The following is a 72,089-nucleotide window of genomic DNA, read 5'->3' on the forward strand; positions in this document are numbered from 1 at the left end:
GAATATGGATTGCAAAATATAAAAAAATAATGATTACAAATCATATCAAATAAATAAAAATAATTTTAAAAATAAAATAATTTAAAAAAAATAAAAATTTAAATAAAAAATACTTTTAAGGACAGGGAATTCATTACATCTTTTTTTTTTTTTTAAATCTTCCCATCCATCTTAGAATTAATACTGTGTATTGGTTCCAAGGCAGAGGATCATTAAGGACTAGGCAGTAGGAGTTAAGTGACCCTTACCCAGGGTCACATAGCTAGGAAGTGGCTGAGAACAGATTTTAAAGCCAGGACCTTCCTCTCTAAACCTGGTTCTCAATCCATGGAGCCACCTAGCTGTCTCTGGAATGCACTACCTTTTGAGGAAGTCATTCAACTTTTAGATAGTTTGGGTCCTTAGGAAGTTTTCCCAACATCAAATCTAAACTAGTCTTTTTTCTTCCAGTTTGGTCCTTTGTGGCCAATTAGAATAGGTCTTATCTTACTTCATGTGAAAGCCCTTCAAATAATTAAACACAATATCACAGTTATCACAAATCATCTCTCCTCTCTTTCCCAGCCTTCTTTTTCCAGGCTAACTCTGTCCCTTCCCTTCCATCTATGTTCAGTTGCCATGGACTCAAGGCCCTCCAACATCCTGGCTGCCTTCCCTTGTCCTTCTTAAACCATGCTGTTCAGCACCGTATGTAGTGCTCTGGGTGAGGTCTGAGAAGGGCACGATATGATGGGATTATCACTTCCCTATTACTGAAAGCGATGACCTTCTTGAGCAGGCCAAGATTTAATTAGCTTTTCTGGATGCCACATCACACTGCTGACTCATATTGAGCTTGCAGTCTGCAAAAACTCCCAGGTCATTTTCCTAACGGCTGTCAATCCAGACCTCACTCAACTTAGACTTTGTTGTGGAGTTTTTGCACGAAAGCATAAAACAATCCATTTATTCCTACTGAATTTCCTCTTACTGTATTCTGCCAAGTGCTTTAACCTGTCAAGATCCCTTTGCATTCTGATCCTTTTGGATCCTGACTCTCATCCGCTGTGCTAGCTATTCTGTCCACCTTTGTGCCATCTGCACATTTAAAGGACACACCATTTATTCCTTTATCCGAGGCATTGAAAAAAGCATTTAATAACTAAGGATAAAGCACAGATCCTTGGGTGACACCACTGGAGTCTTCCAGACACCTTGCATTGAACCATTAACAACAATTCTTTGAGCCCAGTCACCTAACCAGTTCTCAATCCATCCATTTAGTTACTTTGTCTCCATCTTCTCCATAAGAAAAGTAAGAGATACTTTATTGAAAACTTTCCAAAAAATCTAGGTAAACTATGTGCATAGGGTTCCTTTCATCTTATCATTTAATAATCCTGTCAAAAATGAAATGAGGTTAGTCTGGCATGACCTGCTCTTAATGAAGTAATTCTAGCTTATGGTATAATCACTTCTTCCATTTCTAGATGTCCTCCAGCTATCTCCTTAATGATCCATGCTAGAATTACCCCAGGTATCAAAATCAGGTTCAATGGTCTATAGTTTGAATACTCTGTTCTCTTCTCTTTCCTGAAAATCAAGACAATGTTTACCTTTCTCTAGTCTTATGACTCCTCACCCATTTTCCATAATCTTTAATTAGTACTGATAGTGGTTCATCAAATGTATCTGTCAGTTCTTTCATGACTCCTAGAAAAATTATTCAGAAGAAAAGGAATAGCAAGTATTTATACAGTGTTTTAAGGTTTGCAAAATGATTTACAAATATGAGATCAAATGATATAAGGACCTTGTGGTCCTTACAACAATCCCAAAGATCACTGCTATTATTATCCTCATTTCAAAGATAATGGAATTGAGCCAGGTGAAGTCACTTGTTCAGGGTGACATAGCTAATAAATGTATAGACTAGATTTGAATTCAGGACTTATGGAGTCCTGCTTTGTTCACTGAGAGGTGAAGGAAATAGGGAAAGAGGGAAAGGGAGGGGAGAAAAGGAGGAGGAGGAGAGTTAACTCAGTGGTATCTCTAGGATTCAAATCCATATCCTCTTACTCGACACCGCCTCTCATATGAAGTAATATTCTTCCTCCTATACATAATCTTATAGTATTCCTCTCTTCTTTAAAGACATAGCTCCAGGGGGCATTTAGATGGCTCAGTGGATAGAGAACCAGGTCTGGAGATAGAAAGACCTGGGTTCAAATCTGGGCTCAGACACTTCCTAGCTGGGTGACCCTGGGTAAGTCACTTAACACCAATGACCCAGCCCTTACTGCTCTTCTGCCTTGGAACTAATACTTAGTAATGATTCTAAGACAGAAGGAAAGAGTTTTTTAAAAATATATTAGTATACCTATCTTCCCATATTTCCTTCAACACTGACTGTTGCCATTTTTAAAATTATTTTTGACAATTTGAAAAGTGTAAGGTAAAACCTCAGAGTTATTTTTATTTGCATTTCTCTTGTTATTAGATTGTGAAGACTACAATTCTTTTGTGAAATGATTGTTCATATCCTTTGATCATTTATCTATTAGGAAATAGCTATCCAGTCTCTGGGTTTATTGTTTCTATATCTGGAATACTAAATACTTGTCAGAGAAATTTGTTATGAAAAATTTTTCCCATTCAATTTTCAATTCTCTTCTTATCCTAGACATATTAATGCTGTCTTTTCAGTTTTAAGTCCTGGAAGTTGTCTAGTTTACCTTTTGTCACTACATTTCAGGCAATCAAAATTATCTATTTTATCTTTTATGATCTCCTCAATCCCTTGTTTGGTTAAGAACTCTCCCCAAAGGCATTTCTGTGAAAGGTACCCCATTTCATTCTTTTCTCATTCTTTTTTATGTTGTGACCTTTATTATTCAAATCCTATCTCTACTTCCAATTTACAGTGTTCCCCCAACTTTGGAAAAAGGAAAAGAATGGAGCCAAAAACTATAGGTTAATGCATTTCACATTGATGCCTAGAAAAATTATAGAATGTAACATTAAACACGTAGTTAGCAATTAGAGAGGAGGAAATATAGACCACCAAAAAGCCAAAAGAGTTTCTGGGAAAAGAGGTGAAATCAGACTCACCTCATTTTTTTGACAAGGTTATTAAGTTGGGAGGTCAGGGTTTGAAAGAGGTATGAATAGTTTGCTTAGATATTTGTTAGCAAAGAATTTAATAAAGAATCTCAGGGTATTCCTGAGGGGGGAAAGGAAAATAATAGATTAGATAATAATATACGTAGAAGGAATGAGAACTAGTTAAAATGGCTTAAAGGAATCTCCAGGAATGCCTAGGGATTTGTGCTTAACAGTGATGAATTTAGTATAAATGATTTGATTAAACCATAGAAGGCATGTTCTTCGAATATGCAGAAGGCACAAAGCCAGGAGGAAGGGATGGTTAAACATTGCAGGATAGGCAGGATATAAAAGGATAATGTCAGTGTAGAACATAGGATTGAATATAATAAAATAAAGCTTAGTAGGGATGATTGTAAAGTCTTACTTTTGAGTTTAAGAAATCAACTACATCGATATAAGACAAAAAAAGGCATGATTGACAGCAGTTTGTCTGCTGCCTTGATCTAGAAATTTTAGTGGAATGCAAGCTCAAGTTAATAAAGTTGTGTGATCCAAACAAATCTGGGATCCTTTAAGAGACCTAGAACTTTCCGAAATAAAGGAGCTATAGGTCCAGTGTACTCAGCCCTCATCAGATCGTAACTGGAGTACCATGTTCAGTTCTGAGCACCATGTTTTATGAATGAAATTGATAAACTATTAAATTACAAGCTCCTTGAGGGTAAGAGTTATCTTTGGCCTCTTTCAAGTTTATTGAGAGTTAAGTTAGTGAGAATCTCCAGAAGGCTGATCAGGATGGTGAAAGTCCTTGAGTTCTTGTCATATAAGGACCAGGTAAAGAAACCAGAGAACTGCTTAGCCCCAAAATGTCAAACCCAGAGTCTATGGGTAAATAAGACTTCAGAGTGCAACCCAAACCAAACTAAAATCTACTTCCTCTCTTATATTAATGTTAACATATTAATAAAAAAGAAATTAACATGTAGTTTTCTAAGCCAGTATCTAGACCTCAGGGATCCTTATGCATCATTTGATGGCCTCCATTTCTATTTGAATTTGACTCCACAGGTTTAGCTCATAGAAGAAAAGATCGGGGAAGGTGAAGAAGAGGTTGGAACAGGGAGCATAACTGTCCTCAAGTAAGAAGGGATTCAATTTTTTCAGTTCAACCCTAGAAGACATGACAAGGAATAGAGGATGAAAACTGAAAAGAGATAGAGTGAAGCTTGATTTCAAGGGGAGTGGGAAACAACTTTTATTAATAATGAGGGCTATCCCAAAGTGGAATGAATTGTCTCAGGAGGCAATGGCTTCCTTTAACCTTCATTAGAGATCTTTAAAGAGAAGTGGATGACCCCTTGTAAAGATTATTGTGGGGGACAGCTTAGGTGTCTCAAAAAAGATAGTGAGGCAGCTCAGGAGAGAAAGTCAGGTCTAGAGATGGGATGTCCTGGGTTCAAATGTAACCTTAGAAACTTCCTAGCTGTGTGACCCTAGACAAGTCTCTTAAACTACTACTGCCTAACTCTTACCACTCTTCTGCCTTAGAACTAACAGGGGGCAGCTGGGTGGCTCAGTGGATTGAGAACCAGGCTAGAGACAGGAGGTCCTAAGTTCAATTCTGGCCTGGGACACTTTCCAGCTATGTGACCCTGAGAAAGTCACTTAACCCCCATTGCCCAGACCTTACCACTCTTCTGCCTTGGAACCAATACAAAGTATTGATTCTAAGACAGAAAGTAAAGGTTTTAAAAAAGAATTAATACATAGTGATTCTAAGATGGAAGGTAAGGGTTTAAAATACACAAACAAAAACATTGTGGCAAAGGTTCACGTTTAGGTATTTGTTAGACTAGATTTTTACTAAGGAATTTTCTGTCTTTGAAATTCTCTGATGTTCTTTATCCCTGTCTATAAGTTCCCTGATGCCATGGACATTTTTTGCTAAATGCAACCTCAGTGCCTACCATAGCATCTTATCTGTAGTTTGCATTAAATGTTGAACTAAGCAGAAATTAATTGCATTGACTTCATGTATATTAAAGGAAGTATTGGTAGATAATCTAAGAAAGCTAGTAGTTCATTTCTCTGGGCCTCTCTTTCCCCGACTATGAAATGTGGAGGTTGGATCAATTATTTCTAAGGTTCTAAAATCCTCAAATTCTTTGGGCTCCAAAATCCCAAGAATAGGTGCATATTGGGAGCATCAACCCTTCTTCTCTACCTCTTGTTTGTCCTCCATTTTCAAGAAGAATCAATGACATCAACCAGATGATTTCTTGACTTGAGCATTAACTGGATTTAAGTGAGACAGAATTGCATAAAGTCATCAACCTCACTCTCTCTTCCGGAGTCATCAAAGCCCTGTGGCAAGATGAAATTTAGGATGACTGATGATGGTCCAGGAAGCAATGGAAAAGAAGACAAAATTTGAGCTGCTTAATCAACACCAACTGGCTCTGTAAGGCTTGTGAGATCACGGAGATGTAGAGGGATTGGACAGATTTACATTACTATCCTACAGAGCACCTTGCTGAATTCTAGTTTTTACGTCTTATCTTTTCTCCCATGCATAGAATAAGCATTTAAAAAAAATGTAACATTAAAATGCCACCTAGAAACAGAATAAGGAGTGTAATTGAGTGTAAGTCCTTCTTTCAGATGCCAACTAAATAATGTGAGTTATGGTGACATCTGTGCCTTGAAAATAATTGTCTAATATCATGGGGGGGAAAAAACAGCATAAATATAATCCTTCCTGGATGAAGCTGAAGGAAAGTAGTAAGGGGTGGCAGGTCCAAAGCCAGACATTTCCCCCATCCTGTTTTGTTCCCTTTGGACCATTTAAAGCACTGCATGACTCAATTTGACAAACATTTATTAAGCCCTTAGACATTGTGATAGTTGTTGAGATTTAAAGACTGAAAGGAAGAGAGAAAGGGAGGGAGAAGAAAAGCCTCAAGCTATTTTGTCTTTCTAACAAAAATTTAGCATTTCTTTTAAATGTTTAAAACATGACTCCCAGAAGAACAGTATTGGCTTCATTGAACAGAGAAAGGCACCTAGAATACAACAAAGGTCAAGAACCTCTGGTCTAAAATGACCCTGGAAAGTAAATTGAAAAACACAAAATTTCAAAGCTGGAAAAAGCATCAGAGTTCATCTAATTCAAATCATATATGGAAGAAAAAAAACCCTCTTCTGCAACCTATTCAGTTAATGGTCATCCAATCTTTCCTAGAATACTTCCAAATGATGAGAAACTTACTACCTTCCAAGGCACTCCCCCCCTTTCTACTCATGATTAGTTCTAATTTTGAGAGTTTTTTTTTTTCTTTTTCACTGAATCTAAATATGCCTTATTGAAATTTCCACTCATTTTCTCTAGTTCAGTTCTCTGGAATCAAGGAGAACAATCAAAAGTAAGAATAGCTAACAGTTATATAGTACTTTATAAATATTATCCTTTTAATCCTTCAAATAACCTTAGGAGATGAATACTATTATTGCCCCAATTTTACAAATGAAGAAACTGAGGCAAAGAGAAGTTCAGTGAGTTGCCCAGGGTTACATAGCTAGAAATTATCTGAGACTGGATTTGAAATTATGGCTTTCTGAGTTCAAAGTCTAGTGTTCTATTGACTGTACCATCTAGATACCTCTTAATAAAACTAATTCTTCCTACATGTGATAGATTTTCAAATACCTCAAGGGGGCAAATGGTATCTCACTGGAAGCTAGGTAGTGCTGTGGATAAAGTCCCAGGCCTAGAGTCAGGAAAGCCTAAGTTCAAATCCAGCCTCACACACTTACTAAATGTGTGAACCCAGACAAGTCACTCAGTCCTGTTTGCCTCAACTTTCTCATTTATAAAATGAGCTGTAGAAGGAAATGGCAAACCACTGAAGTATCTTTGCCGAAAAAAATCTTTGCCATTCAATGCCTGTCCCACTCTCAGCCCAAAAGTCTTCAACCTCCTTTCCTGACCATACTCTGTTTGGAGTCTATGAGCTGTTTTATTGGCTTCATGAGTATGGCAGCCTCTCTACCTGTCCCCACTCCTAATCACCTGTAAGATACAGAAGGAGACCTTCTCTCTCAACCCCTCACCAAATAAATCACAAAACTCAAACTGTAACCAACCCTGAACTCCATCATTTACTCTCCCCATCCCCAGGTTCCTTCCGGCATACTTTGGAAGTTTCCTTGAGAGATAGCTGATAGCCGAGCTTCTACTAGCTAGAGAGACATATCATTCTCCCATTTTCAAGGCTTGCTTATAAAGACATATTAGAGCATGTCAGCAAGGATCTGGCCGTATATCCAAAGGTCAAACCTATGCCAATATCCAACAGAATTCTTCTAACAAGTCCGGTGACTGACTTCAGCCTGTCTGTTTATTGCCACAGATGCCAATGGCCAGGATGTAAAGCGGAATGGACAAATATAAACCAGCAGCCCCACATCTTCCACTAGAAGTGTAGTTTGTCCAGCAGAGCTGAGACAAATGGTAAATGAATGAGACCGAAGAAACTGAACAGTAGCTGATGTAATCAGACATGAACCAAATGCTTCAGGGAAGATTTGTAAGCATCAAGGAGCAGCAAGCTAAAGAAGAAACTGCCCAGAACCCACCTGAATTATTAATGCAGAACTCCATAAAAAGAACAATTCACCTTAGAAGCACGTAGGTAATTATGCACCCAAACAGCTGGAGAAAATACTCTTCGGCCAGACAACTGTCCACAGCCCTTCCAAAAGAAGAGGGGGCGGGGTTCCTGCCCCAAAGACAGCTTAATAAAATGTAAGTATTCAATTGATCTCAAGGAGAAATTAGGCGGTCTTGGCAAATTACATTTGGATCTAAACATCATATTTTCAAGCAGGATTGTGTGTTCAGCAGCTCAGCATCGGTGGAAAATGCAAAGCCCGTCCTGAATGTTTAACAATATACTATGTGGTTTTCTTTTATTAAAATCTCATTTCACTAGGATAGCTCCTTCGAGAGAGATGCGTGGGTCCAGTGCTAGAAAACCATCCAAGCAGTCCCACAGAATTATATCACGCATATTAAAGACGCCTGCTTACGCATTCAATGTGTGGTTTTCTGGTCCTTCACGCAGGAAGAGCAAGGACGTCAGAGAGCATCTGAGCTTAGTGGAGTAGCGTCAGCCCTCCGCATCTCAATCTCATCCCCATCCTCCAAACCAGTATAATCGGGTAAGAGGACTATGTAAATCAGTCAGAACTCTTACCCCACCTTTCCCCCCACCCCCAAGCCTGGCTGCTTCAGAAATGCTTTGTCAGGTCTCTTTAATCAACAGAGCCTCAGAAAGTAAAATACAATGAAATCAAATGATCAGTGGTGAAGGAATGCAGGTAGATTTCAGTCACTTGATCTCTTTGGGGGTGGTGGGAGATAAACATTTATTAAGCACCAACTATATGCTAAGGACTTTAGAAATATTTTTTCATTTGATCCTTACAACAACCCTTTGAAGTAGGTGCCATTACTACTCCCATTTTACATTTGAGAAACCTGAGGCAGGCAGCTGTTAAGTGATTTTCCCATAATCCCATAGCAAATTAGTATCTGAGGCCAGAGGAACCTGGGTCTTCCTGGCTCCAGGATCAGGGCTCTATCTACTGCATCACCTAGCTGCATCACCAATAATATTAGGAATTGGGTTCTGGGAGCCATGTACATTACTCGTTTGGTGATGTCATTGCATGCTCTGGACAGAGATACTCATCTCTCATCTAGGAATCTGAGCTTCTCATGGAATACTGGAGCTTGGAGGAAGTTAATCAGCCAGTCCATTCTTCTCATTTTATAGATAAAGATATTGAGCGAGAATGTGTGAGGTCTCCTGTGTCAACGTGGAAATCTAGAGATCCCCAGTTTATTTAGCTGGGAGGTAGAAACCCCAGGTTTTGACCTTGTCACAGGAGTTTCCCCCTGAAGGAAGGTCCTACTTCACCAGACAATAGACATAGCTTTGGCTCAGTACGTAGCGTGTCAGTCTGAAGGTCCCCAGTTCGATCCTCGGAAGGAAGGTGTGATATACTGGGAAAGACTTCTGGAGACAAAAGAGCTACTTGACTTCGGACAGGGTCTACTTTCCCACCTGAAGTGGATGTCTATTGTCTGGTGAAGTAGGGACGAGGTCAAAACCTGGGGTTTCTACCTCCCAACTCAATAAACTGGGGATCTCTAGATTTCCACGTTGACACCTGGAAGTAAGTTAGCTGAGCAGGGACTAGAATCCCAACAGGTCCTCTGAGCCCAGTTCCAGAGGACTTTCCATTGCATCAAACTGTTTCATTTATTTCACTGAGAAGGAAAGAGAAGCACACAAGTATACAGAGATTATATTTGCCATCCATAGCATCCATTTTAAAAATGGACAGCAATATATGCTATTGATGATTCACATTCAAATGATATTTTTAAGGTTTGCAAAGTATTTTCCTTCACAATAACACTGTGAGTTAGGAATATGTTTGTTGTTCTGCATTTCCAGATGAGGCACAGAGATATTGATTCACCCAACATCACATAGCTTATAAATGCTGTTCTTCAGGCTCTTCCTTGATCCTAGGGCAAGTGCACATATTTTCTTTTCTACAACAAAACAATCTCTTGCTAATGTATTCGTCTGTAATTGTTCTAATTTTACTTGGTATGTGGTTTACCTTTCTAACTAGACCGAAAAACCCACAAGGGTAGTTACCTTGTCTTTCTGTTTCATTGATATTCTCCTGCTGGATGGTACCTCTTCTGACACAAGATTCCTCTTTCCTAGCAACAACTCAGCTTGGTGTAAGCCATCACCAGGCCATATTAATAGGCACAGTCTAGCAGATTAATTATATTTTTGTTCATAACTAATACTGACATGATTTATAGAGGCAAGAATGCTTAAAGAAGAGGAGGCTAGATGAGATGACTCAGAGGCAGAATAGATGTAGCTGATGTGCTGGACTTAGGTCCAAGCCTGCCTCAGATACTTACTAGCTGTGGGACCCTGGACAGCTTACTTTTTCTCCATGAGCATCAATTTCTTCTGTATAATATAATAACTATTTAATACAACAATTATATATGAGTTTATATTATGTACTGTCATATTTTTATTTATCTCATACATACTATATTATATATGATTATATCTCATATATATCTCATATGTGATTATGTCATATATGATATGCATATATTATATCTCATATCACATATAATTTATCATATATCATATGTAGAGATATCACATGTAGATCTATAACATACAAGTATAATAAAATATTAATATAATAAAATAAAATGATAAACTATATAAATCTATAAAATAATAACTGTAAATTAAGGGGTTTGGGCTCGATGTCTGTAAGGTCCCCTCTAGCTTTTCAATCAATTACCCTGTGACTCAGTTGTTATGAGATTTCTCTGAGCCTAGTTTGGAAACTAATACTTGTGCCATCCATCTTAGATGGTTGTCATGAAGGAAGGATTTCTTAAATTTTTAAGTTCTATAGAAAAATGGACAAAGGAAATAGGGCTAATGTTATGATAATACCAGGGATTTATTTAATAATTTACTGTTTAACAAAGCTCTTTATAGGAACACACATGCACATATACACACATATCCAGAACTACTTCTCCAAACTCTCACTCTGTCAGGTTAACTCTCCAAAAATCAATTGACTTTCCACTTGCCAGGATTCTAGGGGTAACTGAGGGTTTGGGGATTTTCTAGTAGTATTATAGATTGGGAGCTCCTATTTGATATGCTGCCCACTGATGACCAGTCAAATTAATAAGCAGTTAAAAAGAGAGTTTACTAGTTAATTATCATAAGAAGAATGGGCACCAAAAATTAGTATAAAGCCCGCAAAAGGCTAGAACATAGTATTCCTCAAGTACACATAAAGTCCAAGAGAAAGTTATCCTAAATTTAGAAAGGACATGTGGCAAAGAAATAAGTCATAGATCCTGGCTAGTGGGAAGTCCTTTCTCCTTTCCTAAAATCCTCATGAAGTTCTCCCAGAGTCTGTGTATATCTCTGGTGGGCTCCAAATCTGGGATCATGTAGAGTCCTGAAGCTGCCCCTTCTCAGTATATCTAGCTTGTCCTTGTCTCTGATAACAGATTCTGCCTTTACATAGATCCCAACATTTTTTCTTTTATTTAATTTGTTTTCTTTTTAGTCAATTTAGAACATTATTCCTTGGTTACAAGAATCGTATTCTATACCTCCCTCCCCTACTCCCACCCTTCCCATAGCCCACATGAAATTCCACTGGGTATTACATGTGTCCTTGATCAGAACCTATTTCCATGTTGTTGGTGTTTGCATTAGGATGTTCATTTAGGGTCATTATCCCCAATCATACCACAGTGTATCCGTCTCTGTGTACAATGTTCTCCTGGTTATGCCCATTTCACTCTGCATCCATTTCTGGAGGTCATTCCAGTTCACATGGAATTCCTCCAGGTTATTATATCTTTGAGCACAATAGTATTCCATCACCAACATATACCACAATTTGTTCAGTCAATCCCCAATTGAAGGGAATCCCCTCGTTTTCCAATTTTTTTTTGCCACCACAAAGAGTGTAGCTATGACTATTCTAGTACAAGTCTTTTTCCTTATTATCTCTTTGGGGTACAGACCCACTAGTGCTATGACTGGATCAAAGGGCAGATAGTCTTTTAGTGCCCTTTGGGCATAGTTCCAAATTATGCTACAGAATGGTTGGATCAATTCACAACTCCACCAGCAATGAATTAGTGTCCTGACTTTGCCACATCCCCTCCAGCATTCATTACTTTCCATAGCTGTCATGTTAACCAATCTGATAGGTGTGAGGTTGTACCTCAGATTGTTTTTATTTGCATCTCTCTGATTATGAGAGATTTAGAATACTTTTTCATGTGCTTATTAATAATGTTGATTTCTTTAACTGAACACCACAATGTGACAAGGAAATCACTTTAAAAGACTGATATATATTAATTTAAGGTTGCCAAGGAATTCAGCTATGTAATTCCTAAATGAAAACTCAAGTCAGCCATCAACCTTTTATGGAGTTTAATTACAAACAGGATGAAGAAAGGTATTAGAGATAGAGAGAGAGAGGGAGAGAGAAAGGGGAGAGAAGGGAATAGGGCTTAAATACCCCTTCTGTTTAGGCTGGGCCAAAAGGCCCAAGCCCTTAGATAGCTGGGGCAAAGAAAAGAGATCAGTCCCTATCACTCACATGACCAAAATGGAGAAACAGTCTCAGGGGCCTCCACCTCCAGCCTCCTTCAGAGCCGACTCTCAAAGCACCACCTCTCCCAGGCAAAACCTCTCCAACCAACCCTCCTCCTTCCTCAGACCCCTCTATCTTTTTTGGAAACCATCCAAGTTTCCTCCCCTCAGTTCTCACATCTACCAATCACTGTCGATGTCTCCCCTGTGCCAATGATGGCTCTAGCTTAACCCAGGACCGCCCAGAGGTCTGTGGCTTTGCACATGTCTGTTGAAGGTCATATTCTCAAATAATTAAATCTTGATCCTTTGCTGCAGCCCTTCCTAAATCCTGTTAGGACTGAGTGGGGTGGAAATTGTATTTTCCAAGACCTGGTTCTGTCATTCCAAGTATCTCTATTGTATCAATTCTAAAATCAATCATGACTCAAAGAAATTCCTGTTCTATGCTTAAGCATAGGTCAAAGTCCTTTCCATTGTTCAGTAAAAGGTTTCTGTCCTAAAGTAATCTTAAGAAGGGAGGAGGAGAAACCTCCCCATGCCAATGGGGTTCACATTCCAATAGAGTTCCCACTATCAATAGGGAATTTTCCAAGTATGAAATTTCCCAATGGTGAAATTTCCAACATTTATAAGTCTAAGAAATTTTAAGGTTTACACTATTCATGACCCTTGCCCATTTATCAATTGGGGAATGGCTTGATTTTTTGTACAATTGATTCAGCACTTTAAAAATTTGAGTAATTAGACTTTTGTCAGAGGTTTTTGTTATGAAGATTTTTCCCAATTTGTTACTTCCTTTCTAATTTTGGTTGCATTGGTTTTGTTTGTGCAAAACCTTTTTAATTTGATGTAATCAAAATTATTGATTTTACATTTTATGATTTTTTTCTAACTCTTACTTGATTTTAAAATCTTTCTTTTCCCAAAGATCTGACATGTATACTCTTCTATTTTCACCTAATTTACTTATAGTTTCCTTCTTTATGTTGAAGTCATTCACCCATTCTGACTTTATCTTGGTGTAGGGTGTGAGATGGTGATTCAAACCTGATGTCTCCCACACTGTCTTCCAGTTTTCCCAGCAGTTTTTATCAAATAGTGGATTTTTGTCCCAAAAGCTAAGGTCTGTGGGTTTGTCATCAACTGTCTTGCTGGGGTCACTTATGCCAAGTCTATTCCACTGATCCTCCTTTCTGTCTCTTAGCCAATACCATATTGTTTTGATGACCCCCTCCTCTATAGTATAGTTTGAGATCTGGTACTGCAAGGCCACCTTCCTTTATATTTTTTCCTTGATTTCCCTGGATATCCTTGACCTTTTGTTCTTCCAAATGAACTTTGCTATTTTTTTTCTAAATCAGTAAAAAAGTTTTTTGGTAGTTAGATGGGTAGGATGGTCATTTTTATTATGTTAGCTCATCCTACCCATGAGCAGTTAATGTCTTTCTAATTGTTTAGATCTATTTTTAATTGTGTGGAAAGTGTTTTGTAGTTGTGTTCATATAGTTCCTACGTTTGTCTCAGCAGATAGATTCCCAAGTATTTTATATTATCTAGGGTGATTTTAAATGGAATTTCTCTTTCTAATTCTTGCTGCTGAGATGTGGTAGAGATATATAGAAATGCTGATGACGATGAATTATGTAGGTTTATTTTGTATCCTGCTACTTTGCTAAAGTTGTTGATTATTTCAACTAGTTTTTTAGTTGATTCTCTAGGATTTTTTAAGTAGACCATCATATCATCTGCAAAGGGTGATAACTTGGTCTCTTCATTGCCAATTTTAATACCTTTCAATTTCTTTTTCTTCTCTAATTGCTACTGCTAGTGTTTCTAGTACAATGTTAAATAATAGGGGTGATAATGGGCATCCTTGTTTCACTCCTGATCTTATAGGGAATGAATATAGTTTATCCCCATTGCAGATGATGTTTTCTGATGGTTTTAGATAAATACTGTTTATTATTTTTAGGAAAGGCCCTTCTATTCCTATGCTTTCTAGTGTTTTCAATAGGAATGAGTATTATATTTTGTCAAAGGCTTTTTCTGCATCTATTGAGAAAATCATGTTATTTTTGTTGGTTTGCTTGTTGATATGGTCAATTATGTGGAAGGTTTTCCTAATATTGAACCATCCTTCCATTTCTGGTATAAATCCCACCTGATCATAATGAATAACCCTCGTGATGACTTGCTGGAGTCTTTTTGCTAGTATCCTGTTTAAGATTTTTGCATCTATGTTCATTAAGGAGATTGGTCTATAGTTTTCTTTCTCTGTTTTTGACCTTCCTGGCTTTGGAATCAGTACCGTATTTGTGTCATAAAAGGAATTTGGTAGAACTCCCTCTTTCCTTATTATGCCAAATAATTTTTATAATATTGGGATTAGTTGTTTTTTTAATGTTTGATAGAATTCACTTGTGAATCCATCAGGCCCTTGTGATTTTTTTCTTAGGGAGTTCTTTGATGGTTTCTTCAATTTCTTTTTCTGATATGGGATTATTTAAGAATTCTATTTCTTCTTCTGTTAAACTAGGCAATTTATATTTTTGTAAATATTCATCCATATCAACTAGATTTCCATATTTGTTGCCATATAATTGGGCAAAATAATTTTTAATGATTTCCTTAATTTACTCTTCATTGGAGGTGACATCTCAATTTTCATCTATGATACTGTTACTTTGGTTTTCTTCTTTCCATTTTTTTAAATTAGATTGACAAAATTTGGGTGCTATACCATTTGATGCATACATGTTGATTACTGATATTTCCTCATTGTCTATACTCCCTTTTATCAGGATATAGTTACCTTCCCTATCCCTTTTAATCAGATCTATTTATACTTTGGATTTGTCAGATATCATGATTGCAACTCCTGCCTTCTTTCTATCAGTTGAGGCCCAATACATTTTACTCCAACCTTTAATTCTAACCCTGTGAGTGTCTAGCTGCCTCAAGTGTGTTTCTTGCAGACAACATATGGTAGGATTTTGATTTCTAATTCACTCTCCTATTTCTTTTCATTTTATGGGTGAGTTCATCCCATTCACATGCAAAGTTATGATTGCCACTTGTGTATTCCCCAGAATTTTTATATCCTGTCCTAGTTCTGTCCTTTCTTCTTTTGCTATATCCTTTTAAACAAGTGGTTTGCTTTTAACCAGTTCCCCAAATCCCCTCTCTTAAGAAACTTCCCTTTCTGCCCCTTCTCTTTTTGTTTTGTTCTTATTTTTTAAGGGTTTATTAAGTTCCCTTCCCCCCTCTCTGTCCCTTTATGTACTCCCTGCCCCCTTATCTGCTTAGTTTTCCCTTATTACTTTCCCTGTAGGGTAAGATAGATTTCAATACCCCAATGAATCCAGATGCTCTTCCCTCTCAGAACTGATTTCATTGAGAGTAAGGTTTAAGTATTACCTATTATTACTCTCTTCCTCTCCTTCTTACAAGAGTATTCTTTCCCTCCCCTTCCCATGTTCATCTTTGTGTGATAAAGATTATCCTCTTTATTTTATTTCTTTATGTATCTCTTGGTGCCATCTTCGATTCTCCCCTCCCTTTTTTCTTTTATGCATATCATCTTATAGCACGTATTACCCCAATCTCTTCCTGTGAATGATTCCTCTAATTACTATTATAGTGAATATAATTTTTGAGAGTTACAAATAACATGTTCCCCATATATTAATATAAATAATTTGATCTTATTGAAGCCCTTAAAGAAGAAAGTTTGAATTTAAAAACAAAACAAAACATTTTTCCCATTTTCCCTCTCTTTTTTATTTACCTTTTCATGTTTCTCTTGATCTTTGTGTTTGGATATCAAACTTTCCACTTAGTTCTGGTCTTTTCTTTACAAATACTTAGAAATCTTCTATTTTGTTGAATGCCCATACTTTCCCCTGGAAGTATATAGTCAGTTTTGATGGATAGGTGATCCTTGGTTGAAGACCCAATTCTCTTGCCTTTCTGAATATTATATTCCATGTCTTGTAGTCCTTTAGCGTGGAAGCTGTCAGATCTTGTGTAATCTGATTGGTGCTCCTTGATATCTGAATTGTCTATTTTTGGCTTCTTGTAAAATTTTCTCCTTAGCTTGGAAGCTCTTGAATTTGGCAATTACATTACTGGGAATTGTCTTTTGAGGATTTAGTGTAGAGGGTGTTCCATGAACTCTTTCAATGTCTATTTTCCCCCCTTGTTCAAGAACATCAGGGTAATTTTCTTGGATAATTTCTTGTAGTATGTTGTCAAGATTTCTGTTTATTTCTGGGTTTTCAGGTAGACCAATGAGTCTCAAATTGTCTCTTCATGCTCTCTTTCCCAGATCCATCATCTTTTCAGTGAGATATTTTGTTTTCTTCTATTTTGTCAATCTTTTGACTTTTCTTTATTAATTCTTGATGTTTTGCAAGATCATTGACTTCCAATTACCTAATTCTAGTCTTTAAGGCCTGATTTTCCTTTTTGTTTTGGTCTATACTGCTTTTAGTGGCTTACAGCTGTTTCTCCAAGAGTTTGTGGACAATTTCCATTTTTTTTTTTGGAAGGTTGTGATGCATTTGTTTGTATTTCCTCTATAGCTTGGGTTTTTCCTCCATACAAATTATTCAGGTTCAACTCCTTCTTCTTGTTTTTCTTGGTGTTGGGAAGTTGTCATTCCTGGGCACTGTTTTCCATTACTGTGGTGGTTTTTCCTTCCCTTTCCAGTTAGAAATTTGAGTGAGATGGGCAGGCTCTTTGTGTATGGAGCTAAGGAGCAAGGATTTTGACTGAGACCAGCTCTTGTCTCTGCAATTTCCTGCAGCTTCCTCTGTTTTCTGCCCCTCTCTGTGCTATCTCCCTGATGGTGCCCACAGTCTGTGCTACTCAGCCTGCTGGGGCCTCAGGTCCAGCTGCTCTCAGTGGTAGGTCCTCAGTGGTCTCAATCAGCTTCCAAGGACCCAGAAGTGCCCCTCACTCACTCTAGAGGTGCCCCTTACTATCTCCAGAGGCTCCCCTTGCTCACTCATTGATTCTAACACATGCTGGCTCTGACTCTGGCTCTGTAGGTGGGGTGAGGGAGGTTGGATCAGCTCGCATTTTGGTGGAATCTTTTTCACCCCCTTATGGTGTGGAAATGCCCAAATACCACATACCTTCAATGTTGTGACCTACTGTAGAGTATCTTCGTTCATATGAATTTGGGTTTTTTTGGTTTTTTGAGGTAGTCTGTATTGGTAGGAGGTGAGGAGAGGAAGAGTCCTGCATCTTGACTGCCACCATGTTTACCCAGAAGTTGACAAGTTCAACTTTTTTTTCTGATCATCAAAATTGGCCTGAGAGAAGAGAGACCCCAAGCTATTGCTTCTCCAGGTTTAGTTGGACCTACTCCAACACTAGGTTGACCAACTACTGAAAAGCTGGATTCCAAACTGAGTGTAACTAATTATCTCCAACAACCCACAAAATATTTCCTGTTAAGTTACATCATCTACTTTTATTCATTTTGTGCCTGATATATAACTTTGATTCATTCAATATAGTAATTGTTCACACCTAGTAATCCCTTTTGATTCTTTAAAAGTCATTCTAACCTAATAAAGTAGTAGAATCTAGAACATCTTGTTAGTTACATTAATTGGGGTTAAATGATAAAGGGATATGGGACATCCCTCTTTTACATATAGTGTCTCTTTTTGTCTTCACAATAACTCTAGAAAGCAAATGCTCTTATTATCCCTATTTTATAGAAGGTTGAAAAAAAAAGCAAAACTATTGGCCCATAGTCACATAGCTAGTAACTATCTGAGATAGGAGTTGAACTCAGGTTTTCCTGAATCTGAATCCATCATTCTATTCACTATGACTCCTAGATATTACTAATCTCTTTTATAAAAACCAAACTCTTGCTTCCTATCTTATAATTAATACAGTGTATTGGTTCCAAGGTAGAAGACCAGCAAGAGTTAGACAGTGGGGGTTAAGAGATGTGCCCAGGGTTATACAGCCAGGAAGTATCTGAGGTCTTGAACCCAAGACCTTCCATCTCTAAGCCTGGCTCTCAATCCACTGAATCACTGAGCCACTGAGCTGCCCCCAACTGTTGCTTACTTTTGCTTCATGTAACTGTGATTTTCCCTACCTTGCATTAATGGAGTGGCTGCATAATGTAGTAGAACAGTATCAGAACACTGATCTAGGACTCAGGCGACCTGGGTTCTGCTTACCTCCAAGGGTAATGCTGAGTCTCAAATGAAATAATAGATGTGAAAGTATTTTTTAAGTATAAAGAAGCACAAGCTTTTTTTTATCATTAAGAATCATAAAAGGAGTACACAAATATAGATATTTAAGGAATGAATATAGATATTTAAGGAACATGTTATTTTTTTAAAGCAATTATTGGAAGATGCAATTAATCACTGAAAGCTTTCTGAAAGAATTGTTTTTTAAGTGTGGATGTCTTCGGTTATAATATCACCTTCATGAATTACAGATAAATTCTCACCTCCCCAGAGAGACAACCTTTGTAACAAAGAACAGAAAATAAAGAAGGATGGGGGAGGAAGGCTATAGCTCACCAAAAATAAATAATACAACTGAATTTAGCAGAATATACCATGTTCTCCACTCACAGACCCCACCTCTGCCAACACAGGAGGAAGGAGTATTTGTAAATAATTTCTGAATTGTTTTCAAGAGCAGTACTTCCAGTTTCAAATCACTACAGGGTCACTAATATTAGCTGCAGAATTACCAGCATTTTCAGTCTGATCTGTATCTGATGCAATCCTAGTGATGCAAACACAGACTATGCAGCAATACACACTATAATAAATGTGCAATAATGGCTGCTGATCTATGATCCTTCCCTTTTTGGTAAAGAGAATGTTCACTTGTTATTTCCTGAATATTTAAGGAACTTTTCTAACTGCAAACCTGGGTCCTATTAAGGCATTCAGTTAAGCATTTAGGAAAGTGCCATGATGCAGCAGTTCAAGATTGGAGATGATTGGAGCCAGCAGCTGGACCAGAGAAAGGTGTCTATTGTTCATTGGCTCTAAAATGTATCTATCATCATGAGTCTGCCAATGAATTAGGAGCCAGGAAAAGTCCTGGGAGGAAGAATAAAAATATATTTTTTTTAATTTTTAAAGAGTTCCTTCCAGAAGATCTTGTAGTTAGTGAGGGGGAACTACGTGGGAATCCCAGGACCTAGGTAGGATTATGAAGACCTAACTCTATTGTTCTTGCCCACCAGAGAGGATAAGGTTAAGATGCCAGTTTAGAATATTTGATGAAAAAGGAAACCTAAGAAAAAATCATCTTCTATTTCTGACTAGGAAATTTGCTTCCCAACTTCAAGGATATGATGAGACAGGTTACTGAAATGATTTTGAAGACCAGAAAGAAGCCTTAAGGAAAGGCTTTTTGGTACCAGGATGGGTTGGGAAGAATAGAGTGTAAATGGTATTCAAAGAGAGATGCCTACTATAGGTCTCACTTCCTACTTGTATGATTTCTTTCTCAGTGTCCTTTTCTTACATTCTACTAGGAGAAAATGCAATATTGAGATATGGACTATACCTGTTCATTGGTAGAAGAAATTCCCTTTAACAATGTAGGTCAGCACCTGCTTTGTAACTTTTTTTTAGAGTTGCCTAATGGTTAAATGACGTACCCAGGTTCCTACAACCAGTATATGCACTGAGTGTACATATACAATGAGTAATTGCAAATTCCATATAGCACCCACTTGAAGCTTATTCTCCTGATTCTTTTTTTAATTCTTATTTTCTATTTTAGTAACAACTTTTAACTTAGAAGGGCAAGGGCAAAGCAAACAGAATTAAATAGCTTACCCAGGATCATACAACTAAGAAGTGTCTGATGCTGGATTTGAATCCAGGTCCTCCAGACTCCAGGTCTTGTGCTCTCTCCGTTGTGCCATGTAGCCATCCCAAAGGATGCTTCTTCTTTTTTTTTTTTTAATTTTAACTATTCTCCCAGTTCTCACTAGCACTGACAGTCTGGGTTCCTAGAGAGTGACTAACTAGTTCTTCAATAATCTATAAGTAAACCTGAAGGAGTTGGCGGGTGAGGTAGTAATTTCAAGTCAGAATTGCCCATTGTTGACCTCTATCTCCCCCCTTAACCCATGTCCTTTTATTACCAGCCAGCCAGATTTAATTAGGTTTTTAAAATATTTAATGTGATGGCATAGTATGGATAGTTGGTATAAAAACACCATCTTCCCAGAAGTCTATGGCACACTCTTCTGATGGGACATGAGAGGTCCCAGGAAAGAGTGGGCTCAAACTTAGATAATGCATGTTATTAAAGAATAACATGACTTCTACTTTTTGGAAGTCCTTTTCTGCCTTTATGGAGCCCTCATGAAGTTTCCTTTTCATGTGGATTTCTCTTAGTCTGTGAAAGTTGATGCCCTTTTACAGTGCTGAAACTGTCTATCCTCAGTGTACCTAGTTTGCCCTCAGTCTGACACTCAGTTCTAGATGAAGAATGCTACTATCAGCCCAAGGATTCCGCCTCTGATGCTGAGAGGAAGTCCAAATTTGGACTAGGGCATGAGGTCATATTGAGGAGATGGAGACTCTCTTCTCCATGCCAGCTCCCAAGCAATTCCCTATGCCCAACCATTAGGATCCTGAATTGTCTTATTGTTTTATCCAAGCCTTGCAAGGTAGTCATGATTCTTTCCAACCAACCACAAGACATTCTATGTGGTATTATCTGCTTTCATTCTCTTTATATCTGCTGTGGCTTCTCTGCAAATGTTTAAAAGGCCATTAAAGGCACATCTATATTACCCCCAACTGGTTTTCTCTAAGCTCTGATTATACAAGTATGTTTCTACTTGCATTCAGACTCTGTCAGTTCCTTGGATGGCTATGGATAGCAATTTTCATCATGTATCCTTTGGGGTTATTTTGGATCCTTATATTGCTGTAATAGTTTAGTTCCTCATGGTTCACCATACAATAATTCCTAGACATTTCTATCAAATCAACAAATCAAAGAAACAAGCTGTGTAACTGTGTCTAGGAACTACTTACAATTAACTTACACCTTTGAGTGACTGATTTTTAACTAAATCAAAGAAGTATTCTTACCTGATAAAGGTATCAAGGCATCGAGCATCTTGTTGATTACTTTAATTGAAGCTGAAGGGCAGGGACAACTGGTTTACATAGATATGAAGTAAATTCAATGCAATTTTAAGGGAGAAATGAATTATTAATAACTGGGGAGAAGGACCAGGAAATGCCTCATGGAGGAGGTGGCATTAGTTTGGTCTCAAAGTCAGATAGGAAATAAAGAAGCAGAGGTAAGAGAGAAGAAAAGAGAGAAATAAGAAACCCTGCTGTCTCTCCTCTAGGTCATTTTGGATATTGGGAGGCCAGAGAGGAAAGTTAATGAAGTCCTGAGGTTATGGAGAAGGGGGTTGAAAAATATGACATCACAACTATATAGTCAAGCATTTAAGTAATAGAAAGGACTATGTCAAGGACATCCAGTCTTCATTCCTCAGCTGCTCATGTGAAGATATGAAGAACACTAGAATGTTGATAGTAATACTCAACACCAGCTCATCCATTAGACTGTAAACTCCTCAAGGGCAGGGGTTGTCTTTTGTCTTTTTCTATATGCCCAGTGCTTGGCACAGTACCCTGGTGCATAGTGGGTATTTAAAAAGTGCCTTTTGGTTGATTGACTTACACCTCACTAAGCTGGAGAGCAATAATTTCACTTAGCCAAAACACAACAGACAATGTGAACCTACTGGAATAAGGCATCTCAGAATCTCAAACACATCATTCAATTTCCACATGTGAATCATCCATTCCTTCATTCACTTAGAAAGTTTTTGTTCAGCTCTATTGTATGAAAGCCTCTATACCCAATTTCATGGAAAATACAGAGATGAATAAGGCATGGTTGGTCTTTACCTTCTGGAAGTTCATAGTCCAGTAAGGAGAAAGAAATAACTATAATACAAATTTAAAGTATTATCCAAGAAGGGGAAAAAAAATCATAGGGAGGTGGAGTAAGGGATAGAAAAAGATAGAAGAAAGATGATATTGAAGAAAGATAATCGAAAAAGTTTCATAAATGATGTGATGTTTGAGATAGCCCTAGAAAGAAAGAGAGAGAGAAAGAAAGAAAGAAAGAGAGAGAGAAAGAAAGAAAGAGAGAGAGAGAGAGAGAGAGAGAGAAAGAAAGAAAGAAAGAAAGAAAGAAAGAAAGAAAGAAAGAAAGAAAGAAAGAAAGAAAGAAAGAAAGAAAGAAAGAAAGAAAGAAAGAAAGAAAGAAAGAAAGAAAGAAAGAAAGAAAGAAAGAAAGAAAGAAAGAAAGAAAGAAAGAAAGAAAGAAAGAAAGAAAGAAAGAAAGAAAGAAAGAAAGAAAGAAAGAAAGAAAGAAAGAAAGAAAGAAAGAAGAGGAAGGAAGGAAGAAGGGAAGGAAGGAAGAAGGGAAGAAAGGAAGAAAGGAAGAAGGATTTTAATGGGCAAATACTGTATTTGGAGAGGGTATCAGGAGAGAACACCTTTTTTTCATCTAGATGAACCTCTCAGATTTTTCAATTATTGCTTAGTTATTCTTTCTGGATACAATTGCAATGGATTTATTTGTCTGTTTTCTTAATCTACAGAAATTTAGAAAATTGTTGGGGGGAATTGCCAGAGGTAAATGTACTGACAATAGGAAAAAGGATCAGCTGACAGCCCAATAAAATAAAGAAGATAGACGAATAATAAAAGGCATACAAAAGAACTGATGAAAACAGAGTAGGCTGGGCTATTTAGTGTAATGGAAAACATCCCTATTCACCTCACTAGCTACCCAGAATGAGAGAAGTAAAGAAATATGTAGATAAAGACTTCAAGAAATAGCCATAGATATATAGACAGCTCCAGTTATAGAGGAAAAACATATGTAGATATATAGATACAGATATAATTAAGACAGTAATGGATGTTTATGTTAATAATCCTGATTCATGACGAAAAGATTGTTATATTTTGCAAACTCTAAATTTCAATACCATTTGGAAATTTTTCTCTCTCAAAATTGTTGCCCCCCATGTCCTACAATTCCCCCTACTTTCCTACAATCGGTTATATATTATAATCAGGAAAAACTTCTGGTTTTCCCAGTTCAAGATGTCTATAAGGTATTCATATACCCCCACCATCACCTGCTTAGCACTGTCTACTTCAAGAGGCATTTATAGTGCAATGGATAGAATGCTGGCCCTGGGACATGGATTCAAATTCTGCCTCTTTCACTTACTACCTATGTGATCATGAGGATATCATTTAGCACCTCAGTTTCTTCATGAATAAAATGAGAGGGTTAGACTAGATGACCTCTTTGACCCCATCTCAATTTATAATTCTCTTCTAGCCTCTTCTCTCTCTGGAACTCCAGCTGCTTAGAGTTTCCTTCCTTGTCATGTAGAGTATGGGAAACCACTCAGACCTCAGACCCATCAGAGAAAAACTCCCTTCCCACTCTTCAAAGCACCCAAGTAACTCTGACTCTGGGGCTATCTAAGATGAACTGAAGCATGGACCCACATGTCCCAGCAAGACATTGATGTAACCATGGACCAAGTCCTAGGAATCATTTCTTATAAAACTGCTAGAGTCCATTGGAACATAAGTCAAGCCTTGAATTATTTCTTGTCTGGAATGCTTGCTCTGAGCCCTGGTTATCCTGAGTGGTAGCTGCCTCAGTAACCTGCTAGCTTTAGTCCCATTCTTTAAGCACTTACACTTCACTCCCTGGTTGTCTCTTCACCATCAGCTGAATACCATGGACCATGTATCCATTATTTCCCACCAACCTTCTAATTCTGGAATTATAATCAAGGCAATTTTTTCATTGCTACTGGAAACATACCCCCATAAGACTCCAGTCCCCATACCAGTAACCAGATTTCTCTTTCTTGCCACCATTCCACTCTTTGCATTGTCCTTCCTGTGGGAATGTAAATTCCTTAAGGGTAGAGATAATTTTTAATTTTGTATTTGCTATCTCTTGTTTTTTATATATCTGTGTCTATATCTCTATCCACATAAATCTAGTAGACCCTAAAAAACTAGTGTATTTTTATTCATTCCCTTCTCCTGTGGCTTAAAGGTTTGTGCCCCAATCACCTTGGAGATATTTCAGATTGTATCTTTTTCCTTGATGAGAGTCATATTGAATTATAAGGAGGTTGAAGTTATCTTAGTAGCCTTCCCACACCACCTCTACTTCCTCCTTTCTTACATGTCTCTAAGTCACATTGGCTTTCTTTAAATAAACAAAGTAAAGCCTGTTGCTTTCATCATTTACTGATTCACCTATGAGTAACATAAAAAATTTACTCTTGCAGAGGGCCTCATTCATCAACAGTACAGGATAAAAATAGATCACATTTATATTTATTTAATCTATCAATCGTGAAGCATCATGTGAGGTGCTGAGGTTACAAATGCAAGGAATAAAATAATCCTAATATATGAAGAGCTTCCATGGGAGGGAGATAAAAAGCATGTAAACACATATACACACCTATACACAAATATAATAGTCAAAAAAGAGAAAAAATAGAGAGTAGCTCAATACAAAATGGAATGAGGGCACCAAGGAAGGCTTTATGTAGCATGTAAAGCTTGAACTGTCTTGAAGGGAGAGAGAAGGATTCTATGGGACATAAGTGTTTGCCAACAAAGAAATAGTTATAATTTTGGGAGAAAATTATTAATCTGTCATAGAGTTGATGATCCAAAAAGGCAGGAATATGAAACCTACCCACCATTGATCCTAGATTTCAGGATAATAGATTTCCAAATGTTCCTATATTTCTAATCCTCTAAAATTTTACTCCCTTCCACATATTCCATGACAAAGTGACATTGTCCTTGCTCTTCCTCAAACAGGACACTATCTCCATCTCCTGCCTCTGCATTTTTATAGAAGACACTTTTCTTTCTTGTCTGAGCTTTCTAATTTTCTTTGATTCCTCCAAATTTTGCCTAAAATCTTATCTTCTGCAAGAAGCCTTTCAAAGTCTTCCTTCATTTTAGTAATCCTCTGAGATTACCTCTAATTTACCCTAAGGGTATGTTTCTTATACATAGGTATATGTATGTATGTTGTCTCCTCCTTTTGGATGTGAGTCTCTTAAAGGCGAGAACTGTTATTTGTCTTTACTTGTATCCCCAGCACTTAGCTGTGTGTCTTATACAGAATAAACACAATGTTTGTTGCTGTTCATTATGAGTTACCCCTGTGCCATATATACTCAATAATATTGAGCTCAGTTTCCCCTCAATTCTGTATATGTTGGTGGGAGAGTATGTCATAGACTTTTACAGGGGATATTTTATACCAAGGTCTATAATAAATACTTTTTTCCTAAAAACTAGTCAAGTTTAGCTAATTTTTAATGAACTGATAATCATGGAGGGAAACACACTTTGCAGGCAAGGAGTGGGGCTCATGAGCTATGGCATTATACAAATACCCATCAGCCTGCACCCCCAAACTCCGAATAGCCAAAAAGCATTAGCGTTCTGGATACCTGATCCACTAGTAGAATTAGAGGTTGGGAGTCCAAAATCTCTATGCACTACCAAAAAAAAAAATCATTAGTGGTTTTGGAGGGAGCAGACTTAATTGAATAAAGAGGCTATATAACCTGAATTGAAAAGGGTTAGGAGAGGGAAGAAAGGAAGTAATTTGGAAGTTATTTGTAGGACATTTTTGAGAAAGGGAACAGTTCTAGAATGATAGCTTAAATATGTGGTAGAATCTAATTCTGAGTTGGAGAGAGATTTTTTATTAAATCTGGGAGAGATTTGGACATGTTTGAAGGCAATAGGGAAGGACCCAGTAGATAGTGTTGGAGATTAAAGAGGAGAGGGATGGTTGAGAATATAATCTGATAGAGAAAGAGTGGAGGAGGAAATCAAGAGCACATCCAAGGGGCTTGATCTTGACAAAGAAAAGAGTCACGTTATTGTCTAAGACTGGGAACAAAATAGAAAAGAATTGGAGATGTCATCAAAGGACTTCAAGATGAAGGAAAGAGAACAGGTTGCTCACCCCATTTGTCCTAAATTTCTCAGGAAAATAAGAGCCAAAATCTTCTGCTAAAAGAGGGGGAAAGGAGATGGGAGGCTTCAGAAGAGAAGTATGGTAAAAGATGAGCTTCCGTAGGATAAGAGATGTAGGAATTCAATACACAGAATTGAACTGGCTAACTATAGAATAAAGATGAAAAAAGCCAGGAACGTAAAATCAGAATTGGTGGAATGACCTGAAAAAAAATATTGAACAAAAGAGTGTTTGGGAGTTGCATGAGGGTAAAGAATGGTTTCTGGAAGGGTGAGAGCCAGGGAGAATGACATGACAGAATGAAAAAAATATATTATAATCAGATAGAGGAATGCCAGAATTTTTCTATTAAGAATGTATAATAACTGAATATAATATAATGTAGCATAATGTAATATAATATACTATATTATACTATACTATACTATGATATAACATAACATAACATAACATAACATAACATAATCTGGTATCATCCAAGGTATTCCTATGTGTATCTGAGATGAAGTGAAGGAGTAGGTCATAGGACTTTAAAAGTCAGAAGAAATAGATCTGGGATGGTGAGTGAGCATTCACATGGATATCCAAGTCTCCGGGTATAAAGGTAGGAATTAGGAAGGAAAGGAAGAAAGTGACCCAGTTGCATAACTCCTTGACAAGGAGACTGAATGACCTTGGGATCTATACCTAATAATCAGGAATATATGGATTGAGTAGAAATTTTTATTTGGTTGAATTTCAAAGGAATAGAGATTGCTGAACAATAACTTTAAAGGTAGAGCCTGAAAGAATTGGAAATTGAGGGGATGCCCATCAAATGGAGAATGACTAGATAAATTGTGGTATATGATGACTAATGTGATATAAGAAATGATGCCAGGGATGGTTTCCCAAAAATCTAGGAAGACCTATATGAACTGATGCAGAGGGAAATAAGCCATAAAGAAAATATTATACAATAGCAGCAATATTGTAATGACAATGAACTGTGAAAGACTTTGCTACTCTGATCAATATGATCCAAGACAAATTTGAAGAACTCATGTCTAAAAATGCAATCCACCTACACAAAGTGAAATGGTGAACTGAGTTCAAATTGAAGAGTATTTTTTTTCATTTTCTCTATATTACATGCTTTTTTTGAAATATAGGTAGTATATAAAATGTTTTACACTATTTCACATATATAATTCATATCATATTGCTTGCATTTTCAATGGGTAGGGGAAGGGCAGAAAGGAGATTATTTGGAATTCAGTTTTTTAAGAAGAATGTTAAATATAAGTAAATAATGATTTGTTTTCTTAAAACTGAAGAGAGATCTTGGAAGTGTCAATGGAGGGTTTTAAGCAGGGTCTGGGTCTCTATGCCCCAGTCTGATTCTATTTCAGTGTGGCAAAAGGAGGGACAGAGTTTGTTTGCTTGGACATTTTCAAAGTATTTTCCCCAGCAAAAAAAAACCTTACAAGGTATGTTTTTATTATTCCCATTTTACATGTGTCCTATAGCTTGTCATGATCTGTATAAATGCAATATTTCACTTGGTTCTCTCTCTAGTCCCCTTAATATTAAATAGAAGAAGGTGCTTTCTCTCCATTAAGCACACATGTATCCAAATGATCTATGACTTTAGGAGGCAAATCATATTTTGTACACCCACTTGAGCCCAGCAGGTCTAAAGCAGGATGCATTTTCACTAGTAAAGAGAAGCATCTTATTTTTACAGGGAAATAAATCTGATAAACATTGTCACCAGAGAAGAAGGGGACTCAAGTGCTAAATAGAAAGGGTAAAAAGAAATCAATTGCAAAAGAAACTTTGATCACCTTCTTTTTTGATCACCTTTTTTTAAATGTTTACAGTCTATCATCTTTGGAGATATTCAAATGTATATTGACCAATTCTTTCAATACACCAATAATGACTGTGAATTTTCATGTAGGGGCAAGAACCATTTGCCCCAATTGCAGTTTCTTTTCTCTGTCCACTGTTCCTGTAATTTGACTAGCTTACCCAGCAGATAATTGAATAAGAAGACATGATGACTAAGCACATAACTAGAGAGTAGTATATCAAGCTTAGAGAGTAGTATATCAAGCTTTTCACCAACTTTAAAGGACACACCTGATTACTCATATAAACTCACATTGTAATCCATCCACTGATAACCCCAAATTCGATCCATACACTTTTGTCCAATTATTTAAGTCACCATTAACTTAGCTTTTGTAATTCTTGAAAAACTTTGGGAAATCATTATTCTCCCCTCTTCAAATGCTTCCAACACATTAGTTTAATGGAATAAAATTCTTCCAGGCAGCTAGATGGTACAGTGGATAGAATGCAAGACTTAGTCAAGAAGTTCTCTTTCTGAGTTCAAATCTAGCCTCAGATACTTACTAGCTATGTGACCCTGAGCAAGTCACAACCCTGTTTCCCTCAGTTTCCTCATCTGTAAAATAATCTAGAAAAAGAAATGGCAAACCATGCCAGTATCTTTGCCAAGAAAACCCTAAAAGGAGTCATAAAGAGTTGGACGTGACTGAAAAACAACTGAACAGTAACAAACCTCTTAAGGGCAGGGATTCTTTCACTTATATTTTATCCACAGCACCTCTCAAAGTGCCTGGCACCTAATAGGTACCTAATAAGTGCTTGTTGGTTGACTATAGAGTGGACAATACCATGTTTAGTCTGAAGTCATGATTCCAACTGAAAGAAAAACCAGGAAAAGTTCCAGGAAAACTGTCAGCTTTGTTATATGATATCAAATGATATGTTTGTAAAGAGCTGTGCAAATCTTAAGTGCTGTGTAAATATTAACTAATATTATTATATGAGCTAAGATATGTATTTGGCATTTAAAAGCATTCATAATATATAATATTTTTAGTGAGATTGGACTTTAGATGATGTCTACTCCAATATATTCATTCTACAGCTGAGAAAATTGAGGTGCAGTATACAAATGATTTGCCTAAGATTACATAGCCAAGGGTAGCATAGCCAGGACTGGAACCATGGTTTCCTGATTCTCAATATAGCATTCTTTATGTTATGTTGTGCTATTTGTTTGCCAAATGATTTCACAAAATAAGAAAATTGAGGATAAAATAAAATAGAGGCATCTGAAGGAAGCATAGAATAGATATAAAATGAAACCCTGAAATGAGCTGAATGCTACAATTGGCATCTAATTGACTCCATTGGCCACTACCAGAAAAGGAAATATGTTGTGCTATTTAGATGCTATGGACCAGCTCTCTGAGCAAAGCAGGTATATATTAGAGAAAGGGCTCAAGTACAATTGGACAGTTGATTTAGGTAGCTGGAGGTAAACACAGGAATGATGTTCAAGAAGGAAGTAGCCAATCAATAAACCATGATAAACAATAAAGAGGTGATAGACAGACAGATAGGCAGACAGATATAGATAGATAGATAGATAGATAGATAGATAGATAGATAGATAGATAGATAGATGATTGATAGGTAGATAGATGATAGATAAATGGATCAATAGAGGATTGGTAGGTATTTAGATAACAGATAAATGTATAGATAGATGATTATTAGATAGATGAAAGATAAGTAGATAGTAAATGGATAGATGACATGGGGAAGGGGAGAGATGAAGAGATGATAAAGCACTTAGTAGGTCTTTACCATGTGTCCATATTATGTAAACAATGAGAATAACAATGCAAATAAAAAGAAAGACAGCACTTACTCTCAAAGAGCGTACATCCAAATGAAGGAAGACAGAGAAGAAAAACAAATATCGAAGAGAAATTATCCATTTTGGGTTAAGGTGGAAAAGTCCAGAGAGTAAATGATAAACAGGAGAGAAGTGAGCCAAGGCTGAAACAGGAACTTCTTTTAAAAAGAGATTCCTAGGGATCACTTATCTTAAGGGGAAAGGATCAGTCATAGATCAGGAGGCATCTCCAAGGTAAAAAGGCAGCTGAGAAGAGGTGGGAAAAGATAGTCACAAGCAGAGGACTGGGAAGAGGAAGCAAGGTAAATAAGGAGATAATAGTAAATCATAGTCTTAAATATTAATAACCATCATCACTCAGTCTTAGACATCAATCTTAGTCTAAGCCAGGAAGCAGAAAGTTACCAGAGGAAACAGAGTCAGAATCAGCAAAAGGCAATGGAAGAGTTCAAAGCCAAGGTTCAAAAACTGTTATGTCAGATCTCCAAGAGAGCCCAGAATGGTGTGATCATGACCTGTGGTCAATAAGTACAATTGACTGCCACTTTTTGAAGCCCACTGACTTCAAAATAATCAGGATTTAAAAGAGTTTTCACTCAGAAAGTCACATGAAACTTGACAATGATTTCAGTGAAGTGTTTATTAGAATATAACATCTATTTATCTATATTTGTAGATGGATATAATAGAATACCTTCCCCATTTGTGAAGATTTCTTTCTAGAGATCCATTTTCATTAAAAAAATGTTTTAGAAGTAGTTTCTGAAATAAAATCCATTTATTTACTCAAAAATATTTATTGAGCTTTATTATGTACAAGATATTGTGCTAAACACAGTGGCTTATAGATATGAATAAGACAATTCTTGTCCCAAAGGAGCATTCCATCTAGTAAGGGAGATAAGACACAAACACAAATACAAAAGTAGAGATAAGATGAAGACACATATATGAAGCTCTCCCTTTTAAATACTTTCTCAGTTCTACAGGTTACAAATGGGAGGAAGTTCCACATAATTGAAGCTATTTGTGTTAATATAAATAAAATTCATTAATTAGAGAGATAAACTAGAACTAAAATCCATCTAAAGGTAACTGAGAAAAAAAATCTTATTGGGTCCCTGAGATTTGCTGATTACCTGAGTTGGTGATTTCATTTCCTGGCATTTTGAGATAAAAACCAGTTCTTTTAAACATTTCTTTTATAGGATTTAGACCTAGAAGGGACCTAAGATATCATTTAGTAAAAAACCTTTTAAATTCTATAAATAAGAAAACCAGTGTCCATGGAACTGAAATGACTTCCCAAAGACAGAATTTCCCTTTTGAGGAGGAAGTTGTGACCATAGCTTAGAGGAACAGCAGTGTGTATGGCTATATGATGGGAGGATGGTGGTTGGGTAGGGACAGAGAATGAAAAAGTAACAAATAATGGAGAGGCATTGGAGTCTATGACCCCACACTAGGTATTTAAAATCACAAATATTGAACCCATGATTTGGGGGGGCTTTCTTTTATTAACTCATTCAAGAAGACAACCTCATAACTTTAACACATAATAGACATCAATACTGTGTGAGAACCAGCTAATTCATTGCAAATAGCCTTTCATTAGACTACAAGGTTCTCTGGACTGTTCTTTAAGGATTGTTTACTTCTAAGAAGGAACAGAGCAGAGAAAGAGGTAGGGGAAGGGACCATGGGGCAGAATGTTGCCCCTACCCTCAGATATATTTGATATATCAGTTAATTTTGCTGAATTACTTTGCTTTTTGTTTTTTCTTTTTCAATCTTTGTTTTAAAATAAGACTCAGCACATAGTTGAGAATGGAGGGATGCATTTGAAAATCAAGGTGATTTTAAAACAATATATATATATACACACACACACATATATACATACATATATATATGTATATATATATATATATAAATTTCATTGGTATAGAGAATTCCCAATGAGAACTCAATTCTACTAATTAAAATTGGTGATTATTTAACTTATAGCCTTTCTTTGCATCCCCAGGGCTTAATACATTGTCTAGGACATAGAATGTACTTGATAAGTGTTTATTGACTGACTGATAGACTAAGTGTTGCATGGGGCACTTAAATATTAAGTGACATAGCCAGGATCACATAGTCAGTATGTTTTACAGGCAAAATTTCAAACTAAATCTTTCTGACTCTAGGATTATCTATCTATCCACTATGCTATATGGATTCTCCATTCAAAATTCAATTTTTTAAATTCTGAACGAAAATAAATGGGGTAGCTAGTTGGCTCAGTGCCTAGAGAGCCAGGCCTGGAGACAGGAGGTGCTAGATTCAAATCTGACGTTAGGATAATTTCTAACTGTGTGACCCTGGGCAAGTGATTTAATCCTAATTGCCTAGCCCTAACCACTCTTCTGCCTTAGGACCAGCACTTAATATTCTTTTTAAAATTTATTTAGAATATTTTCCCATAGTTACATGATTCATGATTCCCCCCAATTCCCTCCCTACATTGGATCTGACAAGCAATTCCACTGGGTTATACATGTTCAAGACCTATTTCTGTGTTATTCATATTTGCAGTAGAGTGATCTTTTAATACCCAAACCCCAATCATATCTCCATTGAAACATGTGATTAATCGTATGTTTTTCTTCTGCATTTCTGCAGTTCTTTCTCTGGATGTGAATAGTGTTCTTTCTCATAAATTCCTCTGGATTGTCCTAGGATTGTCCTAGCATTGCTGCTAGTAGAGAAATCCATTACATTCGATTGTGCCACAGTGTACCAGTCTCTGTGTACAATGTTCTCCTGGTTCTGTTCCTTTTGTTCTGCATCACTTCCTGGAGGTCTTTCCAGTTCACATGGAATTCCTTCAGTTCATTATTGCTTTCAACACAATAATATTCCATCACCAAAATATACCACAATTTGTTCAGCCATTTCCCAATCGATGGACACACCCTCATTTTCCAATTTTTTTGCCACAACAAAGAGTGTAGCTATAAATATTTTTGTGCAAGTCTTTTTCCTTATTATCTCTTTGGGGCACAAACTCAGCAGTGGTGTGGCTGGATCAAAGGGCAGGCAGTCTTTTAAAGCCCTTTAGGCATAATTCCAAATTGCCCTCCAGAATGGTTGGACCAATTCACAACTCCACCAGCAGTGTATCAATGTCCAAATTTTGTCACATGTTTTCTAACATTTATCACTTTCCTTTGCTGCCATATTGGTCAGTCTACCAGGTATAAGGTAGTACCTCAGAGTTGTTTTTATTTGCATTTCTCTAATCAGGAGGAATTTAGAACAATTTTTCATATGCTTATTGATAGTTCTGATTTCATATGAAAACTGCCTATTCATGTCCCTTGACCATTTGTTGAGTGGAGAATGGCTTGATTTTTTGTAAATTTGACTTAGTTCCTTACATATTTGGGAAATTAAACCTTTGTCAGAGAGTTTTGTTATAAATTTTTCCCCAGTTTGTTGCTTTCCTTCTAATTTAGTTGCATTTGTTTTGTTTGTACAAAACCTTTTTAATTTGTTATAATCAAAGAAATTCATTTTACATTTTGTAATGTTCTCTACCTCTTGCTTGGTCAAATTCCTTCCTTTCCCACAGACTTGAAAGGTATACTAGGTTATATTCACCTAATTTACTTATAATTTCCCTCTTTATATATGTCATTTATCCATTTTGGATTTATCTTGGTATATATAGGGTACGAGATGTTGATCTAAACCTAATTTTTTTCCATACTGTTTTCCAATTTTTCAAGAGTTTTTGTCAAATAGCAAGTTCTTGTCCCAGAAACTAGGATCTTTAGGTTTATCAAACACTAGTTTACTTGAGATCATATAATCCTAGATTATTCCACTGATACACCCTTCTGTCTCTTAGCCAGTACCATATTGTTTTGATAACCACTGCTTTTTAGTACAGTTTAAGATCTGGTACTACTAGGCCCCATCCTTCACATTTTTTTTCTTTATTTCTCTTGATATTCTTGCTATTTTTTCTTCCAGATAAACTTTGTTGTATTTTTTTCTAATTCTATAAAAATAAGTTTTTTGGTAGTTTGATAGGGTTGGCACTGAATAAGTAGATCAATTTGGGTAGAATTGTTGTTTTTATTATATTAGCTCATCCTACCCATGAGCAATTAATTCTTCCCAATTATTTAGATCTAGTCTTAAGTGTGTGAAAAGTGTTTTGTAGTTCTATTTGTACAATTCCTATGTTTGCCTTGGTAGATAGATTTCTAAATATTTTATATGGTCTAGGGTGATTCTGAATGGAGTTTCTCTTTCTAACTCCTGTTGATGAGTTTTATTGGAAATATACAGAATTGCTGATGATTTATGTGGGTTTATCTTGTACCCTGCAACTTTGCTAAAGTTGTTAATTTTTTACACTAGCCTTTGAGATGATTTTCTGGGATTCTTTAAGTAGAACATCATATCACATGCAAAGAGTCATAGTTTAGTCTCCTCATTGCCTACTTTAATCCCTTTGATTTCTTTTTCTTCTCTAATTGCTACTGCTAATGTTTCTGGTACAATGCTAAATAATAGAGATGATAATGGGCATTCTTGCTTCACTACTGATCTTATTGGAAAGGCTTCTAACTTACCTCCATTGTAGATGATGCTTGTTGAGAGTTTAAAATATATACTATTTATTATTTTGAGGAATGGCCCTTCTATTCCTATACTTTCTAATGTTTTCAATAGGAATGGGTGTTGTATTTTGTCAAAGGCTTTTTCTGCATCTATTGAGATAATCATGTGATTTCTGTTGGTTTGATTATTGATACACTCAACTATATTGATGGTTTTCCTAATATTAAAACATCCTTGCATTCCTGGTATAAATTCCACCTGGTCATAGTGGATAATCCTTGTGATAACTGTGAATTTCAAAACTATTCCACTGTAACCAGACCATTCATTAGAAGATGTGATTTAGCTATTTCATGATCAGTAACAATGGAGATACTTGGAATAACAGAACCAGGTCTTGGAAACTCTACATTCTCCACCCTACTCAGTTTAACAAGATTTTGAAGGTCTACATCAAACTCAAGATTTAATTATCTGAGGAGATGGCCTTCAACAGACATGTGCAAAAAAAAGGACAGACCTCTGGGCTATCCTAAGTCAAGCTAAGTCCTCATTGGTATAGATGAGATGCAGAAAAATGATGTAAAAACATCCATATAAGACACAACACTTCCTGGCCCTTCCTCTTTCCCTGGAGAGTTGACTCTGACTGGCAGCATACTAAGCATTCCGACATCTTGGAGTGTTGGATGGTGAGTTTTGCCCTAGAGCTGATTTCAGGTTTGGGCATCTTAGCTGAACCCCTTTGGAGGTCAGGCTGATTCCTTCCTCCTACATACTCCAAACCCTTACTCCTTTATCTCCTGATCTCCCCACCCGATACTAATCAGGCAGGGGGAGAGGGAGAGAAAAAAATATACTCCTTCTTCTTCTTAATCTTCTCCACTATCAATTAAATCACCATAAAATTTGGCAGCTGACTTGGGTATTTTATTATTTGGGATTTCCCTTGGCGACCACTTAAATTTAGATTTTTTTTTTTCAGTCTCAACCATAATTTCACCCTTTACATAACTCGCTGTAGTCTTTTTGTTAGTATTTTATTTAAGATTTTTGCATCTATGTTTATTAAGGAGATTGGTCTGTAGTTTTATTTCTCTGTTTTTTGTCTGCCTGACTTTGGAATCAATACTATATTTATGTCATAAATAGAATTTGGTAAGATGACTGCTTTGCTTATTTGATCAAATAATTTGTATATTATTGGGATTAGTTGTTCATTAAATGTTTGATAGAATTCATTTCTGAATCCATCTGGCCCTGGGGATTTTTTTCTTAGGAAGTTCCTTGATGGATTGTTCAATTTCTTTTTCTGATATGGGGTTATTTAAGTATTCTAATTCCTCTTTTGTTAATGTAAGCAACTTATATTTTTGTAAATATTCACCCATTTCACCTAGATTGTCATATTTATTTCCACATAAATGAGCAAAATAGTTCTTAATAATTGCCTTACTTTCCTCTTCATTAGAGTTGAGATCACCCTTTTTATCTTTGATACTGTTAATTTGTTTCTCTTCTTTCTTTTTTTATTAACCAGTACTTTATTTTATTTGTTGTTTGTTTTTTCAAAGAAAAAGCTCCTATTCTTGTTAATTAGTTCAATAGTTCCTTTACTTTCAATTTTATTAAGTTCTCCTTTAATTTTTAGGATTTCCAATTTAGTTTTTAATCTGAGGATTTTTAATTTGTTCTTTTTTTAATTTTTTAATTTGCAAGTCCAATTCATTGATCTTTTCCCTCTCCATTTTGTTGATAAAGGCTCTCAGAGATATAAATTTTCCCCTGAGTACTGCTTTGGCTATATCCCATAGATTTTGATATGCTCTCTCCTCATTGTCATTCTCCATAATGAAGTTCATAATTATTTCTATGATTTCTGTTTTGACCCACCAGTTTCAAAGAATTAGATAATTTAGTCTCCAATTAATTTTGAATTTGCCTTTCCATGGACCCTTGTTAAGTATAATTTTTATCACATTATGATATGAAAAAGTGGCATTTATTATTTCTGCTTTTCTACATTTGTTTGCAATATTTCTATTCCCTATTACATGGCCAATCTTTGTATATGTACCATATACTGTTGAGAAGGTATATTCCTTTTTATCCCTGTTCAGTTTTTTCCAGATATCTATTAACTAATTTTTCTAGCATCTCATTCTCTTCCCTTACTTCTTTCTTATTTGTTTTTCAGTTCAATTGTATGGGTTGGCCTGTACCACTATTTGCCCAGGCAGGATCTCAGGTTCTGGATGTTGGCTTAGGGATAGATTCTGAACCTCGGACAGAAGATGTGGGGTGTGGGAGTGTGGCTTGCTTTGTCCATCCTTGCTACAGCTTCTTGCTGGTCCTGCTCTTCGCTTACTACAGTGCCCCAGATGTTCTTTGTCTACCCTTTGGGTTTTTCTTTTCTTAAAAGTTGTTTCATTCTGTCTCCTTGTTGGTTCTTTCACTCCTGTATTCCTTTTGTGGTGATATTTTAATCTTGGTCAAAGATGATTCTTGTGGTGGCACAATGCTATTCTGGATTACTCCACCATCTTGGCTCCACCCTCAGAAGTCCTTACTAGAGATTCTAAGAAAGAAGGTAAAGTTTTTTTTTAATTAAATAGTTAATTTTAAATGCTGTTCATATGACTTAAACCAGTTTCCCACCATTTACCCATCTGGAATGTGATAAAAGATAGTCAGGTAAGGGGCTTTAGATGACAAAGATCACTGGAAGTAGTCAGAAAAATTTTGAGGCCTAGTTCTGATATTTAGTGGTGTGTGTGATCTTGAACAAATCACTTAATTTTTCTAATATCTGGTTTGCTCTTCAAAAAGTGTGAATAACTTCTTTAAATGAGTTGTTCAGTTTAATTTAAATGAGCCAACATTTATTAAGCACCTACAATATATAAATACAGTATTGTGTTAGGTTCTAGGGATACAATGACATAAGAAATATTTCAGACCTAAAAGGTCAGGAATTCCACTCAGGATAGATATTGTTACAAGTACCCAGAATGGCACATATATACTTTGATTATGGAATAATTGTTATAAAAATTACAACTAGCACTTATATAATGTCTTAAGGTTTGCAAGGTACTTTACATATAAACTCATTTGATTCTCACAATAATCCTTGGAGATGAGTTCTATGATTTTTTTAATTTTTTAGATAAGAAAATTGAGACATAGATAAATTACCTGCCCAAGATGATGCTGGGCTAAGTAAGAGTCAAGCCAGATTAGAATTCAGGCCTTCCTGATTCCAGGTCTAATACTTTATTTACTGTTCCATCTATCAGTTTGATGATTCCTTCCAAACAATTGGATGAGTTTATAGGACAAAGACCCCTCCCATGAAGGAACCCATGTACCTTAACCTTTTTCTGAGGGGAAATAAGGAATTCTTATTGATCCCTGGTAACCAGAGATACCTTTAAGAACATGAAAATGGGGATGAGAGGAGAATCAATTTTCCTTATTGTCTATAAAAATGAACAATGATGACTCAAAAACCGAGATATGACAGGGTTTATACAAATATGGATAACAGTGTCCCTACTTTTGCATAGGCCTTAAGTGTATAATATAAATATCAGATGTAAGACAGTCACATTTCCTCTTCCTCAAAAAGTACATAATAAGCAAGGGACCCATAAACAAACAAAAAATTACAAAGTGTTCAAATAGTACATAAGATCACCCATAAAAGGCAAAGATACTTTGTAAGGCAGTTAAATTTTAAAATGCCCCATTCACCTCAGACCTTCAGTGTCCAAGTAACTCAAAGTAATGTCACAGAGGTTTGACAAGGACCAGATTTCTTGTCCCTGTGTGGCATAGTTTTAGTCCTTCAATTTCAGAGAAATCCTCTGCTCTTTCTACAAGAAACTCATGGGTAAGGAAATCTTTCTCTGGAAGGCTCAAGCTTGACTTCCAAATTCAGGTGTTCTCCAGAATGTGAGAATTCTCAAGTTCAACCATAAGAACCAGAAACTCTTCTACCCATTCCCACCTCCCCTCAGACTCTCCTAGGCAAATAATTCTTCTACAAAGTTTCCATTTTATGTTCATACATTATGAGTGGAAAGGAGAGAGTTAATCTATTCTCCTCAGTACTGCACTCAGTTTTGGAAGTTCTAGAGAGGAAAAACCTCTGTAAAAAGAAACAGAGATGATAGAACCAAGATGGCAGAGAATATACATAGACCCATCTGATCACTACCAAATTACCCTCCAAAAAAACTACAATGCCTAAAACAACTTCTAGAGCAGCATAATCTACAAAAAAAATTGGGTGAAATAATTTTTTCAATCCAAAATAATTTACAAGGCCAATATAAAAGATCTAATGGACCAGGAAGGAATTAGAACACAAATCAAAACACCAAGGCAGATCTTACCATGGCAACAGGTCCTGGGGGTAGCTGAATCAGCTGCAAAGCCATTCTGAGCTCTCAGTACAAATGGTAGGGAGGGATCAGTTGACTGCTCAGAAGGTGATTACAGGAGTTCCATTGTTGGTTGTGGGTGCACGACTCTTGTCCCATTGCCCATACACAGATCCAGATCATATTCCTTCTTCAGGGTCTCAGGACAAGGAGGATCACTAGCATATATGAGCTCTTGTGGAAGCAGGGAAACCTGGTCACTGTTACAAGGTGGAAAAGAATGCTTGTGGTTATTCGAAGACCAGAGTACAAGTCTAGAGATTATTAAACACACCTGTCCTTACATCATACCACCTTGGAAGAACTAAAAGCAAATAGATTTCCAGAGATAGCTCTGAAGGCAGTTGCACAAAGAACCTGATGCTTTAACCATGTTCATTTTACTACAGTTACAGGGTGCAACTATCATAATTGTTTTTTAATTACAAGAAGAGGAATCAACTGGAAAGTGAGCACACACACACACACACACACACACACACACACACACACACAAAAGACATTCAGCAATGAAAGTTATTTTGGTGACAGGAAAGACCAAAACACAAATGCAGAAGAAGACAACAAGGACAACAACAATATATACTGTTAAATGCAAAGCTTTCAAGAAAAATAGGAATTGCTTTCAAGTCCATCAAGAATGGAGAAACTCAAAAGAGTTTTAAAAAATCAAATAATAGAAATAGAGGAAAAATTGGGAAAAGAAATAAGAGCAAGACAGGAAAATCACGAAAAATAATTCAATAGCTTGGTAAAGGAGGCACAGAAAAATAAGGAAGAAATGAATACATTAAAAATCAGAATAGGCCAATTAGTTTTTTTTTTTTTAAGGGCACAAAAATCCACTGAAGAGAAGAATTTCTTGAAAAGAAAAACAGAATTTGACAAATGGAAAGAGATATTCAAAAACATTAGTGAGGAGAAGAATTTCTTAAAAAGAATATTTGACTATATGGAAAAAAGGTACAAAAATTCACTGAGGAAAAAAGAACTCATTACAAAGTAGAATTGACCAAATGGAAATAGAAGCACACACGCTCATTCAAGAAAATCATGCTTAAAAATTAGAATTGGGCAAACAGAAGTTAATGACTCCATGAGACATCAAGAAATGATCTGTGTCAAAAGAATTAAAAGACAGAAGAAAGTATAAAATTTCTCATTGGAAAATCTTATCTGGAAAATAAATCCAGGAGAGATAGTTTCAGAATTATTTAACTACTTCAGAGCCATAATAAAAAATAATAAAGCTTAGATATCTATCAAGAAATTTTCAAGGGAAACTGCCCTGAAATTCTAGAACCAGAGGATAAAAAAGAAATGGAAAGAATCCACTGATCACCTTCTGAAAGAGAGTCCAAAAGGATCCCTTTCAGGAACATCATAGCCAAATTTCAGAACTCATAGATTAAGGAGAAAATATTGCAAATAATCAAAAAGAAAAAATTCAAATGAGGAGAGGGAGGGAGAGAATTCAAGATTCAAAATTCTTTTTAAAATGTTGGAAACTGTTTTTGCTTATAATTGAGGGTAAATTATAAAAAAAAAAGAATTAAAAAAAGAAAATAAAAAGAAAAAAGAAAGCATGTCTCTAACAAATTAATAGACTCCTAAAATTGTTCCCCTTGATTATCAGTTTTCAATATCTTATAAGTATCCCTAGTCATTGGGGATCAGTCAGAGGGATTCTTACTGTTCTTCCTGCAAAGGGCTAGGATATATGAGTTGTACTTTTCCTCTTAACCTATGATTTCATCAAATTATTCACCTCTCGATTATAAATAAATGTAAAGTAATTTCAATATAGACAATGTGGGGAACAGGGTACATGACATCTGAACTGACCCTAGCAAGAAACAAAAGGCTTTAAGAAGTCAAAATAAGGAGGGATCACAACTCAACCAAGTTATTTAAATAGTGAGTTGTTCAATGGTCACTAAATATGTTTGAGCAGGAGAGTGAGATGGTCAGACATACCTTAGGAATATTACTTCATAGTAAACAAGCAAAGGATGACTTGGAGAGAACAATTTAGAAATAGGGAGACAAATTGGGAGCCTTTTGCAAGGGAGCCAGGCAAGAGGCAATGAGGGTCTGAATTGTGGTAATAGTTGTGTAAACCCAGAGAGAGTAATAATATTAAAAGATGTTTGTGCAGATGGAAATGATAAAGCCTAGACCCTGGTTTGATATAGACATAGGAGATGAGAAAATTAGGGGTTTGCTATGTTCATTACATATTTGAACCTCACAATAATACTGTGAGATAGGTGCTTTGATTATCTGACTTTAAATAAAAGAAAACTGAGCTTCATCAAGGTTCAATCACTTTTCTAGGCTCACACAAGTAAATGCCTAAGGATTTGAACCCAGGTCTTCCTGACTCCAAATCTAGGACTGATTTTAAGGTACTGATATATCTTTTATAATGGAGATGTCCTATTAACATTTGGCAGTATAAGAATAACAACTGGCAAATGTCAGACCATTTTATATTTTTTTAAACCCTTACATTCTGTTTTAGAATCAATACTCAGTATCAATTCCAAGGCAGAAGAGAGGTAAGGGCTAGGCAACTAGGGTTAAGTGACTTGCCTAGAGTCCCATGACTATAAAGTATAGAAGACCAAAACTGAATCTAGGACCTCCATCCCCTGGCTTTAGTATCTATCCACTGAGCCATCTAGGTATTCCTTCCATTTTATAATTGTGAACTATCATTATTACTACTATTATTATAATTATTCTCTATCTGAACGTACCTTTCAAGAAGCCCTGATATATCTTCCTATAGCTTCTACTATTTCAGCAAAATTGAAAGGTTAATGAATGTGTTGAGATGAATGCCTCTGGCTTCCCAATGATTCATGTCATAGGGCATAGGCTGTTACTCCTCCACTGAAAGATTTGTGTGTGAATGAGGAATGACAAGTAAATCTGTGGGATTTGGTAAGTGTATCCATGATGAATGTTAAAGATGGGCTCAGATCACAGGGCTCCCAACACTTTCATCTTTGCACTAATTGTTTTCCATCTTTTAGTATCCTGAAAGAACTTGGTCTAGACCTATTCTTTTTAAATTATAAATCATTAGCTTTTTCTATCTTCTATCACCAACCAAAAGAAGTCCAGGGCTTAGTCTTCTTCTGCAGGTGAGGATACTGTATATTCACTGAACCCATTTTCAAACCTAATCAAGGAACTGCTAATTGCTGTCAGAATTTAGAGATGGAAAGACATGGAATCAGAGAGTGAAAGCTAAAGGGGACCTCAGAGGCTAGATAATCCAAATCCATTATTTAAGAGATTGGAAAACCAAAGCCCTTGGAAGTTGTGACTTTCCCAGTGTCATACAGTTATTAAGTATCAGAGATAAAATTTCAAACTTCTGACTATAGAGTAGTTGTTCTTTCTTCTAGAAGACTTGTGAAAGAGAACTGAGAGAAATGGAGAGAGAGAGAGATGAAGAGGGATATGGGGAAAGAGAGAGAGAGAGAGAGAGAGAGAGAGAGAGAGAGACAGAGACAGAGACAGAGACAGAGACAGAGACAGAGACAGAGAGACAGAGACAGAGAGAGAGAGAGAGGCAGAGATTATTCCAAAACTTGAAATGTTTGACACCATTAAGTGTCTGTTTATATTTTTGGAATATTTGTATTACTGGCAATTCAATAATAAAAAGTTTTTAAACCCCCCCCAAAAAAAAGTGAGAGAGAGAAAGAGAGAGAGAGAGAGAGAGAGAGAGAGAGAGAGAGAGAGAGAGAGAGAGAGAGAGAGAGAGAGAGAGAGAGAGAGAGGAACAAGTTGGAAATGAGGAGACAAATCTTTCTCATTGGCCTGCACTGTTTTCAAATCAAAAAAGGAAGGCTGAGAAATAGAAAGACCCAATTCTCATTGATTTAACACTTCCTCAAAGCAAAGTTCTCTGCAAATATTTGATCCAGGTAACCTGTATACACATTCATCTTTTATTTTCATGGGTTCTCATTTTGCAAAGTCAAAACTGAATCACCTTCAGCCCTCTAAAACTGTTTAGTTTTGAAAACTGTGCTCATGTGTCACCTGGTTCCTACCAATGGCTAACAGATAGAATAACGGATGCCTTCCACAATAGAGCCCTTTGCAAACATTGGATGATTTTCAGCTGTCTTTCTCTAACTTAGACAAATGTGTCCTGATCCATTTCTTTAAGAATTCAGGTGATAGGGCTCAAAGTGGAAAACAGGTTCATGTCTACCATGTCACCTCTTAGACACCATGCTGCTGTGGAATTAATTTGTAATTGCTTCCACTGGCCTCACCAACTAAAAACTTAATTAAAACCATTATCAGAATTACAAATGGCAGTGATCTTCCAAATTGGTTAAAGACAAGTACATGGATGCCTAAAGGGCCAACAAACTGTGTCCCCTCTGACCTAGCAATACCACTACTAGTTCTGTATCCCAAGGAGATCAAAGGAAAGAGAAAAGGATCTACTTATACAAAAATATTTTTGGCATCGATTTTGTGGTGGCAAAGAATTGGAAACTGAAAGACTGTCCATCATTTGGGGAATAGCTGAACAAATTGTAGTATATGATTGTAATGAAATACTATTGTGCCATAAGAAATGACAAACAGGGTGGACAAAAAAAACTGGAAAGACTTAACACGAAGTAATGCAAAGTAAAATTAGCAGAACCAGGAAAATGAATAAAATAACAGCAATAATATATGATGATCAACTGTGAATGACAACTATTATCAAGCAATGCAAGAGTCCAGGACAACTTTAAGGGGCTCATGATGAAAACAACTATCCACTGCTACAGGAAGAACTAGCAGACTCTGAATGCATCATTGAAGCATACCATTCTTTAATTTATTTCTTCCATAAACTATAGCACTGGCCTAGCCATTCAACTATGTCAGCCATGTGGAGAATGCAATGAGGTTTGCTTGGGAGAAATTATTTCATAGGTTGAACATAGCCTTGCCTTTGTCCCAGCAATGGTACAGCTCAATATCAGTCTTAGTCATTCTTTCTTCTCATGAGGGCTTATCCAATTCAGAGTGGAGTGAACAGGATATAGTGGGGATAAAAAAGAGCCCAGGGTTTTAGCTACCCTGGGAGCTCTGAGGAGCACTGATAAAAATTAGACAGCAGAGCAGGATACATTCATTCTCAATCTTCTTGGTCTAAGGATGCTCTGACATTCTTAAAAATTATTGAGGACACCCCCTCCAAAAGAACTTTTATTGATGTGGATTAAACTTATCAATATGTGGGTTATTCCTATCAATAATAATCATAGTAGAAATTAAAATGTCTTAGTATTATTATACACTAGTTTTTACCCTGTGGACAACCTGAAGGGATCTCAAGGGCCTTCAGGAAATCCTTGATCACCATTTGAGAACCTCTGAGATAGTGGATACAGTCCTAAACTTGAAGTCAAATAGCCCGAAGTGCAAATCCTGCCAGAACACTTAATAAAATGTATTGTTGCTGAGTGCCCTAATGCAAATATCAACAACAAGGAAATGGGTTCAGAGCAAGGACACATGTGATACCCAGATGAATCACGCGTCGGCTAGGGAAGGGGTGGTGGGGCTTGGTGGGGAGGAAAAGAAAATGATCTGTTTCCAATGAACAAAGTATGAAAATGACCAAATGAAATAATGTTTTAAAAACTAAAAAAAAATGTATTGTTGCTATTTGGTCATTTTAGCCCTGTCCAGTTCTTTGTGCCCTATTGACCATACGATACCAGGCCCCTTTGTCCTCCACTATCTGCCAAAGTCTATCCAAGCTCAGGCTCATTGCTTGCATGACTCTATCTATCTATCATCCTCTGCCATCCCCTTCTCTTTTTGCCTTCATTATTTCCCAAATCAAGATCTTTTCCAATGAGTCCTGTCTTCTCATTATATAGCCAAAGCATTTAAGCTCCAGCTTCAGTCTTTGTCCTTCCAAAGAATAGTCTTAATTACTTTCTTTAATTATTGACTGATTTGATCCCCTTGTTGTTCAAGGGACTCTCAAAAATATTCTCTCACACCACAACTCAATACTCATCTGTGGGTGTATATGGGTGTGATTATATACATGCAATCACACTTAAATATATTTTTCTGGAGAGCTGAATGTGTTAAAAACTTACCAAAATACTACCCCAAAGAGATAATGGACAAAAAGACTTGTACAAAAATATTCATAGCTGCGCTCTTTGTGGTGGCCAAAAACTGGAAAACAAGGGGATGCCCATCAATTGGGGAATGGTTAAACAAACTGTGGTATATGTTGGTGATGGAATACTATTGTGCTAAAAGGAATAATAAAGTGGAGAAGTTCCATGGAGACTGGAACAACCTCCAGGAAGTGATGCAGAGCGAGAGGAGCAGAACCAGGAGAACATTGTACACAGAGACTAATACACTGTGGTATAATCGAACGTAATGGACTTCTCCATAAATGGTGGTGTAATGTCCCTGAACAACTTGCAGGGATCCAGGAGAAAAAAACACCATTCATAAGCAAAGGATAAACTATGGGAGTGGAAACACCGAGGAAAAGCAACTGCCTGAATACAGAGGTTGAGGGGACATGACAGAGGAGAGACTCTAAATGAACACTCTAATGCAAATACTATCAACAAAGCAATGGGTTCAAATCAAGAAAACATCTAATGCCCAGTGGACTTACGCGTCGGCTATGGGGGGTGGGGAGGAGGAAAAGAAAATGATCTATGTCTTTAACGAATAATGCTTGGAAATGATCAAATAAAATATATTAAAAAAAAAACTTACCAAAATACTATTGCATAAAAATGTCCTACATCCTTACTACTATTCCTATGCTCCAGTTATCTGTATTTATTCTGTATATACTTATAATTGTACATATTGCCTCCTCCAGTAGGAAGTAATTTCTTCAAATGCATTGAATTTAATTTTTGCCTTTAAATTCCTAGCATCTAGCACAGTGCCAGGTACATAATAGACACTTAATAAATGTTTTATTGATTAGTTTCCTAAGTTTGAGGTAGTAGATGGAATTCTGGACTTGAAAAACAGAAGAGCATGGAATTATGCATGCTAGCTGTGTGACACTGGCCAAGTCACCTAACATCTCACCTCAGTTTCCTCTTGTGTAAAACAGGGATAACTGCATCCATCTATTTCATAGAATTATTGCCAAGAAAAAGTGTGATTTTATAATGGAAAGCCCTTTTTAAACCTTAAAATATTATTCATCATTTTTATTCTATCTCTCCAAACAGATGCAAGATTCTTTTAGGGCAAGAATCATGACCCTTACATTACTCAAATCTGCAACAGTTGAGCTTAAATAATCAATGTAAAAGTGAGGGTCACGCAAGCCAGAATGATTTGGCTGCATTATTATCTCAGTTTGGGGGCAGTTAGATGTCACAATAGGCGGAACACTGAGCTTAGAGTCAGGAAGACCTGAGTTCAAAATCGACCCCCAAAATTCACTTGCTGTATGATCCTCGGCAAGTTACTTAACTGTATTCACATCAGTTTCCTCATCTGTAAAATGAGCTGTAGAAGGAAATAGCAAACCACTAAGATATCATTTCCAAGAAAACCCAAAATGGGGTCATGAAAAGTCAGATAGAACTAAAATGACTAAACGAGAGCAGCAAATTATCTCTTTTTTATAGTTGAAGAAACTGATACTGACAAAGATTATATGAGTTTTCTGGGGTCACACAGTAAGATCCTGAGATGACATTTGAACCTAAGCCTTCCTAACTCCAAGTCCAACACACTTCCCATTATACCAGAAGATATGTTGTATTAGAAAGAACACTCAACTGAAAGTCCAAAGACCTAGATTTGACGTCTGGCTCAGCCATCATCAAATATGGGACTTTGTCTAATTGTTTCATCTCTCTCACCATCACTTACTCATCTACCAAACAATATTGGACTAGATGGTCACTAAGGTTATACTATCATACCTGTTTGCCTCTTCCAGCTCTAACAATCAATCAAATATAAGTTATCTTGTCAGTATAATAACTGTCCACTTCATGCATGAACATTGAATACAGCATTCACTAAAAGTTAATAATAATATTAATAGCATGCTTATAATGTGCCAGTCACTATGCTAATCTCATTATACAATCATGATTTCATTTGATCCTTACAAAAGTCCTTGGAAAGAGTTGCTATTAAAATCCTTATCTGACATTAGGGAACTGGGGCAAAGAGAGTTAAGTGCTCAGTGTCACACAGTCAATAAATGTCTGAGGTCAAATTTGAACTCAGGACTTCCTGATTCCAGGTCTGGTGCTCAATCTCCTAGGCCACCCAGCTACCTATACAAATACTATTCATTATCATCGAATCTGCAAAGATATAATGAGGTAATAGAAGATGTCATCCCTTCCCGAAAGACTCTTATTAGCTAAAGGATGAGGCAAGATGAGTTCATCTAAAAGTTAAGGACAACTACTAAGATAACTTAAAGAAAGGAAGACATCTAAGAGGTCTATCCATGGGGTGCTTGAATCTCTCTTGCAAAATAGAACAGAAGATTTGAGAGCTCAGGAAGATATATTCTGATGTTCCCTTTTTTTCCATTCTGGAATAGTGGATTTGTCAAAACTTAGTCTGTCTTTACTTCTACTCAAAGCCTCATCCTTTATAAAAGGCAGATTTCCTAGTAATACTTTTCTCAACTCGGTACCAACACACAGTGACAGATAAGTTCCTAGTCATGTGTTACTCTGAGAAGCTTAACAGATAGCATATTCTCCATTATTGTTTGACTTAAGGATTTAGAGCTTGGAAAACTCACCTCTTCCCTCCACTGTCTCAGTACCCACAAGCTTTGACCAAGGGGCTTTCACAGGTCCCCTAGGCAAAGAATTTCTTAGAATTCATTGAACCTTGCCTTGACTACAACATCCAAAAAGAATCCAGCCTGCACTTGGTCCTGCGCTTGAGGGGAGGTGTCTAATTCCCTCAAGATTCTTTCAAGCTTTTGAGTAATTTCACTGCACTTTTCTTTCAATAAAGTTGTTGCATTCCCCCCCAAAAAAGGACTGTGACTGTGGTAACAGCTCACGTGGACCTCGGCAGTGATGTACTTAGGGTATTTTTAATAGAAATGACACAAAAATATGAAACATGGGGAGAAAAAGACAAGGGATTAAACAGGTTGAGGATATTTAGTCTCAAGAGGAGAAAGTCAAGGAATAACTTACTGGGTCCTTGATAGAAGAGCCTCCAATAGAGGTAAATGAATTTCCTATTTGCCAGACTGCCTGAAGAGGAAATATTTCCCCCCAATTTCTCCAACTTGGAGAATCCTTGAAATAAAGAGATGCCATTAGCCCAGTGATTAGTCTTAAACTCAAAATCCAACTGACATTGAGTTTAGGGATAGCATCTAACCCCTCTCAGTTCTAGTTACTCTATCTGTAAAAAGGGGACAATAATAACTATAATAATTATCATTGATAATTTTTAGGATGAAATAAATGAATTCAATTATTTAGAGCTTGCCATTTGGCAAACACTGTGCTGTATGCTAAAAATGCAGATGAAAAGATAAAAACAATCCCTTCCCCTAAAGCTTACATTCTAAAGGGGGAGGTAACAGATATGGGGATGATCTTTTGATATGGAAAGACATACCCTTTCTCAGATAAGAAAATGGCAAACTATTCCAATATCCTTGCAAAAAAAAAAAAAACCCAAACAAACCATGGCTAATTATAGTCTATGAGGTCACAAAGAGTAGAACAATATTGGATGTTTAAACAATGCCCTTTCTAGAAGAAATGGAAGTATTGATCTCATTTATGGTTATAGAACTGAAAAGGGAAGCAATGAGAAGGGTGGCAACAAGTCAGATGGAAAGGAAATGACTAAAAAGAAAAGTAAAATAAGACAGAAAACAGCCTGGACTGTGAAGTATTGAGATTATCTGTGTTGTTGTGAAGAGGAGGCTGTGGTAAGATACTTTGATGTTCCCAAACATATCTTTCAGTTCTCCCCTCAGAAGTAAAATCAGGAGTGACTTCCCTCCATCAGACCAGTATGTACTTTACTTGGAGACTATAAATTCATAAAAATCTATTTATTTATAATTAAAAGATATAAATAGGATTAATAATAAGGAAAGTCTTAACACTAATAGGAAACTATATCCACCCACCTTCTATGTTTGTCTCACGACAAAGCCTTCAGTTCTTCCAGCTACACTAAAACTGCCTAGCACTTACTAAAAACTCCAAAACTCTATCTAACTATAATCTAACTTAATCCTTATTCAATTAACTTAATTTGATAAAGATATCTCCAAGTACATAAAGATTCAGTCAAGCCAAGATGCATCTGCTAACTGACAATAAGGTAACCCTGGTATGGCCCAGAGTCCAGGCAAACAGCTTTCAGTCTTTCTTTCTTCAAACTGTTCTCCAGCAAAACAGATCTACCAGCTACTTCTTAGAGATGACTTCTCTCAGTCAGGAAAGTAGAAAACCTCTTAAGACGGTTTTTAGCGTTCTCTCTTCCCTCTCACCAGCACAGAGCAAGGTCTTAGTTTGTCAGTCAGTGAGAGGACCTCACCAATTGTCAGAAGATTTTCCTGTGTTCCTCCTTCTAAGTTTTGGTCTCCCACCCAACACTCTGCCTTACCTGCCCCCTCAGAGATTTTTTTTCATCAAATATCTTATTTTAATCAATATCCTAAATTCCTCACTACACCTGCTATAATGATCCAGATGAAATCAGGACATGAAAGCTAGAGATGAAAAGACTAAATCCTCAAGGATGTGGTCAATGGTCCAAGGTAGAAGAGAGCTGGTAAGGAGAAAGCTAGGAAGCCAAGAGATGACTTATGTATCTCAAATAAGATAATGTATGTAAAACACTTTGCAAATCTTAAAGCACTATATACATGGTGATCAACAGCAATAGTAAAGATGACAACAACAATATAAAATAGCAAGTGGATCATTCTGGATCCTTGGATTAAACTTGTTCTAATTAGGCTGGGTGGGGAATGAAGGAAGGTCAGCCTGAGACCCTTCATGAAATGGGGCCTCCAAAAGTAGTTCAATGGTGGAAAAAAGTTCTTGTGGAGAGGTAGTCCATGGTAAGCAGATGACAGTGATGATAGGATGTTTAAGGGTGACAAGTTCCAAGGTGCTAAGAGAAGTACTAGGATAAAAAAAGCAATAGGGACATGATTTTTTTTAATTCACAGATCAGGACAGGGCAGGAGGGAAATGAATATTCCTTTGTGAGATTTGTGAGATTCTGTGATTCTTTGATGACTTCTATCCTTTTTAATTTGAGATTATATATAAATATATATGTATATATATACATACATATATATACACTCACATATATATACAATAACACCTTCCTCACAGGATTGTTGGGAGGATCAAATGAGATATTAATAAAGCACTCTGCACAGTGCCTAGAACATAGTTAAGTTCTTAAAAATGTTTATTTTCTTCATTGTGTCTACTCACTAAATACTTCAAAATGAATCAAGAAATCTTGTTCATATTTTATGGGACAGTATAGAAATATTATTGGCTTTGGAGTCAGATGGCCTGGGTTCCTACTATGCCTCTGACACTTAATTACCAATGTGACCTTGGACAGTTCTTTTAGCTACTCAGACCTAAGTTTCTCCACATGTAAAATGATAGGACTGTGTAAACTATTCTTGGCTATCCCTTCCAACATTAGTCTATTAGCCTAAGAAAATATTTCTTCTAAGGCAAGGAGATGGACTATGCACCCAAGAGGACTCATGAAGTAGAAAATACTGTTTAGGGTCTCCTCAGAGCTTACATTCTAATCCTGCATAAGATCCCAGAGCTCTTGAGGTGTTTGTGTTCCCTTCACCATCTTATTCAGGTTGATCAAGAAAGGGCATCCATAGCTCAACTCCTGTGTCATGGTACATCTATGCTCATGGGGTCAGAGAGGTAGTACAGGGGATGGAACATCAGGCCTAGAAGCAAAAAGACAAGAATTCAAACTCAGCCTCAGACACTTACTGTGTGACCCTCAGCAAGTCACTTAAGCCTATTTGCCTCAGTTTCTTCATCCACAAAATGAATTGGAAAAGGAAATTGTAAATACTCCAGTATCTTTACCACAAAAACATCAAAATGCAAAATGAGCCAAAGAAGGAAATGACAATTACCAAAAAAAAAAATCCCAAATGGGCTAAAAAAGTCAGATACAACTGAAATGACTGAACAACATCAAAAGTGCTTAGAACAGGGGCTGGCACAAAAATAAGTCCTATATACATGTTAGCTATTTCCATTATTATCAATGATAACAGCACTGAAAAAGGAAAGGGCACTAAAATAAGAAGAGATGAAAACATTAGAAGTTGCTGAGCTATAATATAATACAATCATGTTATAAGATGAATTTTCGCATTTTTTAATACAACACAGAAGTTGAGTCGATGAAAAGAGAAGGAACATTTTCTTGGGCAGACAGCCTAGATTCTTGGTTAAGCAACACCTTGAATACATATCTACCATTCTCCACCCTTCTATGCCTTCACAGGAATACTCATGCCAGATCATCCCCATTTCTAAGTGATATAGTGACAATTTCTAGTCAACTGGTATGACTATGCCCAAACTTTCTTATCTAACCATGATGTTTCAATTATGGGCTTCCCTGTACCCATCCTGCAGGGTCAGTGTCAATGGCAGGGTACATCCCAGCTTCTTGTTTGAAAGCAAGCTGTCTCTTTTTGCCCACAAAATATTCCTTTCCCTCACCTTTATGAATGAAACCTCCCACTTTCCTGACAGAGATGATAATGGCAACCTGCATTTATCTAAATAGACACCTTCCCTCCTGAAATGTCAAAATGCTTTCATGTTTATTACCTAATTTTGTTTTTACACCTCTCTGCAGTAGCATTTCCTTTTTTCTAAGTAGGGAAAACACTAGAGGCCCAGAAAGACATGAGATGATTTGTCTATGGTCATCATATTAGTGAGAGTCAACAATCATCATTATCATTATTGTTATTATTATTTCAACAACTTACCCTTACAAATTGCTTTGCTCACAACAACCTCATGAGGTGAGTGCAAATATTGTCCTTAGTTTTATAAATGAGGAAACTAAGACTCAGAGAGATCAAATTATTTACCTATTTTCACACAGCTGGTAATAATAACAAATTCTCATATAATGTTTTAAAGTTCACTGGACACTTTGCATGCATTATCTTCTTTGAGCCCCAGAACAACCCTGTGAGATAAGTACAGCTAGTAATATCATATCCATCTTTAAATTGGAAACTGAGATTTATAGTAATAGTGGCTATAGCATGCTAACAAGTGTCAGAGGTAAGATTTGAGCTCAAGTCTTCATGACTCCAAGTTCTGAACTGACTACACTCAACCATGCTTCACCTTGTCAAGTCAACATTCAAGTGTCTACTATGTGCTAGAGAATATACCAAAAACTAGGGATACAAAGAAAAGCAAAATTAGTCCCTGCCTCAAGAAGCTTACAATCTAATGAGGAAGACAGCATGAAAACAACTATGTACTAACAAGATATATACAGGATAAATCAGCAAAAGAAAAGCACTAGCATTAGGGGGATCAATAAAGGTCTCAGGGTGTATTTTAATATTGGTTTCTGGATTTCATCTACTCATTTCATTAGCCTGAGACCCTAGCAAAAGATGACTCCCACTTGTGGAAAGAGAATGGGGAAAAAAGATTTAAAGATGTTTAAGCAATATAAAAATAAAAGGGATTTCTAGGAAGCTTAAATACCTAAATCTTTCAGCTCCTCAACGGGGTTAAGATTGTCTCTCTTAGATATCCATAGGTGTCATTCCTTGGGATGAGAAGAAGAAAATGCATGGCCACCAAGATGGCCACCATCTTTCACCATGAAAGAACTCCCGCTGACATGAGCAGAAGGCTGTGAACACCCATATTCCTTTCTTCTTATATCAAAACCCTAATATAGTTCCCTAAATGAAGTTGCAGAAGTTATCCACCACCTTTGGTTTATAGTTAGAAGAGTCCCTGGATTCATTAAAGCTGGAAGAGATTTGTTCCTGAGGCCTCATGTAGAAACTTGGAATACGATTTGCCACAAAATGCTATTAAATGTGTAAGAATGAAAATTATGAGACTGGCTATAAATTAATAATTTTACTAATCAAAAGTAATAGGGGGAAAAGATAGAAAAATAGGAGAGAGATATAAAAGACACTTTCCTTATTATTCCATTTAGGTTGCTATTCTGCAGGCACCATTAGGGCCCCCAAACCATGCTGGCAAGGAAGACCAGTCAGCAACAAACAAGGAAGAGAAGAGAGCAAAATCCCCTCCTGCCTCAGTTTATCTCCACCCACTAACTCTAACACGTCATGTCTTGGGAGCCAAATATGGCTTTCTATTTTGCCTGCACTGCCCAGGTGAGGCAGTCCCAGGGGCAGTGCAGGGGATATCACAAAGGGGGTGATCCCTTGATTCTATTGCTGCCTTTTTCCGGCTGCCATTCTGTCCCTGCTTCTGAGCCAAATTCACTCAGGCTCACGCCAGTAATCGTACTTGAAAGGAGGAAAGGTAAATTTCCTTCTTACACATGCAATGATTATGTTATACAATACAATGAGTAGAACAATATGTTTAAAATATTATCAAATAGAAGATGTTCAGATTGGAAAGGCTAACACAAAAATCATTAAGGAAAAGAAGGGATCTGAAATTCAAGATATCAGAGGCAAGGAGGAGAAAATATGTTACTTGATTGGTTCAAAAATACCTCTGATTCTTGAGTTGTGAATTTGTCAGAGTACTTCCTCTGCTAGTGCAGATCACAGATTGAAATCCATTCATAATTTTGTAGATGATTTCATGAGTTGCTGTGATAAATATATATATATATGTTTATATATATATTTATATATATAAACATATATATATATTTATCACAGCAACTCATATATATCATCACAGGGTGCCCAAACATTTGGTGATGAGCCTCTCCACACTTGGACTAGTTCAGAGACCTCAGACTTCTCTTGACTAGTTATCAAACCCTTTACAACTTAGTAGAATTTTTGTTTGTCCTTCCTTTTCAAATGGCATCACTGGGAGATGCCTTGACTTGTCCATAAATCAGATTTAAAAAAGGCTGAGTTGCATGAAGTTATCTGCCTGGTTTATCCAGAGTTGTCAAAGTCTAGTGGCAAGGCTAAAGTCAGGATGACCAGTGATGGTCCGGGATGTAGTAGATGAACTTGGAATCTTCCATGTCTGACCAAACTCTAAGTAATTCAAAGCTCCTGCCTCAGTCACCCTCATGGCCATTTGAACAAATTGTTCTGATCTGCCCATTACACTTGGAGTAGAAGAAATTATGCAGACCTTTAGGCATTCAATTTCATATGATGAAATATCAAAATAAGGCTTTAATATGGGAGTTTTTGTGAAAATAGCTATGTCTTTATATTTCCCATGTGACATTCCATTGTCCATTTCCATGTTTTTGCCTAGATTCTTGCCTGAAATGCCCTCTTCATGTTGTTACTTCTTAGAATCTCTGATTTCCTTCTAAACTCAACTCAAATTCAACCTCCTACACAAAGTCTTTTTGAATCCCCTGAGCTATTAATCCTTACCCCCTAACTAGTTTGCTCTTATTTTGTCAATATGTATATTTATGTTTATATGTACATATTACATTCAGATAGGTTATAAACTCCTTAAAATTGAGGACTTTCATTTTTGTCACTGTATTCCCAGCACCCAGCACAATGACTAATATATAGTAGACTCTAATACATAGTAGTTGAATGATGGATTGATTAATAAAAGAGTTCTAGCCTGCCATCCCTCATAAATTACATCCTAGGATACTAAAAGAGCTTTTAGAGGTAGCCATTGAACTGAAGTTAGTCTGTGATCTTTGTGGAATGAAATGAAATTCAATTCAATAAATATTGTTAAAGCCAAAGCACTGGAAAGAATCATGAAGAATTAAAAAAGGATGGCAGAAAGGTGATTCATATAAAAAAGGCAATCAAGGACCATTCAACATGGTTTTTCAGGAAACCACAAACTTAATATTCTAGCAATGTGATACAGAAGAATAAATTATTTGTTAATCATTATAATAATTATTAAAATTGGATCAAACTTAGGCTGAATGAATAGAAATATAGTGTTCAGAATTAACAAGGTGATAAGTGATCCAATTACTCCAGGATAATAGAATTTGGTGTTCATTTTCGGAAGGACATTGACAAAATGGGATGCGAACATAAGAGAGTTATGAGGAGATGTGAAACTATGTCATACAAATCTTAATTCTGCTACTCTCTATGTGGTCTCTGACCAATTGCTTCACCTCTCTCAGCCTCTATGAAATGAAGGGCTAGATGGCCTAGATGTCTGCCAAAGTTCCTTCTAGGTATAAATCTATAATCTGATTATCCTAAGGAGCAATGAAAGGAACTGGAGTTATTTGGCCTGAAAAAGAAAAACCATAAGAAAAGCATGTTAAATACCCCAAATATTTGAAAGTCAGAAAGGAATTGTATTTGTTGTGATTGGCCCCAGGTGGCAGAACTGGCCACAATGAATTTAAGCTAATTGGGGTAGGGGGGAGAATTCAGCTTACTATAAGGAAAATAATTATTAAATTAGTATGGTCCACAAGCTAATGAGCTCCCCAAGGAGGTAGTGGGTATACCATCATGAGAAGGATTCAGGAGGAAGCTGAATGATGATAAATTTATTTGTTCAAGGAGATTGTTGAGGGGAGTTGTACTTTATGCATAAGATGGACCACATGACTTTTTAAAGTTCCTTCCAACTCTGAAATTCTATGAACTCTATCACTTAAATAGGTTTTGCTTTGTTTTGTTTTTTTCCAGTTTACTAAAAATCCTAGCCACCATGAATTTTATTGCTTCTATTGGAAAAGTCAGAGTGAGTTCCCAACAACTATCTTATAGGGAAACACAATACAGGCTGTTTGTAGCTGAGGACTGCCTTTATTTAATTCTCCATCTTTTCTTAGGCCTTCTTTGCTCCTGGCCAGCAGGCTGGCAGCAAAAGTAAAAAGAGACAGAAGCCAGCAAACTCCAAAAATGTTGGGAGAGTCAGCCTTTGAATAACTGTGAATTGGATGGGCATCAGCATTTCGCAAGAAGAATGGAATGTCTGGCATCTGTTTAGGTAGCATTTCAAAAGTGCTTTAAGGTTTGAAAAACATATATGACATGTTATTTCATTTGATTCTGCTAGCAACCTTGTGAGGGAGGTGCTACCATTCTTCCCAATTATAGATGAGGAAACTGAGACAAGCAGGTTAATTGGCTGACCCAGGGTCCAAAGGATATTATTTAAGGGGGAATTTGAACTTGGATCTTCCTAAGTTTAGCATAGTAATCACTGTACTACTCTTCTGCCCATAACAGAATTCCTTAAGGGCTTACATGAAATCTTCATTTGCTTTTTTTACATTGATATTGCACTTAGTATCATACCCCAAACTCTAAGTCATTCCAAATATATTTCTTGTTTGTATAGCTAGTGATGGAAGGGAAACTGATGGCAGTGTTCTTTATTCTTTGAAGTCCTTCCAAAAGTGGAACCAGTCTGCATGCATTGGAAAAGCCTATCACTGGCACTAAGGAATTTTGGAAAGGGAAGGGAGTAAAAATGAATGTGACAAAGATCCATGAGCTAACTGCTTCAGGATCATTATAATCAATATCAATTGCCCCAAGCCAAGAGTGTCCTTTCCCAAGCCAAACTTCTGCTGTGTTTGTGCTCAGTCACTCTGCTCCAAGATATAAAGCAATAATGCCCACGTTTTCACCCAGTGGTGTTCAACTTTTACCTTTGGATAACAACAACTAAATAATAATTAGTCTCACCCAAAATATTTTTATTGTTACTAAAAAAGGAAGAAAGAGAGGGAGGGAGGGAGGGAGGGAGGGAGGGAGGGACGGAGAGAGGGAGGAAGGAAAAAAAAGGAAGGAAGGGTAGGGGGTAGAGAGAGGAAGGAAGGAAGGAAGGAAGGAAGGAAGGAAGGAAGGAAGGAAGGAAGGAAGGAAGGAAGGAAGGAAGGAATAAAGAAAGAAGAGAGAAAGAAAAAAGAGAAAAAGAGAAAGAAAGAAGAGAGAGAGAAAGAGAGAAGGAAAAGAGAGAAAGGAAGAAAGGAAGAGAGGGAGGAATGAAGAATAGAAAAAAGGAAGGAAGAAACATTAGACAATTTTGAAATAATTTATTATCTTCACAGGAATAATAATAAATTGCCTTTGGCGAAAAAGATATAAAACGATGTGTTATTTTATGGCTCATAATGGTTAACAGCACAATATTGAGTAAAATGAGAAATTGAAGTAAATGTCATCATGAAATACATGGTCATATCACTGAACTAGAACTTATACTCATTGGCATGTACTTGGTGGCAAAAGGTATTGTTAAGTTGGTAGAGAAGGAAAGGAGGGGAGAAAAACAGGGTGAGACATTCTGTAATAAGATCAAGAGAATAGTGAATGTCTAATCCTGTTGATACTTGCATTCTTCTTTATTTCTTGCTTGGTTGTGGCCTCAAGGTCAAAATATCCAAGGAACCAATCCATTGAAATGTCAGTTTGGCTTAGTTGGGAATTAAAAAATAGTGGACTTGAAATCAGAAGATCTGAATTTGAATCCAGGTTCTATCACAAATTGACTATATTACCTTTATCAACACATTCAATATCTCCAGGCTTTGGTATTCTTATCAGGAAAATGAAGGGTTTAATCTAGATGTTTTTCCAGAGTTCCATCTAGCTTTGACATTTTCTGATTCCATCCAATATTACTGGCTGGTTTTATCTGTATGTACAGGTTGAAGGTTAGCAGGCTACAGTTTCAAGTTCCCAACTCAAAAAATTTCAAGATGAAATAAAAATCATCTTGGCATTTAACACTTCACAATTGTAAACAAGGATTTTCCAAGAACAAGGGAGACATGCAAAGACTGACAAAAATGAGTCTGGAGAGGCAATGGAACATTCAGGAAGCCAGCAGGGGAAGGGAGAATTGAGAATTTCATGGAAGATTTAAAAGCAGAAACTGTTGGCCAGAGCTGATTCTGGTCACTCTCTTTTACCTAAGACTCTGGGAAGAGCGGGGGAGGGGGGTGTTCTCTTCTAATACCCTTTTTGCCTGACTGTGCTGAAGAAGAGTGTTTCTGCCCTGTACTGAAGATCACCCTAGATCACCATTTCCCCGAGGGGAAATATATTTTCTTTGTAAAGACAGTTTGATCCCACCATCTAAAAGTAGCCATTAGGGAATTATTGGCAGGGTCTCCTTGGTCCCTTTGCCCTCTACCCCCTCTCTCCCTATCTTTTCTTTCCAGAAATAAATTAGATATTTTAGTTTACAGAAGACTGTCTCTAAGTTGTGTAATAGGAGGGAGGATTTCAAAGTCAAAGAAGAAAGTTGGGAGGGGTTGATTCACCTTCTGATCAGGTCAGGACTCCATTAAAGTTGTCCAGCCTAGTGGAAGAAGAAGGAAGGTGCTACACAGAAATCAGTCCCCAACAGCAACTGGTTTCCTGGTCCTAGCATTTTAAAGCCCCTCTGTCTCTCTCACTATTACAATTTGGCACCCCCCCAAAAAAAAAGCCAGAATTCACCCCAGGCAAATAGAGCAGAAAGATTGAAACAGGGGAATGTAGAAAAGGAAGCATGATGTTACAAGTAATCTTTTGGGTATCAGTGTTTATGGCTATTGTACTCAGGATCATACAGCTAGGAAGTGTCTGAGGCCAAATTTGAACCTAGTACTTATAAAAATTAAAAAATTAATATTCAATACTCTGAGTATTATATTTATTCATATTTAACTCGAAGCAAAAAGAAAGTAAAAGGCTAGAGAAACCAAGCGAGCTCACCAGCTTTCCCCAGGGGACAGAGAGAACCGAAACTAAACACAAACAATGTAAAGACCCAAGTACAAGAAAGGGAAAAGGATTTGTGGGAAATGTAATCCAAGGGTTCAAAATTGTAATTAAAACAACTTCTTGTCTCTAGTTCTAACTCTCTATCCATTAAGCCACCCAGCAACCCCCTAGTAAACTCTTAATAAATAGTTATTAAATGAATAATAGATTAAAAAGCAATGATACTTTTGACTTCTTCAATTAAAATCATCTTCCAGGACTTCCGGGTAATCATGGCTGCAATCTAGACGCCACACGCTTTCTCTCCCCAGCACCGAACGAAATAGACTACATCAAAGGAGCATAAAATCACCTTTGGAGGAACAGAAGGACTCCCCAGTACCCCACAGAGGCAAAGGTACGTGGGGCTTGAACATTTCCACACTAAAATAAGAAGGAAAAGCTTGCACAGAAAAGTGAACTGAGCCGCCCTTCCCCCACCCCACCTCCCCCACTAAACCAGAGTGAGCTACCTGAGCGCTCACCGGGACAGCGAGTGAGTGGGGAGCGTCTCTGTTTGGGGGGCACTCCAGGGTCCTTGGGATCTGGGGACTGCCAGGAAAAAACGTCTCAGGGCGCTTTCACTGGAGAATCCAGCTTGGGGCGGGCTGCGCTGAACAACACGCGCTGATTATCTGGGCGGAGCTGAATACCTGGGCTCGGAGGCTGGGAAGAACTAGTCTGAAGCAACCTAAATTCACAGAAAAACCGCTCTTATAACCCAGACCCCAGACCAAAAAGGAAAGGGAAATAAAACCACCAAAGGGATGGCTCACATGGCCCAAAATCAAGCCTCCAGGAAGAAAGGGAAAAAAGTGACTATTGAAAACTTTTATGGTGGAAGTACCCAAGGAAAAGAGGAGAATGAGGAGGAAATCCAAAAAAATTCAGAACACGCCTCCCAAAATGGAAACTATCAACAAGCTCTGGAAGATCTCAAACGGGAACTTATCCAAAAGATGGAAACCTTCTGGAAAGAAAAATGGGAGAAAGAGATCAGCTGTCTGACAGATAAGAATGCTCAATTGGAAAAAGAACTCGAAGCATCCAATAGAAGGGCAGACAAGGCTGAAAAGCAAATCCAGTCCCTAATGACCAGAATTAAGCACCTCGAAGAAAGCGAGATGATAAAACAGCAAGAATCAATAAAGCAAACCCAAACAATTAATGAATTGGAAGAAAACATAAAACATCTCACTGAGAAGGTCACGGACCTGGAGAACAGAGGAAGACAAGAAAATCTCCGTATCATCGGTCTCCCAGAAAAACCAGAGGTAAACAACAAATTGGATTTTATTCTAGAGGAGATTATAAAAGAAAATTGCCCCCACGTTCTGGAGCAAGGGGGCAAAATAGAAATAGAAAGGATTCATAGAACACCTTCTATACTAAATCCCCAAAAGACAACGCCTAGGAATGTAATTGCCAAATTCAAGAGCTTCCAAGTAAAGGAGAAAATCCTACAAGAAGCCAAGAAGAAGAGCTTCAGATATAAGGGGGCTCCCATAAGGATCACACATGACTTAGCAGCTAACACACTAAGAGACCGCAAAGCATGGAACACGATATTTAGAAAGGCAAGAGAGCTGGGTCTCCAACCAAGAATCAACTACCCAGCAAAACTGACTATATACTTCCAGGGGAAAGTATGGGCATTCAACAAAATAGAAGATTTCCAAGCATTTGCTAAGAAAAGACCAGAGCTCTGTGGAAAGTTCGATATCCAAGCACAGAAAGCAAGAGAAACATGAAAAGGTAAATATGAAAGAAAGGGAAAAGGAGATAAATCTTATCTTTCTCTTTAAGTCAAACTCTCTTCTATAAGGACTACATTTACATCTAATTATATATATTAATATGTGGGGAAAATGTTTTGTGTAACTCTCATAAATTGTATCATCATAAGAGTAGTTAGAAGAAACATGCATAGGGAAAGATTGGGGAATCAAGAAGATTTGGGGAAAGTTGGGGCAAAAAAAGGAAAAGGGAGGGGGGAACCATGATAATACTAAGATTAACTTCAAGAAATAGGGGGGGAATCAATAGAATAAACTTTCCCATATAAAGATACACATGGGAAGGGGAGGGGAAGAACTCTCATATGAGAAGGAGAGGAAGAGAGCATGAAGTGGAATTACTTAAACCTTACTCTCAGTGAAATCAAATCTGAGAGGGAAGAACATCTAGATCCAGTGGGATCCTGAATTCTATCTTATCCATTAGGGCAAGAAAGAAAGGAAAATTAAGGAGGGGGAGGGGGGAGGGAGTACAAAAAGGGAGGGAAGGAGAGGGGGGAGGGGAAGGGAGCATAAAAAGGGAGGGGCTAGAAAGGGAAGCATCTCAAGGGAGGGGACTAGGGGGACTGACCTAAAGTAAATCACTGGTTCAAAAGGAGAAAGCTAAAGAAGAAAGGTCAGAACTAGGGGAAGACATCAAAATGCCAGCGAATCCACAAATAACAATCATAACTTTGAACGTGAATGGGATGAACTCACCCATAAAACGCAGACAAATAGCAGATTGGATTAGAACACAAAACCCTACCATATGTTGTCTTCAAGAAACACATATGAGACGGGTCGACACTCACAAGGTTAGAATTAAAGGTTGGAGTAAGACCTTTTGGGCCTCAACCGATAGAAAGAAGGCAGGAGTCGCAATCATGATATCTGACAAAGCCAAAGTACAAATAGACCTGATCAAAAGGGACAGGGAAGGTAAATATATTCTGCTAAAAGGAAATATAGACAATGAGGAAATATCACTAATCAACATGTATGCACCAAATGGTATAGCATCCAAATTTTTAATAGAGAAACTAGGAGAATTGAAGGAGGAATTAGACAGTAAAACCATATTAGTGGGAGACTTGAACCAACCACTATCAAATTTAGATAAATCAAATCAAAAAATAAATAAGAAAGAGGTAAAAGAGGTGAATGAAATCTTAGAAAAATTAGAATTAATAGACATATGGAGAAAAATAAATAGGGACAAAAAAGAATACACCTTCTTTTCAGCACCACATGGCACATTCACAAAAATAGATCATACACTAGGTCATAGAAACATGGCACTTAAATGCAGAAAAGCAGAAATATTAACTGCAGCCTTTTCAGATCACAAGGCAATTAAAATATTGATCGGCAAGGGTACATGGAGACCCAAATCAAAAATTAATTGGAAATTAAATAACATGATACTCCAAAATCGGATAGTTAGAGAAGAAATCATAGAAACAATTAACAATTTCGTTGAAGAAAATGACAACGGCGAAACATCCTTTCAAACATTATGGGATGCAGCCAAGGCAGTACTTAGAGGAAAATTCATATCCCTGAGTGCATATATTAACAAATTAGGGAGGACAGAGACCAAGGAATTGGAAATGCAAATAAAAAAACTTGAGAATGAACAAATTAAAAACCCCCAGAAGAAAACCATACTAGAGATCCTAAAAATTAAGGGAGAAATTAATAAAATAGAAAGTGACAGAACTATTGAGCTAATAAACAAGACTAGAAGCTGGTACTTTGAAAAAACAGACAAAATAGACAAAGTACTGGTTAATTTAATTAAAAAAAGGAAAGAAGAAAGGCAAATTAATAGCATCAAGGATGAAAAGGGGGATCTCACCTCAAATGAAGAGGAAATTAAGGCAATCATTAAAAACTACTTTGCCCAACTATATGGCAATAAATATACCAATCTAGGTGATATGGATGAATATTTACAAAAATATAAATTGCCTAGACTAACAGAAGAAGAAATAGTTTTCTTAAATAATCCCATATCAGAAATTGAAATCCATCAAGCCATCAAAGAACTGCCTAAGAAAAAATCCCCAGGGCCTGATGGATTCACCTGTGAATTCTATCAAACATTCAGAGAACAGTTAACCCCAATATTATACAAACTATTTGACATAATAAGCAAAGAGGGAGTCCTACCAAACTCCTTTTATGACACAAGCATGGTACTAATTCCAAAGCCAGGCAGGCCAAAAACAGAGAAAGAAAACTATAGGCCAATCTCCCTAATGAATATAGATGCAAAAATCTTAAATAGGATACTAGCAAAAAGACTCCAGCAAGTGATTAGAAGGGTCATCCACCAAGATCAAGTAGGATTCATACCAGGGATGCAGGGCTGGTTCAACATTAGGAAAACTATCCACATAATTGACCACATCAACAAGCAAACCAACAAGAATCACATGATTATCTCAATAGATGCAGAAAAAGCCTTTGATAAAATACAACACCCATTCCTACTAAAAACACTAGAAAGCATAGGAATAGAAGGGTCATTCCTAAAAATAATAAACAGTATATATCTAAAACCATCAGCTAATATCATCTGCAATGGGGATAAACTAAATCCATTCCCAATAAGATCAGGAGTGAAACAAGGATGCCCATTATCACCTCTACTATTTGACATTGTACTAGAAACACTAGCAGTAGCAATTAGAGAAGAAAAAGAAATTGAAGGCATCAAAATAGGCAAGGAGGAGACCAAATTATCACTCTTTGCAGATGACATGATGGTCTACTTAAAGAATCCTAGAGACTCAACCAAAAAGCTAATTGAAATAATCAACAACTTTAGCAAAGTTGCAGGATACAAAATAAACCCACATAAGTCATCAGCATTTCTATATAATTCCAACACAGCTCAGCAGCAAGAACTAGAAAGAGAAATCCCATTCAAAATTACCCAAGACAAAATAAAATACTTAGGAATCTATCTCCCGAGACAAACACAGGATCTATATGAACACAACTACAAAACACTTTCCACACAACTAAAACTAGACTTGAACAATTGGAAGAACATTAACTGCTCATGGGTAGGACGAGCCAATATAATAAAAATGACCATCCTACCCAAACTCATCTATCTATTTAGTGCCATACCCATGGAACTTCCAAAAATTTTTTTTACTGATTTAGAAAAAAACATAACAAAGTTCATTTGGAAGAACAAAAGATCAAGGATACCCAGGGAATTAATGAAAAAAAAATACAAAGGAAGGGGGTCTTGCAGTCCCAGATCTCAGACTATATTATAAAGCAGCGGTCATCAAAACAATTTGGTACTGGCTAAGAGACAGAAAGGAGGATCAGTGGAATAGACTGGGGGCAAGCAACCTCAGCAAGACAGTATATGACAAACCCAAAGATCCCAGCTTTTGGGACAAAAATCCACTATTTCATAAAAACTGTTGGGAAAATTGGAGGACAGTGTGGGAAAGATTAGGCTTAGATCAACACCTCACACCCTACACCAAGATAAATTCAAAATGGATGAATGACTTGAACATAAAGAAGGAAACTATAAGAAAATTAGGCGAACACAGAATAGTATACATGTCAGACCTTTGGGAAGGGAAATACTTCAAAACCAAGCAAGAATTAGAAAGAATTACAAAATGCAAAATAAATAATCTGGATTACATCAAATTAAAAAGTTTTTGTACAAACAAAACCAATGTAACCAAAATCAGAAGGGTAGCAACAAATTGGGAAACAATCTTCATAAAAACCTCTGACAAGGGTTTAATTACTAAAATTTATAAAGAACTAAATCAATTGTACAAAAAATCAAGCCATTCTCCAATTGACAAATGGGCAAGGGACATGAACAGGCAATTCTCAGCCAAAGAAATCAAAACTATTAATAAGCACATGAAAAAGTGCTCTACATCTCTTATAATCAGAGAGATGCAAATCAAAACAACTCTGAGGTATCATCTCACACCTAGCAGATTGGCTAACATGACAGCTATACAAAGTAATGAATGCTGGAGGGGATGTGGCAAAGTGGGGACATTAATTCATTGCTGGTGGAGTTGTGAATTGATCCAACCATTCTGGAGGGCAATTTGGAACTATGTCCAAAGGGCGATAAAAGACTGTCTGCCCTTTGATCCAGCCATAGCACTGCTGGGCTTGTACCCCAAAGAGATAATGGACAAAAAGACTTGTACAAAAATATTCATAGCTGCGCTCTTTGTGGTGGCCAAAAATTGGAAAATGAGGGGATGCCCCTCAATTGGGGAATGGCTGAACAAATTGTGGTATATGTTGGTGATGGAATACTATTGTGCTAAAAGGAATAATAAAGTGGAGAAGTTCCATGGAGACTGGAACAACCTCCAGGAAGTAATGCAGAGCGAGAGGAGCAGAACCAGGAAAACATTGTACACAGAGACTGATACATTGTGGTACAATCGAAGGTGATGGACTTCTCCATTAGTATCAATGCAATCCCTGAACAATCTGCAGGGATCTAAAAAAAAAATACTACCCACAAGCAGAGGATAAACTGTGGGAGTAAAAACACCGCTGAAAAGCAACTGCTTGACTACAGGGTTGGAGGAGATAAGACTGAGGAGAGACTCTAAATGAACACTATAATGCAAACTCCAACAACAGGGAAATGGGTTCGAGTCAAGAACACATGTGATAACCAGTGGAATCATGCGTCGGCTATGGGAGAGGGAAAGCCGGGGGGTCGGGGGGGAGGGGAGGGGAGGAAAAGAAAACGATCTTTGTTTCCAGTGAATAATGTATGAAAACGACCAAATAAAATAATATTAAAATTAAAAAAAAATCATCTTCCAGTGCTTTGTAATGGTAAAGGGATGACCATATGTTGTTAAAGACTACATAAGCCAAGTGCAAGCTCTGTCAGCTTCTACAAATATGTAAAGATTTTGAGTAGGACCTTGTTTCTGGCATTCAAAAAGCCCGCTTTTCTATATTCAGAAAAAAAAATTATAACTAAACAAAATACTTCATTAAAATCATAGAAATTCATGAAAAATTTACTTCTACTACTATTACTAGTGACTACTATGATTTAGAGGGTTCATAGTGACTTGTGCTTTAAACAGATACTAAAGAGAGAATGAGGAAGAGAAGGAAGAGAACCAAAGATAGTGATTTAAGGTTTAAACGCAAAGAATTTTAATATGTTATTGAATTTGGTCCCCACAACAATCCTGAAGGATAGGTGTTATTATTATCCCCATTTAACAGATAAGGAGACTGATAGGGAGAGATGCTAAGTGACTTCCCAGGGTCACATAGTAAGTTTCTGAAGCAATTCAGGTCTTCCTACCTCCCAGGTCCAACACTTTATTCACTGCACTGCTTAGCTGCCTCATAAACAATATTGAACTAGCTAACATTTATGTATTATATTCCCCAGTTTATAAAGCACTTTCTTCTCAACAATCTTACAGTGGAGAGTGTCGAGTATAATATCCATTTAGGAAACAGGCTTAGACTACCTTGGTGATTTACCAGTCAATCAATATATATATTTACGTCTTCTGCTATGATCAGGCACTTTTCTAGATTATAGAAGACAAAAATGAAATAGTCCCTACAATCCAGGAAGTATGAGAGACATCATACGCACAAATAAACAGATGCAAAATATTGTATGTTTAAGGAGTTCCATTGCCTCACCTCAACAAGATTCTGTATGCCTTGATATCTTTATCAGGTGGAAATACTTCTTTGATTGAGTTAGAGAACAATCAATCAAGGGATGTTGTATGTAAATAAGCTTGTCTAAGTCCTAGGGTATAAACATCTTCTATTGAATCAAGTTGGGGAGAAAAATATGGTTGTCTAAAAGGAACTAAAGTGGGGCAATTTTATCAGTTCCCAAGTCCAGAGACATCAAGCCCAACCATAAGGAAGATTTCTCTTTGGGAGTTGAGGGATTCATTTGAAGTCAAGACTTTGAGAGGGAATCTCTCTGTAGAAAAGAGAATTTCTCATTGTCTCTCTATGCTCTTCCCTCAGTACAAATCATCCCATTGCCTCTGTGGCAGATAGAAGTGCCAGACATGGACTTAGTAGGCAGCTAGATGATGAAGTGGATAGAACACCAAGACTGGAGTCAGGAAGACTCTGCTTTCCTGAGTTCAAATCTGGCCTCAGACACTTGCTAGATAAGTCACTTAACCCTCTTTGCCTCAGTTGCTCATCTATAAAATGAGCTGGAGAAGGAAATGAACAATTATTCTAGTATCTTTGCCAAGGAAACCCCTAAAAAGATCCTAAGAGTCAGGCATGACTGAAAAACAACTAGATAATAATGTGGACTAGAGAGAAGGACCAGTTTTTTTAATCCATCAGAGAATGACAGAAAAGGGAAACTTCATGAGGATTATATAAAGGGAGAAAAGGACTTCTAGTAACCAGGAGCTGTAAGATATCCTTTTGCCATATGTGTTGCCTATTCTTGAACTTCACTTCTATTGTAATTTAAATTTAAGTCCATGATCCCCAAAACTTGTATGTGCCTGGGGAAAGTTGAATGAGAATGGGAAAGGGCCTAGGGGAGTAGAAGTAATGTTGGTACCAACTGTTTTACTATACCCTTTTTCTAAAACCTATTTAAGGATACTGGTTGATAACTAATGAGAAGTATACCAGTAAGGGCTCATGGGTAGCAGTTTTAAAAACTCATTTATCAAAGGTACCCCTAGAACTCAAGAGTAATAATCAACTAACCCATAGAAACTTAGTCTGCCAATATCAGTTGCAGTTATGGAAGTACTTCCTCAAGCAGGAATACGAAGTAGAAAATAAATACAAGATAATTCTGCAGAGGAAAAATAGTATCTGGCAAATCAAAGACAATTAAAGGAAAGGCCTCATGTAGAAAATATAATTTCAACTTTAAATAAAAGCAGGAATTATTATTTGTAGAAGAGAAAGAATGAATTGCAGGTATGGGGGAAATCCTGGGCAAAGGCACAGATTCAGGAGATAGAATATAATTTATGAAGAACAGAAAAAATGAAAGTTTGTTTAAGTAATACAATGAATTAAGTCATATATAAAATAAGCTTGGAAAAGCAAGTTAGAGCCAAATCACAGATTTTGAATTACAAACAGAGAAGTTTCTTTTAAATCCTTGAACTAATAGGAAGTCATTGTAATTTCTTGAACAAGGGAATTATACAGCTAACTGCTAATAAGGTTAGAGTACCTAAGGAGAGAGGGAAGAGGCTTAAAGACTGTACCCATAGTTACACGAGAATCATAAAGTAGGAATATAGAATCTGGATCTAGAAGTAATGCCTACGTATTAAAGGATCATAGGTTTATAGATAGAAAGGACCCCAGAGACCATTTACTCCAACTTTTCATTTTATGGATAAGTAAACTGAGGCCCAAGTTATATAACTTGTCCAAGATCATGTACTTTACATCCCCATTCTACAGATGAAAAAACTGAAGCTTAAGGAGTTGCCCACGTTTTACAGAGGTGGTATGTATCAAGGTCAAGATGGGAAACTCATTCTTTCTGGTCTTATCAGAATTTTTCTAATAAACCACATTAAGGAAAACATACCATATTTGACCTTGGCAATTGGAAAAGATTTTAGGGAAAAATGTTCACTAAAACAGATAATTTCTGTTCTATGTTATAGCCCCTAAACAGTTACAAAGTGAAAATGGTGGAATCAATTTGGTGATAGCTACTAAGCTGCAAGTGTTTCATTTTAACTTTCACAAATTCAAATTCCATCCTCTACCACACCTCCCTCCAAAAGCAGAGGTAACCATCCCGAGAAATCGGGCTTTATTTTTTCTTGACTCTTCTTCTAGGTTTCCAGGCTCACTCTGTAATTTGTTGGATAAAGGAGCATTGAGGGTGGTGGGGATGGGAGGAACTGATTGATAGATAGGGAAATTTAAATCACTTTTCAAAATCCCCTGGGATTAGAAAGGGAACAGACAAATACAGTAATGAACAAAGGATATATGGTTAAGCATCCTTGAGTGGACTTCAGACTTTTCAGCACTGACAAAGGTCAAAGAAATTAGGCTACTAAAAACTTATTTTAGTGGTTAAAGAATTCTCCTACTTCCAAATATACCCATACACTCAAAATTATCCATTTGAGCCTGAATAAATGTCCATTGCTGCCATAGTAATAGACCTCAAAATCATTCATTCACACTATGATGTTTAAATCATAGCCCCATTGAAGCAGAATGTTTCTCTTCTTCTATAACTAGATGCACAACCTGAAAAAGGGAATTCAGGCAATTATTCTTTTTTTTTTTTAATCAGGTGATGAAATGTTTGTTTAATTCCTTATTAGCAGACCTAGGGATTAAGTGAAAACAATGTACCACTGTTTTGTTGATTATCCTCAGATGAACCAAGTTATTCTCCCACTTCCATGAGCAAGCTAGATTTTTTTTTCATTCTGAGTCTCAGGGCCACAAGAGAATAGCAATTGCCAGGTGGATGTTTGACCCAAGCAAAACAAACCAAAATAGAAGAGTATGGCATTAGGGGAGATCACAAATTGACAATCTAGAACTCAGGCAAGAAAGCAAGAAGTAGAGATCCAGGCAGACAAAAGTTGTGAAATCTGACCTAAGGAAGTCATAGAATCAATAATAATAAGTGTACTATTTTATGGTGTTTTGCAGTCTACAAATAATTTTTCCCACTAATGCATAGTTGGTGGAATTATGAACTGATCCAACCATTCTGGAGAACAATTTGGAACTTTGCCCAAAAGGCTATACAACTGTGAACCAGAAATACCCCCCAAAAGATCTGTATCACAAGGAAATAAAAGAAAAAAAAGTAAAGGGACCTATATTTACAGAAATATTTATATAGCATTTCTTGTGGTGGTAATTTTTTTATGGTGGCAAAGATTTGGAAAGTAAGAGGATGATTATCAACTGGAGAATGGTTGAACTTATTATAGTATATGAGCGTGATGTTATATGAAATGATGTTCAATCATTTCAGTTGTGTTTGATTCTGTGACCCCATTTAGGAGTTTTCTTATCAAAGATATTGGAATGGTTAGCCATTTCCTTTTCTGGTTCATTTTATAGATGAGGAAACTAAGACAAGCAGGGTTAAGTGACTTGTCCAGGGTCAAATTCAAAATCAGCTCTTCTTGACTCCAGGCAGGCACTCTATCCACTGTACCATCTGCCTGTAGGATGCCTTTAGAAAAGCATGGAAAGACTTACATGAACTGAGGAAAAGTGAAGTAAGTAGAACCAGAGAACACTGTACACATTAACAGCAATATTGTATAATGATCAATTGGAAATAGAATGATAGCTGTTGGTAGCACTAAAATGATACAAGACAATTCCAAATTATTTATGGAAAAAATGCTATTTATTTCCAAAAAACAACTGATGGAGTTTGGATGTAAATAGAAGGATACTTAACTTGCTTTATTTTTCTTGTGTTTTTTTTTTAATTTTTTTCTTTTGTAACACGGATAATAAGGAAACATTTTCCATAACTGTACATGCATAATTTACATCAAACTGTTTGTCTTCTCAAAGGGAGAGAAGAGGGGAAGAAGATAGGAAGAAAGTAAGAATTTGGACCTAATTTTTTTAAATGATAAAAATTGTTTTTGCATGTAATTGAGAAAAAATAAAATTAAAAAGAAAATCATTTTCCTGACAATTATCCTGTGGTAAGAAATAATGTAAGTATTACCATCTTTATTTTGGAGATTAGGAAACAGAGCTTTGGAGAACTTAAGTAGTTAAGAGAGCATAGTGATAAATTTCAGAATGTAAACTCAAGACCAACTCACCTGATTACACATTCAGTGTTCTTTCTCCTAACTTTATGCTGCCTTTCCAACTAGCCTAGGTCTTAGTATACCCATTGTATAGATGAAAAAACTGAGATTCAGAGAGGATAAATGATGTTCTGATAATTGCATGTCCTCACAGTATCAAAGCTGTATTTTGAAAAAAGGTTTTTTAACTCTTAATTCATGCTTTCTTTCTTCCTTTCGCCCAATACTTTTCCCCTCCACAACCAGAATGAACTCATGTCAGCTTGATTTTGAGGCAAGAGCTTTTTTTTTTTTTTTGAAGATTTCTTCTAAACTACAATATTTAGCAGAGTGGGGTCTGATTTGAGGGCATGGGTAGATCTCTAAGCATGGGCAGGTAAGTGACTACTTTTTGGGGAACAGGAAGTCAGAATGGTAATCAGTTCTGATAAAATTTTTTAGAAGAATTTAAAAAGAATAGCTAAGCATCCATCCAGATAACTAAGCCTAAAATCAAATCTCTTCTTTCATGTGTAAGCATGATCTTAAAAAAGAATATATAGGGTTTTACTCCATTTAATGTAAGTAGACTTTTGTAAATATTTCTGAGATGATAATCATTGAATCTATTAATATATTTACATTTGGTCACTCAATAAAAATCTATAATAATAAAATTATTTAATATAAAATATTATAAAATATAAAAGTATTTCATACTTTTATACTATACATGTGTGTATATATATGTTATATGTAATATATGCGTAATTGAGTTTCACAGCAACCCTTTGAGGTACTATTGTTTCCCTTTTACAGATGAGGAAACTGAGTCACAGACAGTTTAAGTTAGTTCCTCAGGGTCACTTAGATAGTAAATATTTGAGGAAGCATTCAAACACAGCACTTTTCCTAAGTCTGTCTGGCCTTTTCACCCGCCCCCCCTTTTTTAAACCATACTTCCATTTAGCATAGGCCACGTGAATGAAATATGCTTATAGAATAAAGAGCATTCATGTTTTTAAGTTTCCTGATATCCAAACCAAGTGAGGATGTGAACTTCTTAGGGCGAGAGCATATTTCACTTTTGTGTTTGTATGCCCAATACCTGGCACATAGTAAACATTTAATAAATGCTTGCTAATTTATTCATGATCTGCATAGACTAGCAATTCAACTGTGTCATTGATTACCAAAGAAAATCTGGAACCCGTGAGGTTGAATCAAGTCTGTCTCTGGTCATTGC

The 72,089-nt window shown here is 36.7% G+C and overlaps 1 long non-coding RNA gene across 1 annotated transcript; it reads right to left on the reverse strand.

Moving 5' to 3' along the window:
* Window positions 1–32,171: 32,171 nt before the first annotated feature.
* LOC103099276 (uncharacterized) lies at window positions 32,172–58,819 on the reverse strand. The gene is made up of 3 exons (XR_461717.2): window positions 58,767–58,819; window positions 39,198–39,445; window positions 32,172–37,375 (listed from the first exon to the last, which is right to left on the reverse strand). It is a non-coding gene; the product is annotated as an uncharacterized LOC103099276 (long non-coding RNA).
* Window positions 58,820–72,089: the final 13,270 nt, after the last annotated feature.

This window comes from Monodelphis domestica, chromosome 2 (assembly GCF_027887165.1).
Source record: "Monodelphis domestica isolate mMonDom1 chromosome 2, mMonDom1.pri, whole genome shotgun sequence".
In the NCBI taxonomy this organism is placed as follows: Eukaryota; Metazoa; Chordata; class Mammalia; order Didelphimorphia; family Didelphidae; genus Monodelphis; species Monodelphis domestica.